Raw genomic sequence first — 72,089 nt, forward strand, 5'->3', positions numbered from 1 at the left:
TCTCTTGTCATGTCATGTCTTGTGTGTATCAAACATGATACCCTTTATTTAAAATGGATGTGCATGATTTAATTGAGATTTTGGTGTCCAAGACATAAGGGACAATTATATCACATATTGAATATGTTTCTCTTTAATTGACGACATTTGGCATATAATCTATTGATTAGGCTCATATAAGAGAATTTGTTATTTCTCTTGTTGGCAATTAATTATTTGCTATAGGCCATAACTAATGAGATTTATCACACAACTTATAAATGAGACAAAAGCATGAATTCTCAATATGGTTTTTCATTGTTAGGTTGCACCTGTTGTTGTTAAACCTTACTTTGATCTTGTGATGTCAATTAGATTATATGAGCCTAAATTTTGGTGATATCTAGCATGAATAATCGACTATAGTTTTGCCTGGAAGGTGAATTCATAGCACTAATTATATGATAACAATATTCGGACAAATTATATATCTCTAAGGTGAAATTGACTTGATACAATTCAAAATTCAATAATTATTTGTCCAAAGTCAAACTTGCATATAGTGCTAGTTTTGCAATAGAAAATATTGGACATGAGTCCTAAATATAGAAATTTATCTCATATATAATATTGAGATATAAAATTTATAGCTCTAAATTTTTGAATATATATTTACCCGAAGGTGAACTAAGAGCTCTAATTTCCTATGTCAACATTTGGACCAAACCTTGACAATAACTATTTGATAAAAAATGATCCCCAAATCTTTTGTCAAACCCTGGAAGGGTCGTTAGGATGAGTGCAAACACCGTCCGATGGGATAATACTCTATAAAGTTAGTCAGATTATGTTAGTGTGCCTGAAACAATTAAATTGTGAAGGGGAATTCCTAATATTTTTTTTATTCAAATCTAACTAACGGCATATCACAAATCAATCCCTCAAGGATTGTTATGATTGTTATACCTAGTACATGTTTTCGAAATAAACATTTCCCTATCTCGTTATTATTTATAGTGCGCAGTCTATTTCAATATATCACCACTACAGCGTACCTCTAAAATGGCTACCAAAGAAGCCTTAGTCTCTTGATTAATTAATGCCAAGAGCACATGATAGAAGACTAATATATATATATCCTTAGGTACGCTGACTGCATACTTAATTAATGAAGATTGTTTCTCGGCATTAGGGGGAGATACGAGTTCAAATTTAATAGAATGCCAAGAAATTCCATAGAATAAAAATATCTTCATTATTTAATCCATGTACTAGTTAGACTGAACTGAAAGTTCAGAAGTTGATATATTTGCGATATTAGCAAATAATCTGCCAAATACATCTATTGATCATACTGATCATAAAAGAGTGACTAGGTCCATATACCATCCCCAATTTGGACCAAATATATCTATCGATACTCCTTGATGCCATAAGTGTAGGAGATCTATCGGTGTAAGAGATAAGAATCATTATACTAGATCTAGTAAATAAACATTGTCACTCTTGATATATCTTGAATAATTATGTCTTGGAGACGTTCGTCCAGATGACGAAAAACCCTAGTCAATCTATAGGTGCACCAAACAAACATAATACTAGGGATGCGGGACAACCAGATGTGATCTGAATAAGTTCTGGGAAATGTCTAGAATCTGGTTGACTTAAATATTGCCATAAACAATTATAAATATGGGAGAGATTTATGAAAGTATTATAGTTGTCGACAACTCAATAGCCTGTACAAATTGCTCCGTTATATGATAATCTGGATCCAGAGTTATGCACCGGAAGTGTCATGACTATTTAACGTATAAAGGAGCAATTAAGGCATAGCTCGACTCGCTAATTATTAATAATTATTTTTATAACAATACACCGTTGAGAGTTAACCTCGAAGGTTACAAGTGGGTGTGTGCACGAAAGAGAAATAAGAATAATGAGGTGATATGATATAAAGCGAGTTTGTAGTCTTATGGGTTCACACAGATACCCTTGATTGATTTTAATCAAACATATTTTCCCACGATAAATGGCATTAAGTTCCGCTACATCATTGGCAGAATAATAAATTAGATATGCAACTAATATTAAATTCAAAAGTCCCCGAAGGATTTTAAGTTCTCAAAATGAGAAAAAGTGAAAATCGCGCATTAAAATATTAAGGTCTTTATAGAACTTGAAATAGTTAATATTTATTTTGAGAAATCCCTGATGGATTTATAATTTCCGAAATGAGAATTTAAGTGTCATTATATTTACTCTTTAAAGGGTTGCGAATGGAGTTAATATCCTCATTGAAGGAATAATATGTACCATTGTGTGCTCGATAAAGGGTTGATAATGAACTTATTTATTATTTATTATCTAAGTCAATATTGATGGTGGAAAACATCAATGAAATATATAAAGGGTTTGATGATGTCTGCCCATATCTAAAGACGGAGATTTTGAAACAAAAGACTGGAAAGCTAAGTATTATCTTGACTTGAAGATAGAGTTTTTCCTTGAAGAAATTTTTATACACCAGTTAGCCTATATATGATTTTGATTGGATACTTAGACAAACAAATATATAATGGCTACTTGGGTACTGACTATTACTTTTGTATTTTCATAATGCCAAGTTCCAAAACTGGTTGTACTATATTTACCCCATTGTCCCATAGAGGGTCAATAAAAGGATACATAATGAAATCCTTTTGACTAGATACTATGATATTAATATTATACCACGTGAACTCCAAAAGAGTCACGAGATTATTATAAAGTATATTTATTCAATTGACAGTTGTATATATTTATTTACAAAATTTCTCTATACAATTTGGAAATTTAATGTATGGGAATTAAAGATTGTTATCTTGAGGGGGAGTATCATTTTACATGAATCAATCCTGAAGATTGTGTCTTAGATGACTAACGGTTGTACTCTTTTCTTTAGTTAAGTTTCCCCACGGGTTTTTCTTTAAATCTAAGGTTTTTAACGAGGCAGTTAATCTAAAACAAGAATACACATACATCATGCACTCTTTTCCTCAACTAGTTTTCCCGCTAAGTTTTCTAGTGAGGTTTTTAACGAGACATGAGTATGATATAGTAACGTAAATGGGAAAAAGTTGCAAAATAATTGCTTAAGTAGACAAACCCCAAAATCCTGAAGATTGTGTCGATTGTGCCCTGAAGGCTTATGGTTGTACTCTTTTTCCCTTAACTAAGTTTTTCCCACAGGGTTTTCTTAAGTTAAGGTTTTTAATGAGGCAATCAGTACAATATATGTTCTTACAAATATCATGTACTCTTTTCTTCAACTAGGTTTTTCCCACGAGGTTTTCCTAGTGAAGTTTTTAACGAGGCATGAATATATACATATATATATATACTCTTTTGTCTAGGTTTTTTCCACAGGATTTTCCTAGCAAGTTTTGAAGAGGCAAGATCATGTCAAATAATGTCCAAGGGGGAGTGTTATAAATATTATATATTATGGACATTATTATATATATGGTAGTAGTTGTAATTGATAGGTTAATACCTTTTATATGTATTGTAATTACTTTATATTTGGTGATATCTTTGTATAAGGATTCTAACTATGAATGAGAAATCACTGGTTTTCCTCCCCTTTCTGTCTATTCTGAATATTCATACAACAACAATAATAATAATAATAATAATAATAATAATTATTATTATTATTATTATTATTATTATTGTTATTATTATTATTATTATTATTGTTATTATTATTATTATTATTATTATTATTATACAAATACATATTTATTTTTATATTTATTTTCTCACTTATCCCACATCGGTTGGAGAAGTAAGGAATGGAGCCTTGAGGCTCCTATAAAAGGAGCCTCAAGGCTCCATAATTTAAATTGCAATGCTCATCCGCTAGGCAAGCTTGCAATGCCCATCCGCTAGGCATGCAGATGAGCAGACTACTTAATTTAGGAGCCAAGGCTCCATAATTAAGGAGTCTTATATAGTTAATTTTTTTTTATTTACATATATATATATATATATATATATATATATATAAAAGGTCGGTGTTTTGAGAAAATACTTTTATTTTCTCAAAATGCCAATTACAAACGCTACAAAATGTGTGTGTGTGTGTGTATATATATATATATATATATATATATATATATATATATATACACACACACACACACACACACACAAATCATTTATTTAAATATATATATATATATATATATATATATATATATATATATATATATATATATATATATTTATTTATTTATGTATTGATAGATTGATGGATAAAAATTATAATTAATTAAATATATACATTTATATAATACACTATATTTATTAAATAAATATAAATATTATATAATGTGCAAAGGGTATTTTTGTTATTTGTGATATAAAAGCTATTCCCAAGGGCATGGGAATAGCTAATACCAAGGCCCCCCTAAATGGCTATTCCTCTTGCGAAGGTAATAGCTCATTCCTAGGCATGTTATTCCCATGATAAAATGATCCAACCAAACGATGGAATATGTCTATTCCAAGGAATGTTATTCCATTCCTGACCTATTCCGTGAACCAAACATGCCACAATTGTCTTGAATGTCTTTGCGTCTCTATTTGCTATTTATATGTTTATTTGTCTGTTATGTCCTGTAACGTGTTCTTAGGACGCATGCTAGCCTTTATGATTATCCTATATTGTCGGGTCTATTGTTGTGCCTTTAGTCTTGATCTTGGATTTAAATTAGAGTTTCGTAAGCATATATATGTATTCCAGTTTCAAAATCATTTCTTATATCTACCTATATTATACTTAACACGTTGGAGTGGGTTACCAGCATTATTTGCTGACGGTTATTACACCGTATGTTTTTCGGGTACGAGCCAGTAGCTTCGGAGCGCGTTAGATGAACTCGTGGATTTAGCTTAGTATTAGTTAGATGGCATGTGAGCCTTGATTTGTATTGAGGATATTAATTATGACTTATGCTTTGTTTAGTTAGTTTAGCCTGTGCATCTAGGTTCTCAAACCTAGATGTGGCATAGCACCCCGATACTTATGTTGTTAGTTCTGCTTTGTTTGGATGATTAATGATAGATTTGCCTTTATTTTATAAGCTTTAAATGTTTTAAAAAAAATGAGAAGTGTCACACCTATACCCCTGAAACGACTCAGGATAACCCAGAAAGACACAAGGAGAAGATCTTTATGAAATTTTATGACGATTGTATGGTTGTAGATAAGGATAACATAGACATCCAAATACACGAAGGAAAGAATAGGACTGAGAGGATTTATGCAACATTAAATGAGGACTGGAGTTATTTAACAGAGTAGATGGTGTTGGTTTTACAGCTTGGGGTAGCCGGTCGACGGGCTAACACTACCGTAAAATATTAGGTTAACGAAGCAGAGTAATGTGTGGCGAAAAATAAGTAGAGTAATGTGGTGTTATTCAAGAATTAGACGCTTTACAAGGTGATCCCGGGGGGTATTTATACAAGGAGAATGATCCTTTATAAGGCAAGGAGGGGAAAAATAACTAAACCAGCTTTGGAATCTACCATATCAACGCGGTAACTACCTAAAATAAGAAAAGAAAAATACTTGCTGAACAAGGAAAGAATCCCGGCAAAATCTGCCATTAATGGCCTTTAGAACGCGCACTCGGTCGGGGACACTCCGATGGCCTGGCTTGGTCGCTTGCTTAGGCCAGCTGAGGCACCTAGACATGAACACTCCGACTACTGAGCCTGTCGCCCACCCGAGCTCTTTGGAGCGCTCCGTCGGGGACACTTAAACTACTGTGCCTGGTCGCCAACCTGAGCCAGCTATTAGCCCGACCGGGGACACACCAACCAGGTGGCCTAGTCTCCCAGGTGTTTGCGTCATCGTTGCTTGAGGAGGAAACACCCTCTACCGAATTGCTATGTGTTCTTGTGCAGTCGGGCCTGACTACACTTCATGTTCCCAGGCTGAGTGCCTGACTAGGGGTATCTATCACTAGTCCCTCACTTTTCTGAGGTCTAGTCGAGTGACAACTCAGAAAGTAGAATAAAGAACGCCACAGAAACGCTTAAGATCCGGACAGCCATGCTGTCATCTTCTTCCAAGCCAGATAAGCACTCACCATGGTGCACATACATATGCTGACTGGTTTCAAGAATAGGTATGGTCACTAACATGTAATTGTGGCAACTCCTAGATTCCCGCCGGTTACAACCCCAAAGCGCGTTTTCCCATAATCGTATTGTCAAACATTGCGTCACTTCCCCAACCGTTCGATGGATACACATGTCACGATCTGGCCGGTCGGCGATACTTATAAATAACCCTATCCGCAACCCATTTCTTCTTTGGCACTCTAACTCTTCCTCTCCAACCTTCCTGGCGACCTTGTTCTTCCCTTCTTATCCGGCGACCTTATTCTTCCCTTCTTCTCCAGCGACCTTGCTCTTCCCTTCTTCTCCGGCAACCGACGTTCCACCCTTTCCGAGTCAGTTCCACCATTCTCCCGGCCGTCGCCTCTCTTTTCCGTCAAGGTTAGCCTCCTTTCTTCGTCTTTCTCCTTTTGTTTCATACCATGTCCTCGTCGCTCTCACATTCTACCTCTACCTCTAGCGCCCGTCAAGGCCAGACGTTAAGAGCATCAAGAACCTCAAGAACATCAAGAAGCCATCATATAACACCCTAAAGACAAGCTCTAAACATAATTAAATACAAGAACATGCAAACCACCACACAAGATCATCAAGATCATCAAGAATAACATGAATCCACATCGTAAATCCTAAAGACAAGCTCTAACAAGGCATAAATACAAAATCACACATACAATCATTCAAAGGAGCCAATCAATGAAAGATAGCAAGGAAAATAGGTTTTGTAAGACATGGTTTACCTCGTAGCTTTAATTAAACTTCTTACGACTTCTAGGATCTTTCCTCAAGGTCCTCCCTAAGCCCGGTGATGGGGAATTCTTTGACTATGTTTTGGGGAGGAATTTTCGAGTGAGGGAATGGGGATGGGTGAAACGGGTTCTAAATGTTTTCTAATCCCATTTAAATAGATTTAGGATTCCCAATTAGAATCTGAATAGGTAAGGGGTTTAGGATCCCCAATTAGAATCTGAATAGGTAAGGGGTTTAGGATCCCTAATACGAATCTGAAAAGGTAAGAGGTTTAAGACTCCTAATACGAATTTGAAAAGGTAAGAGGTTTAGGATTCCTAATACGAATCTGAAAAGGTAAGAGGGCCCCCCATTACTTTATCCAAAAGGCTAACGGGCTTTATTTTAGACAAAGACCCACGGTCCACCATGGACCCTATCAATAAATTAAGGGATTTGGATATATGTATATATTTTTAGCAAACTATTTAATTATAAGCGAATAGTTCTATTTGGATAATATTTATATTTAATATAAATATTTAGGAAAACACAGGGTGTTACACTCTACCCCCTTACAAGAAGCTTCGTCCTCGAAGCTTAGAAATCATCTTGGGAATAAAGAGTCAGAATTAGTACGGTAGTATATAGGGAAAATATTTTACGAGAAAAAAAAAAAATATATATATATATATATATATATATATATATATATATATATATATATATATATATATATATAACCAACTGGAACACCCCTGATTTTCAGCATAAATTTAAAACCATTAAAGCTTACAAAATAAGAGCAAGTCTATCATTAATATCCCAAACAAGCGGAAGCTAAACATAAGTGTTGGGGTGCTATGCCACATCTAAGTTTGAGAACCTAGATGCCCAGGCTAAAACTTAACTACACAAAGTATAAATCATAATCATTATCCAAATACAAGCATGGCTCACATGCCGTCTAACTAAGACTAACTATTATCTAACTAGGAACCGCAGCTCCGACTAGCGCGCTCACGAGCCAACTAATCAGTACCTAAAAAACATGCGGTGTAGCAATCGTTAGCGAATAATGCTAAGTAACTCACTCCTACCCGTTGAGTACCATAAGCATATAAATATAGGAAAACCCTTTTGAGACTTGAGAATACATAAATATAGACCTAAACAACTCTAACTTTAAAACCAGAGATAAGACTCAAGACACACCAACAGACTTGACACAACGAGACACATAAAGACACAAGCATGCAAACTACGACTACAAGACAAGACGACAATACGACACAACAATAACAAGCAACACAACAAACACGTCCATGTTCCAACATTTACGCCTCTCCAACCTTATATCAGTTCCAACCTGTACCTCCAGGCCACCCTACACACCACATCATTATCCCTCCAGAGCACCGCATGCTCCCCGCCGACATAACCGCCAACAAGACCACCGATCTCTTAGCATCCGCGATGCAATTAAATCACACACAAGTACAGCAGTACCATCACACACAAGCACGCGCAGTGCATCAAACCGCCAACATATCTTTTCAACCAATCTCATATCTTTTCTCATCATGGACAACAACACAACAAACAAGACTCGACAACGACTTCATAAGGGGATAATTAGGGGAATGACACGTCATGCATATTGAATCTCAACAACAGGTGACCTCAAGGCGACCACAAGACTCATAAAGGCCACTATAGACGATACTCTGACACCACACGTTACAGGTATGGGCCACATGTAAAGACACGACTCACAATTCACATCACGGTACTTAAGACATCGTACTAACAAACATCAAACGGGGTACATCGGGACATGGGGAAACGACCAATGGAGACCCACGACACAACTCACCGCCCGTACCATCGGGCGGTACGGCGGGAGGACATCCTCCCGCCGGCGGGTGGCCAGCCACCCGCTGGAACCGTGGACAATCCCGGCGGGTAGTCAGGTGGGGGTTCGTCCCCCCACCGACTACCCGCTAGAACATGTTTCTTGGCTAATTTTCCCATCCCGGAAATTCCCCAATTTTACCCAAAATCAAGTCCAAACACGCCCGAACACATATCAACAACAATAGGGACTTGAACACATAGAATAAGCCAAGAAACAACACAATTGGACCCTAAACACCAACTCTAATCATGCCAAGACTCAAGAATAAACACGTAACGATTCAAGTGCATCAAGAACCTCAAGAACATCAAGAATTCATTGTATACACCACCACACAAGATCATCAAGAATAACAAGAATCCATGTCATAAATCCTAAAGACAAGCTCTAACAAGGCATAAATACAAAATCACACATACAATAATTTAATGGAGCCAATCAATAAAAATAGCAAGGAAAATAGGTTTTGTAAGACATGGGTTACCTTTTAGCTTAATTAAACTTCTCACAACTTCCTAAGATCTTTCCTCAATCGATCCGCCCTAAACCCGGTGGTGGGGAATTCTTTGACTATGTTTTGGGGAGGGATTTTCGAGTGAGGGAATAGGGATGGATGAAACGGGTTCTAAATGCTTTCTAATCCCCTTTAAATAGATTTAGGATTCCCAATTAGAATCTGAATAGGTAAGGGGTTTAGGATCCCTAATACGAATCTGAAAAGGTAAGAGGTTTGGGACTCTTAATACGAATCTAAAAAGGTAAGAGGTTTAGGATTCCCAATACAAATCTGAAAAGGTAAGAGGGCCCCCCTTACTTTATCCAAAGGGCTAACAGGCTTTATTTTACACAAAGGAAATTAAGGGATTTGGGTATCTGTATATATTTTTAGCAAACTATTTAATCATAAGTAAATAGTTTTATTTGGATTATATTTATATTTAATATAAATATTTAGGAAAACACGGGGTGTTACACTCTACCCCCTTACAAGAAGTTTAGAAATCATCTTTACTTGGGGTAAAAATGAATGCTACTGACTCTATTACATTGTATCTGTTCATTTTTTTTTTTTGCATGCTACTAACTCTATTACATTGTAGTATCTGTTCAAACATACTTTCTCAACCTAATGAAGCACAAATTGTCAACAACGCCTCCACTGAGGCTCGATCTCATGACCTCCCATATGGGAGAGGTCACTACATGTCATCTTAGCTAGGGTTGTAAAAATCCCGCCTAGGCACCGAGTAATCGGCGCCTAGGCGCTGGGCGCCCATAGGCCGTGGCGATTTCCGCCCTAGGCTCCCGCCTAGCGCCTAATTCAGCCGCCTTGCGCCTAACTCGTCCGATTACGCCGAGTTAACTCGTCAATTTCTGTCGAGTTAGTCGAGTTAACCCGACCAACTCGACCTTGCTAATTTTTTCCATTTATATTACAAATACATATAATATGACATATATATACTCGTAGACTAGTTTGATACTTTCAATCTTTGGATGATTGAAGTATTTGGGTATTTCATTTGAGTTTTTATTTTTTTAATATTCTTTTGATGTTATGACTTATGAATTGTCATTATTTCATTTATTTGGATGTGTTATTTGATTGAATGTTGAAAACAGCCTCATTAAAATTGTCAAATTGCAAGTCTGCTACTGTTTTTTTCGCGACCGCCTAGCACCGCCTAGATTCCGCCTAGGCGCCGACTAGGCCGCTTAGGCGCTAGGCGCTGCCCGGACGCCCGACTAGCGCCCAGCGCCTACTGCAACCATATTCTTAGCACAAAATTCTTGGCTTGTGTAATTTTATTTAGTTATTTGACAAACATTGTTATAACCCTTTCAAAATCATTGCCCACGTATTATGCGCAGAATTCCCATTACTATGGGCTCTTTGATTTGATTAATATTATTGAACAGTTCATATGACAAGAGAGCCATTCTGCCATGTTTTGTGGGATTTTTGAACTATAAATTTGTTGTCTATTAGTAAACAAATTAAGTTTTTAGAGTTTTTTTTAAAAAAAAAAAAAACTTTCATCGTATGATTTTAGAGTCTCTATTAATTTGGGCTGATAACATTCATTCCTGATATAAGTAGTGTTTGACTTTAATTTGATTTTTTTTTTTTTTAAGATTTAGTCCTTCCGACAACATGACCAAGGAAAACTCACCAGAAGTCTTGGATCGTGAGTCCGATCTCGGAATTCATATATACTCCCTAGCTTCCTCACCTCGCAATTTAATTAGCAGACCTTATGGATTAAGTTTTATTTATTTATTTTGGATGGAACAGTTGAGTCATCCTTCTGCTATAAGCATGTCTGATGATATAGTGAATTCCTCCAAAGAAAGAATATCGACATGTTTTTTGATTATGATGGCACTCTTTCCCCATTGTTGAAGACCCCGACAAAGCTTTCATGGGCTCCGAGGTTGGTTTAACATTAGAATTGTTTATAATTTCATCTTTAATTTTATTATCTAAATATATAATAAAAAAATGAGTTACTTACCAAAATGGTCCCTGGCTATTGCGAAATTACCAATTTGGTCCTCGATTATTTTTTTTACCCAATAAATTCCTCGACTTTGTAAATGTTAACCAATATGGTCCTCCATTAGGTTTGAGGTCTAAAACCTGTTAAAGTCGAGGGTAATAAAGGAATTTCACCGTTAATATCTACCCTTGCCGATCCCATTTTCCGGTCGATTATGCCTTCTTTAATGGCACATCTTCTCTAGTGGTCAACGGCTCCACTACTTACACCAATGTCTTGGATGCCAATTACGATGTGCTGGTATGGTCTCTGGAGAAAAACGCGTTCGGAGCATTGCCCATAATCATTGGGCAAGTTGGGTGGCTGACAAACGGCGACAAGAACGCGAATGTGGAGTATGGGCTCTGCAGCTACGCCTACTGCACCAGCCTCGGCTACGGATCCTCTTGCGGCAGCCTGGACGCCCGCAGCAACGCTTCTTAACGCCGCCCAACTCCTCGCCTTTGCCGGAAAACCCCTCCGGCAAGCCCTTCAGCTTGGGGGGAATATTCGTCACCACCCAAACCACCCACGGAAAAATGGGTGCGTCAGGATCCGGGGTATCAATGTCCTGCACCACTAACGCCAATCTCTTCGTTCTCGCGGGCAAATTGTATCATTCCAAAGGCAGCGACAATTTCATCTTAGCACCTTGACCTTCATCCATGTATTTTCTAGGTAACCTGCCTTCGTGGCTGATGGGAAATAAAGATTCACAGAGATGGAGAGGGAGAGAGAGAGAGAGATAAATATTAGAAATCAAAGTGAAGAGAGAGAAATGGGAAATTAAAGGAGGTGAAGAAGAAAGCTTCAGAACAAAGGTCTAAACCGGCAATAACAAAATAGAGCTCTCTTGAATCTTGATTAACCGCCGCCTACACCAGCCTGAACTCATCATTGTATCTTGATTCTTGATTAACCACCGCCCAGACCTTCATCCGTGTATTTTCTAGGTAACAAAGGTCCAAACTGCATTTATATCCCATGCTGACACCAGCCTGAACTCATCACTTGCAGTACCTTGCGACAGCCTGGACACCCACACCAATATTGAGGAGTTGGGCGGCGAAATTACCTTCAGCCCAGCAGCGGCCACAGCGAAGACAGCCACATCCACAACACACCCGGAGCCAACCGTTGCTAGTACCCAGAGCCGACCAAACATTGCTAGTACCCGGAGCCAGCCGTTGCTGCTGTATGAACAAAAGAGAGAGCGCCAGCTGGATAAATCAGTTGCGATAGTTTTCAACATTGACAGAGAGGTGAGGCAGTCGCGGGTGGTTGTTTGACAATTGACATCATCGGCGGAGAGGTGGCTATGACCAGTAATAACATCATAAGTAAGGAAAAATTTTAACTCTTTCAAAAAAAATAAAAAATTACCGTGCTGCGTTGTGGCCGGCGAGAGGTGGATGTGGCTGTCTTCGCTGTGGCCGGGCTGCGCGTCAATGGTCGGCGACAAGGGAAGAGCTGAAGCCGACAAAGGCCGGGTTGTACTAACCGCCGCTGCCTCTGCTGTATCTGCTGTACCGGGGAAGATGAGAGTGTGAAGCGGTCCGCAATGTGAATGAGGAGAAATAGATGGAATTACCTTTTTGTCCTTAAATTTAACAGCTTTATGGATGGAATTTTAATAGAGGACCAAAATGGTTAACATTTTCAAAGTCAAGGACTTAATTGGGTAAGAAAAATTGTTGAGGACTAAATTGGTAAATTCGCAATAGTCGAGGGACCATTTCGGTTATAAACTCATAAAAAAAAAAAATTTATCCGTACATCGCACACGCACATGGCACGCGCATCGCACGAGTAATTAAACAATTATTTGCTCAAATTCAAGCAATGATAACATTAGAAAACATAATCAATACAACCCTTTTTTTTTTTTTTTTTAAAGTCCAAAAGCAAGCAGTGTACATATACGTATACTGACACAAATATATCAAAGTCATCAACTCTAGCTAGAGCTTTTGAAAGAGTTTTCTCAGTTATAGTACATCCAATTAATTGGTACATGAACCTTTAACCTCGCTTCACTAATCGTTGAACGTAGGATTTGTTGGAGGCCGGATCTCCCCTTTCTTCACCTTCTTCAATTCCCACCTTTCATAAAATCTCTCCAACTGGACACCCTCTTCTCCCTTGTCCCTTCCCACTGTTCCTCATGCTCACGCTTCCTTTTCCACATCTCTTTCTGCTTCCTCATCCTTCTTCAAACGACCTTCCTAGCTCCTCAGAAATCCTCATCTGCATTTTCCTTCTCCGCCATTCTGTTCGGTTAATATTTCTCGAACCTTCAACTTTAGCTGTTGCTGGAATTCTTCTGATTGTTCATATTCTTGTTCAAACTTTCCCTCAGAAACTAATGACTTCAACTTAGAAGCTGTATCTTTCTTAACCTGCTTCTTCCACTTTGATTTCCGTTGTCTCCCATCCCGTCGGGATTTTGGGTTCAGCTCTCTAGCCCCTGTACGTTAGCTGTCTCATACAACCCATTTCATTAACTGCATTTCCTTGTTATAATTTATATTTGTATATCAATTTAAATATTTTTAAAGTATTATAACAAATTTATTTCGTGCAATGCACGATTTAAAATACTAGATGAAATATAATAATAAAATAGTATATAATTAAACTAAACAATGTATAGTTAACCTAAACTACACATTATCTATACTATATATAAAAACAAAATCCTGAAATTTTAACTTCCCGCCGAATTCCTAAAAAATCTCTCTTCCTAATAAAATATATTGATTTCTACTTTCCCATTCGTACAATAATTCTGCGTTTAAATTCTATTCTAATATTATAAAATAGTGTAATACAATCTATACTATATATAAAAACAAAATCCTGAAATATTAACTCCCCGCCCAATTCCTAAAAAATCTCACTTCCTAATAAATTATATTGATTTCTACTTTCCCATTCGTACCGTAATTCTGCGTTAAAATTCTATTCTAATATTATAAAATAGTGTAATACAATCTATACTATATATAAAAACAAAATCCTGAAATTTTAACTTCCCGCCAAATTTCTAAAAAATCTCTCTTCCTAATAAAATATATTGATTTCTACTTTCCCATTCGTACAATAATTCTGCGTTATAATTTTATTCTAATATTATAAAATAGTGTAATACAATCTATACTATATATAAAAACAAAATCCTGAAGTTTTAACTTCCCCCCCAATTCTTAAAAAATCTCTTTTCCTAATAAAATATATTGATTTCCACTTCCCCATTTGTACAATAATTCTGCGTTAAAATTCTATTCTAATATTATAAAATACTGTAATACAATATATACTATATATAAAAACAAAATCCTAAAATTTTAACTTCCCGCCCAATTCCTAAAAAATCTCTCTTCCTAATAAAATATATTGATTTCTACTTTCTCATTCGTACAATAATTCTGCGTTAAACTTATATTCTAATATTATAAAATAGTGTAATACAATCTATACTATATATAAAAACAAAATCCTGTAATTTTAACTTCCCGCCCAATTCCTAAAAAATCTCTCTTCCTAATAAAATCTATTGATTTCTACTTTTCCCATTCGTACAATAATTCTGCGTTAAAATTTTATTATAATATTATTAAATTATAAAATAGTGTAATACAATCTATACTATCTATACTATATATAAAAACAAAATCCTGGAATTTTAACTTCCCGCCCAATTCCTAAAAAATCTCTCTTCCTAATAAAATATATTGATTTCTACTTTTCCTATTCGTACAATAATTCTGCGTTAAAATTCTATTCTAATATTATAAAATAGTGTAATACAATCTATACTATATATAAAAACAAAATCCTGAAATTTTAACTTCCTGCCCAATTCCTAAAAAATCTGTTTTTCTTATAAAATATATTGATTTCTACTTTCCCTTTCGTACAGTAATTCTGCGTTAAAATTCTATTCTAATATTATAAAATAGTGTAATACAATCTATATCTATATCTATACTATATATAAAAACAAAATCCTGAAATTTTAACTTCCCGCCCAATTACTAAAAAATCTATCTTCCTAATAAAATATATTGATTTCTACTTTCTCATTCGTACAATAATTCTGCGTTTAAATTCTATTCTAATATTATAAAATAGTGTAATACAATCTATCTATACTATATATAAAAACAAAATCCTGAAATTTTAACTTCCCGCCCAATTCCTAAAAAATCTCTCTTCCTAATAAAATATATTGATTTCTACTTTCCCATTCGTACAGTAATTCTGCGTTAAAATTCTATTCTAATGTTATAAAATAGTGTAATACAATCTATACTTCTATACTATATATAAAAACAAAATCCTGAAATTTTAACTATCCGCCCAATTCCTAAAAATCTCTCTTCCTAATAAAATATATTGATTTCTACTTTCCCATTCGTACAATAATTCTGCGTTAAAATTCTATTCTAATATTATAAAATTATAAAATAGTGTAATACAATCTATATCTATACTATATATAAAAACAAAATCCTGAAATTTTAACTTCCTGCCCAATTCCCAAAAAATCTCTCTTACTAATAAAATATATTGATTTCTTTTTTCCCATTCGTACAATAATTCTGCGTTAAAATTCTATTCAAATATTATAAAATAGTGTAATACAATTTATACTTTATATAAAAACAAAATCCTGAAATTTTAACTTCTCGCCCAATTCCTAAAAAATCTCTCTTAATAATAAAATATATTGATTTCTACTTTCCATTCGTACAATAATTCTGCGTTAAAATTCTATTCTAATATAATAAAATAGTGTAATACAATATATACTATATATAAAAACAAAATCCTGAAATTTTAACTTTCCGCCCAATTCCTAAAAAATCTCTCTTCCAAATAAAATATATTGATTTCTACTTTTCCATTCGTATAATAATTCTGTGTTAAAATTTTATTCGAATATTATAAAATAGTGTAATACAATCTATATCTATACTATATATAAAAACAAAATCCTGAAATTTTAACTTCCCGCCCAATTCCTACAAAATCTCTCTTCCTAATAAAATATATTGACTTCTACTTTCCCATTCGTACAATAATTCTGCCTTAAAATTCTATTCTAATATTATAAAACAGTGTAATACAATCTATATCTATACTCTATACTATATATAAAAACAAAATCCTGAAATTTTATCTTTCCGCCCAATTCCTAAAAAATCTCTCTTCCTAATAAAATATATTGATTTCTACATTCCCATTCCTACAATAATTCTGCGTTAAAATTCTATTCTAATATTATAAAATAGTGTAATACAATCTATATCTATACTATATATAATAACAAAATCCTGAAATTTTAACTTCCCGCCCAATTCCTAAAAAATCTCTCTTCCTAATAAAATATATTGATTTCTACTTTCTCATTCGTACAATAATTCTGCGTTAAAATTCTATTCTAATATTATAAAATAGTGTAATACAATCTATACTATATATAAAAACAAAATCCTGAAATTTTAACTTCCCGCCCAATTCCTTAAAAATCTCTCTTCCTAATAAAATATATTGATTTCTACTTTCCCATTCGTACAATAATTCTGCGTTAAAATTCTATTCTAATATTATAACATAGTGTAATACAATCTATACTTCTATACTATATATTAAAAGAAAATCCTGAAATTTTAACTTCCCGCCCAATTCCTAAAAAATCTCTCTTCCTAATAAAATATATTGATTTCTACTTTCCCATTCGTACAATAATTCTGCGTTAAAATTCTATTCTAATATTATAAAATAGTGTAATACAATCTATATCTATACTATATATAAAAACAAAATCCTGAAATTTTAAATTCCCGCCCAATTCCTAAAAAATCTCTCTTCCTAATAAAATATATTGATTTCTACAATAATTCTGGGTTAAAATTTTATTGTAATATTATAAAATTGTGTAATACTATTTCTATTCTAATATATATCTATTTTATATATCAGTGTTGCAAAAATTGTGTCGCTGGCCGCGGCGAGGAAGGCCGGAATCGGCCTTCTCAGCGGCCGCCTCGCCGGCTGAACCGGCCTTTAATTTTTTATTTTTTATTTTTAAGTTGTAAAGTGTCAAAAGTTCGGCAAGGCATAACTTTTGACTCCGTTGTCCGTTTTGGACAAATATTTTTTTGAAATCGCGTATCTTTTTGAGATCTATCCACCGCAAACTGCCGTAGGCGGTTTGGCCCACCAATTTCTAAAAAAAAATACTTTATTAAAGAGTTTCTAAGAAAAAACTATGAGAACCTTATGTTTTATTAATGAATTTTTAAAATTTTTAATTAAACAATTGTCCCGTGCATTATTTAATAATATTTCTTTATAATTGGTCAAATTATTTAATTATGGTAAATTTGGGAATAATTAATGATGGTAATAGAAATCCTAGAAGAATATAGAATTGACCAATATTTAATTATTGTTATATTATTATTGTGACTCACGGAATACAAGAGTTAATGCCATTTTTGGTCCTAGACTTATTGGGGCATTGACACTTTTCATCCTCCATAATAAAAATTGCCACTTAGTAGCCACTGTTATTGATCGTTGGACAGTTTTGATCCTCCGTCAATGACGTCGTTTGTTGACCGTGAATTAGAAGGGTTTTTCTGTCTTCTTATGTTCTAATCCTTGTATTTCTCCATCCATTGGTCACTGCTACATCCCTTTCTTCAAACTGAGGTTATCCGCTTCAGTCCTTTCTAACATTAAGAAACCATCTTCACTAACAATCACGAATTTCACATTTGACATCAATCCCAATAACAGTCTCAACAAAGTGGCAATTTTTATTATGGAGGATGAAAGGTGTCAATGCCTCAATAAGTCTAGGACCAAAAATGGCATTAACTCCGGAATACAATACAAGAATATTTAATTATGATTATATTATTATTGTGCATCACGACCATTATATACTAACAGTACTTGAAAAGAAACTAATAATAATAATAATAATAATAAATTGTAATAATTAATAACTATAGTCTAGGATTAAATATGAAATTGTCAGGAAAGATAAACGACCTCTGGTGAAATTAACTCTTAAATAATTATATATCGATTTAAATATTCTTAATATATTACAACAATTCCATTCCGTGCATCGCACGGGTGAAAATACTAGTTATATATAAAAACAAAATCCTGAAATTTTAACTTACCTCCCAATTCCTAAAAAATCTCTCTTACTAATAAAATATATTGATTTCTATTTTCCCATTCGTACAATAATTCTGCGTTAAAATTCTATTCAAATATTATAAAATAGTGTAATACAATCTATATACTTTATATAAAAACAAAATCCTAAAATTTTAACTTCCCGCCCAATTCCTAGAAAATCTCTCTTAATAATAAAATATATTGATTTCTACTTTCCCATTCGTACAAAAATTCTGCGTTAAAAATCTCTCTTACTAATAAAATATATTGATTTCTACAATAATTCTGGGTTAAAATTTTATTGTAATATTATAAAATTGCGTAATACTATTCCTATTCTAATCTATATCTATTTTATATATCAGTGTTGCAAAAATCGTGTCGCTGGTCGCGGAGAGGAAGGCGGAATCGGCCTCCTCTGCGGCCGCCTCGCCGTCTGAATCGGCCTTAATTTTTTATTTTTTTTTTTAAGTTGTAAAGTGTCAAAAGTTCGGCAAGGCATAACTTTTGACTCCGTTGTCCGTTTTGGACAAATGTTTTTTTGAAATCGCGTATTTTTGTCGAGCATACAACATAACTAGCAAAGTCAGGAATATCACCCAACCCCTCCATTAACCTTTCTGCATCAACTATAATAGGTATGCCCCTACTCTTTGCCTCCTGCACTACAATCAAAGCAGTCTCATGCAACCTTCCATCTAAGTAGACAATATTTACTCCAAGCGCTGAAGACAATTTATATTTGGGTATGTAGACCCTCAGATATCATGGGTGGATATCCTGGAGTGAAAATGCATGTGTGAGTTTTTTTTTTTTGGTTGTCAACAATGACATATGTGAATGATGAGTTTCCTCCTTTGGACACCACCATAAAAGATGTATCAACACCATCCCTTTCAAGCTCATCAAGTATTCTTTCGCCATGCGAGTCATCAGCAACCTTAGATATGATCCTTGGATTAAGAATTTAAGACTAAGATGAATTTTATCATCCGGGTTACCAGTGTTACCACCTCCTTAAACCTCAAAGCTGGTGCTCCGAATTTTATCATCCGGGTTGGGGAATGAAGCTACAGCAGCCAGGAAGTCAACACCGGCCATTCCAACACCTCAGACAATGCGATTTTTGGGGAGCGGCGGATTCCACATTTTCAGCTTGAAACTTCAATGAATTTCAGGTAGAATAACAGAGTTTTTGAGGTTGTGCACCAAATAGTTGTGGTCAGAGAGAGAGAGAGAGAGAGAGATGGGAAGGATATTTGTGGTCAATATGGAAGGGAGGACTTACAGGTGCAAATTCTACATCACGTCATCTACAACTACTACTGCTATTTACCATAGGAGGGTTCGCCGACCTACAACCCTCTCTGCTTCGCTGGAACCAAAAACCACCGGTGAAGGCCCCAACCTCGCCGGATCTGTTGCTGCACCGCCAGATTTGCCTTACTGGTCCGTCGCCGGAAGGAGTTACTGCCTCGTATGCTCGCCACCGTACCCATAACTCGCCGGAGAAGAACCTCGCTGCTACTCATTACCGACGGTTACTACTTAGCCGCCAAGTCTCGCCATCTCGCCTCACAGGAGTCACAGCAGCGCTGGTCTAAACAAGATTAGAAGAATAAGACATAAAAAGACAGAAAAGCCCTTCTAATTCACGGTCAACAAACGGCTTCATTGACGGAGGATCAAAACTGTCCATTGACCAATAACAGTGTCTACTAAGTGGCAATTTTTATTATGGAGGATGAAAAGTGTCAATGCCTCAATAAGTCTAGGACCAAAAATGACATTAACTCCGGAATACAATACAAGAATTTTTAATTATGGTTATATTATTATTGTGCCTCACGACCATTATATACTAACAGTACTTGAAAAGAAACTAATAATAATAATAATAATAATAATAATAATAATAATAATAATAATAATAATAATAATAATAATAATAATAATAATACTAATAATAATAATAATAATAATAATAATAATAATAATAATAATAATAATAATAATAATAATAATAATAATAATAATAATATAAGTGGTAATAATAATATCTAAAAGTAATTAAGTGTTAATAATAATAGTAAGAATATTAACGTAAGAGTTGTAACATAGAATAAATTGTAATAATTAATAACTATAGTCTAGGATTAAATTTGAAATTGTCAGGAAAGATAAACGACCTCTGGTGAAATTAACTCTTAAATAATTATATATCGATTTAAATATTCTTAATATATCACAACAATTCCATTCCGTGCATCGCACGGGTGAAAATACTGGTTATACATAAAAATAAAATCCTGAAATTTTAATTTCCCGCCCAATTCCTAAAAAATCTCTCTTCCTAATAAAATATATTGATTTCTACTTTTCCCATTCGTACAATAATTCTGCGTTAAAATTCTATTCTAATATTATAAAATTATAAAATAGTGTAACACAATCTATATCTATAGTCTATAGTCTATAGTATATATAAAAACAAAATCCTGAAATTTTAACTTCCCGCCCAATTCCTATAAAATCTATCTTCCTATAAAATATATTGATTTCTACTTTCCCATTCGTACAATAATTCTGCGTTAAAGTTCTATTATAATATTATAAAATAGTGTAATACAATCTATACTATATATAAAAACAAAATTCTAAAATTTTAACTTCCCGCCCAATTCCTAAAAAATCTCTCTTCCTAATAAAATATATTGATTTCAACAATAATTCTGGGTTAAAATTTTATTGTAATATTATAAAATTGTGTAATACTATTCCTATTCTAATCTTTATCTATTTTATATATCAGTGTTGCAAAAATCGTGTGGCTGGCCGCGGCGACGAAGGCCGGAATCGGCCTCCTCAGCTGCCGCCTCGCCGGCTGTACCGGCCTTTAATTTTTTATTTTTTTTTTAAGTTGTAAAATGGAAAAAGTTCGGCACGGCATAACTTTTGAGTCTGTTGTCCGTTTGGTACAAATGTTTTTTTGAAATCGCGTATTTTTTCGAGATCTATCCACCGCAAACAGCCGTAGGCGGTTTGGCCCACCAATTTCTGAAAAAAAATACTTTATTAAAGAGTTTCTAAGAAAAAACTATGAGAACCTTATGTTTTATTAATGAATTTTTAAAAATTTTAATTAAACAATTGTCCCGTGCATTATTTAATAATCTTTCTTTATAATTGGTCAAATTATTTAATTATGGTAAATTTGGGAATAATTAATGATGGTAATAGAAATCTTAGAAGAATATAGAATTGGACAATATTTAATTATTGTTATATTATTATTGTTACTCACGGAATACAAGAGTTAATGCCATTTTTGGTCCTATACTCATTGGGGCATTGACACTTTTCATCCTCCATAATAAAAATTGCCACTTAGTAGTCACTGTTATTGATCGTTGGACAGTTTTGATCCTCCGTCAATGACGTCGTTGTTGACCGTGAATTAGAAGGGTTTTTCTGTCTTTTTAAGTTCTAATCCTTGTATTTCTCCATCCATTGGTCACTGCTACATCCATTTCTTCAAACTGAGGTTATCCGCTTCAGTCCTTTCTAACATTAAGAAACCATCTTCACCCAACTAACAGTCACGGATTTTACATTTGACATCAATCTCAAGATAATGGAAACAAGTGCAGTTGGAATAGAAAGGGCGTTAGTCCATGCCTATGGAAATTTTGTCGAGCATACAACATAACTAGCAAAGTCAGGAATATCACCCAACCACTCCCTTAACCTTTCTGCATCAACTATAATAGGTATGCCCCTACTCTTTGCCTCCTGCACTACAATCAAAGCAGTCTCATGCAGTCTTCCATCTAAGTAGACAATATTTACTCCAAACGCTGAAGACAATTTTGATTTGGGTATGTAGACCCTCAGATATCATGGGTGGATATCCTGGAGTGAAAATGCACGTGCGAGTTTTTTTTTTTGGTTGTCAACAATGACATATGTGAATGGTGAGTTTCCTCCTTTGGACACCACCATAAAAGATGTATCAACACCATCCCTTTCAAGCTCATCAAGTATTCTTTCGCCATGCGAGTCATCAGCAACCTTAGATATGATCCTTGGATTAAGACCAAGACGAATCTTATCATCCGGGTTTTATCAAAGCATTGCCAGTGTTACCACCTCCTTGAACCTCAAAGCTGGTGCTCCAAATTCTATCATCCGGGTTGGGGAATGAAGCTACAGCAGCCAGGAAGTCAACACCGGCCATTCCAACACCTCAGACAATGCGATTTTTGGGGAGCGGCGGATTCCACATTTTCAGCTTGAAACTTCAATGAATTTCAGGTAGAATAACAGAGTTTTTGAGGTTGTGCACCAAGTAGTTGTGGTCAGAGAGAGAGAGAGAGAGAGAGAGAGAGAGAGAGAGAGAGAGAGAGAGAGAGAGAGAGAGAGAGAGATGGGAAGGATATTTGTGGTCAATATGGAAGGGAGGACTTACAGGTGCAAATTCTACATCACGCCATCTACAACTACAACTGCTATTTACCAAAGGAGGGTTCGCCGACCTGCTGCCCTCTCTGCTTCGCCGGAACCAAAAACCACCGGTGAAGGCCCCAACCTCGCCGAATCTGTTGCTGCACAGCCAGATCTGCCTTACTGGTCCGTCGCCGGAAGGAGTTACTGCCTCGTATGCTCGCCGCCGTACCCACAACTCGCCGGAGAAGAACCTCGCTGCTACTCACTACCGACGGTTACTACTTAGCTGCCAAGTCTCGCCATCTCGCCTCACAGGAGTCACAGCAGCGCTGGTCTAAACAAGATTAGAAGAATAAGACATAAAAAGACAGAAAAGCCCTTCTAATTCACGGTCAACTAACAGCTTCATTGACGGAGGATCAAAACTGTCCAACGACCAATAACAGTGTCTACTAAATGACAATTTTTATTATGGAGGATGAAAAGTGTCAATACCTCAATAAGTCTAGGACCAAAAATGGCATTAACTCTGGAATACAATACAAGAATATTTAATTATGGTTATATTATTATTGTGCCTCACGACCATTATATACTAACAGTACTTGAAAAGAAACTAATAATAATAATAATAATAATAATAATAATATAAGTGGTAATAATAATATCTAAAAGTAATTAAGTGTTAATAATAATAGTAAGAATATTAATTTAAGAGTTGTAACATAGAATAAATTGTAATAATTAATAACTATAGTCTAGGATTAAATTTGGAATTGTCAGGAAAGATAAACGACCTCTGGTGAAATTAACACTTAAATAATTATATATCGATTTAAATATTTTTAATATATTACAACAATTTCTTTCCGTGCATCGCACGGGTGAAATTACTAGTAAAAGTAAAATCCTCCTTTCCAACATTCCCGCCCAAATTAATATGAATATTAATTAAATAGTAAAAAATTAATAAAGCTTAATTGGTAACAATAATATTTCTAATTGAGTAATTGACTAATTGACTAGAATGAAAAAGAAATTGTCAAGATCATTGCATTTTAATTAAAAAAAAAAGAACAAAAATAAAAAATTAGACGGAAATATTTCAATAATATTCTACATCATCAATAGGAAATGCATATTTTAAAGTTTAAACAATATAAAGGTAAATTAAAAATATAACGGAAATATTTCAATAAATTATACATCATCCATTAAAAATGGAACGAAAATTAGGTAAAAATATCACTGCATCTAATAGTCGAATTGACTAATTGACTGAAAATAAAAAAAGAATAATTGGCTGAAAATGAATCTGACATTACTAATTGACTGAAAATATAAAAGGATCACTAATTGGCTCATATTCTACCATTATATATTTTCACCCGAGTCACCTATCCTGATGGACTGAAGGTGTTAGCGCTAGACGAAGATGGACAAGATTGTGTTGCTATTACCAATGTTGTCTACAAAGATGTTTCAATAGTGTAAATACAATTGGTGATATTATATTTTTTTTAATGGCAAAATTGCTATATATCTAGACAAAAAATATATTTTTCATACAAATAAATTAGGATATCAATTCATTCTTATAACTGAGTTGCTAAAGAACGAGCACATTTGCCTAATTTATAAAAATACTGAACAATGATAAATAAAATCTCCAAAGCTACAACACCATATGCGTACATCTACACTATAGCTATTAATTTGAGCAATTAATTACTCAAATTCAAGCAATGATAACATAAAAACACAAAGGATCCAAACCATACATTCAATTGCACTATATAATATTTGATGTTCTAATTTAAATAATTATATATCGATCCAAGTATTCTTAATATATTACAACAAATTCATTCTGTGCATCGCACGGATGAATATACTACTAATAATAATAATCCAAACAAAACTATATACAAAATAAAATTAAAATTAACAAAAAAAAAAAAAAAAACAAAAAAAAAAAAAACAAAAACAAAGAGGAGCCACGCCCCTTTGTAAATGATGTGGGATCATTTTGATCCCACATTGAAAATGTTTGAAAAGATGAGCTCTTTAGCTCTTCTATATAAGAGGTACAAACATAATTGTTTGTCCATCAATGTGGCAAGTATTGAGAAGTCAAAATGTTCTTATTTAAGAAACCTTAGCTTTGTCTTTCTTTTTTTTTTTTTAGTTTTTTATTATTTGTTTATTATTAGTGGAGTTTGGGAAAGATTAACCCAACATGTATGTATTGTTTTAGTTTTTAGCAGTTTGGAGCAAATTACTGAGTTTTTAAATAATATTTTGGTGTTTTGATTAAAGGTAAATTGTTAAAATAGCGAAATTGTTAAAATTGTGATGAAATTGTCAATAATCAAAATAATAATAATAATAATAATAATAATAATAATAATAATAATACTACTAATAATAATAATAATCCAAACAAAACGATATACAAAATAAAAAAGACAAAAGGGAGTCCGTGGACAAGTATTGAGAAGTCCAAAGTCTTCTTTTTTTTTTTTTTTTGAGAAGTAAAGGAAAATTTAAAATGGAAAGGAAATATTTCAATAATAATATTTTTACATCATCAAATAGTAAACGCATATTTTAAAAAATAGTAAAGCTAAATAAAAAATGGAACGAAAATATTTCATTAATAATATTCTACATCATCAAATTAAAATGGAACGGAAATTAGGTAAAAACATCACTGCATCTATATTATAATTGACTAATTGACTGAAAATAAAAAAAAGAATAATTGATTGAAAATGAATCTAATATTACTAATTGACTCAAAATATAAAAGGAAATGAATATTAATAATTGATTGCAAATAAAAAATGATCCATAATTGACTAAAATAATAATAAAAAAATGGTCAGATCATTGCATTTTATTTAAAAATGGAATGGAAATTAAAAATTAGAGAAAAATATTTCAATAATAATATTCTACATTATCAATAGTAAATGCATATTTTAAACAATAGTAAAGGTAAATTAAAAATGGAATAGAAATATTTCAATAATATTATCTACATCATCAAATAAAAATGGAACGAAAATTAGGTAAAAATATCACTGCATTTGATATTCTAATTGACTAATTGACTGAAAATATATATAAAAAAAAAAGGCTAAAAATGAATATGATATTACTAGCTGAAAATATAAAAGGATAACTAATTAAGTGATATTCTACCATTATATATTTTCACTCAAGTAACCCGTCTTGATGGATTAAAAGTGTTAGCTCTAGACGAAGATGAACAAGATTGTGTTGCCACTACCAATGTCGTCTACAAAGAGGTTTCAATAATGTGTAAATATAATCGGTGATATTAATTTTTTTTAAATGAAAAAATTGCTATATATCTTGACAAAAAAAAATATATCTTCTATACAAGTGAATAAGGATAGCAATTCATTTCTATAAGTGAGTTGTTAGAGAACAAGCACATTTGCCTAATTTATGAAAATACTAAACAATGATAAATAAAATTTTCAAAGTTATAGCACCGCATGCATACATCTAAATATAACTATTAATTTGAGCAATTATTTGCACAAATTCAAGCAATGATAACATCAAAATATATAAACGATCCAAATCATATCTTTAATTGTACTATATAATAGTTGATGTTCTAATTTAAATAATTATATATTGATTCATATATTATTAATATATTACAACAAATTCATTCCGTGCATCGCACGGGTGCAAATACTAGTTTTTTTTTTAAAAAAAAAGTATATAATTAAATTAAAAGTAACTACACATTTCATGGAGCAGACAACTACTGAATTTTCAAAGGAGATGAACATATACAAGTCGCAGCTTCAAGAGTTTTGTCATAGGAAGAAATGGGCACCACCAAGGTACACATGCATGAAGGATGGACCAGACCACATCCCTCAGAGAAGAAGAGAACTAGCTTATATATATTAAAAATTTGGCTACGGTTGTGTTTAGAAAAAACCCAAATTGTACTTTAGCAACTGTTGTGTTTATACAACAGCTGCTATTGTTGTTTAAAATTTTACAAAAATTAGCTACACCCGTACCGATTGATAACGACGAAATTAAATGAGCGACGTACACTACTACAAAAAACACGTATAATAACGTCGTCGGTTTTTTAGAAAACTGACGTTAAAAATTTAAAATAATTTCCATTTTTTAAAAAATACATTTAACGTCCGTTTGGTGAGACAATTGACGTTATATGTATTCAAAATAATAATAAAAAGAAATAAATATACTATACAACGTCGGCTCGTTAATAATAGTTATACGATTTTATTTTATTTTATTTTTTTAATTATTACTACATCGGTTTTGTAACCGACGTAGTCATTTATGTACTACGTCTGGTATAACGACGTAGGTTTTAAGCCAACGTTAAATGTCTAAAAAAGAAAAAAACTAACGTTAAAGGCCTTAGCTGGATGGATAATGAGATGTCAACACTCAAAGCCTTAGCTTTTGCATTAAGCAATGAACTCATTTTGGTTGCTAATTCCATATGTTTAAACGTGTAGCACAGATATGCATGGCTTGTGTTGTTAGTGTTGTTTTCTCCAGATTTAGAAATACCATCATTGTCTCTTAAAAAAAAAAAAAAAAAAAAGTACCATCATTGTAGTTTACACACACTCTGGCATAAAATATAGTAGGGGTAAGCGATGGTGCTCTTCCTCCGTCGGATCCGGCGGCCTCTCTCTCTCTTTCTCGATCGGCGCCGCAGCAGTTTGGTTGAATGGAGATGGGCAAAACTCTCTCACCATATCTTCCGCCCACTACAAAAAAACGCGAAAATAGCAACGGACGAATTCCGTCGCTAAATAGTGAAAATCCGTCGCTACAATATTAGCGAGGACGAATTTTGTCGCTAAATAGTAAAAATCCGTCGCTACAGTATTAGCGAAGGATTTCATTCGTCACAAAAACCCTCCTCGTTAGAATTTAGCCAGATTTACGTCCCTAAGTCTGGCGACGGATCTCTCCATATATCCTCCAACGACACCACCCGGCCATATATACTCCTCCTCTTCATTCCAACGTCAGAGACGCACACCTTTCTTCTATCGAACGTGACATGGACGCCATGAGCACAAGAAAACAACCGACACAAGGAAGAAGAAGCCTGACACCAGAGATGAGAAGGAAACAACACACGGCATGCACCCGCTTTCATGTTTATGTTCAATTGTTCATTGTATGAAATTAATTCATACGAATATGTTTAAATTATTTCCATCAAATGTTAGGACTAAAATTCATTTTTACAATTCTCTTTTAACTTTTAAACTTTTAACTTGGAATCCATCTTTGAACCTTAATATAGAGGTACTCAAACTATCATAAAATTACCTCACAAAATGGAAAAGGTTAACATTTGCACCCAACACTAAATAGTAAATACAGTAACACAAAAACATAGTCTCAAGTTTACCCACTTTAACATCATCTAATGGTATTATTGATGTGAGGAAATTGGTTAAATATAGACCAGTGAACATTATGGAGTCTGACTGGTTGTGCAATCTGACTGACTTCAGTGAACATTAACGGGAATTATCAGCAAAAGATTCTCCATTGCTACAACCTTTTTGGGTTTTACAGGATAACTAAATAAAAATCATACAAATATTCAACAATCAGAGTGGCGCAGCGGAAGCGTGGTGGGCCCATAACCCACAGGTCCCAGGATCGAAACCTGGCTCTGATATGGAGTGGCTTCCATCTCTGAATTCCTTTTTTCACATTCTCAACACACAGCATTACAACAATAAGCTGTTTAAAATAAAAGGCATTGGAAAATTAACCAATTAAATACATCAATAAATACAAACCCCACTATAAGGCATAACCTATAACATTTTAATTAAAAGAATTTAAGTAACCTTTGTCATATGATGCAAATAACAAACATTGTGGGAACCAGAAACATTCAAGTGGCCAGTTATATGCTTCCCACAGTACCACTGGAGGCATTAAACGATTCCTTCTCCCTCCAGATTGCTAGCACTTCATCAGTTCTAAATCTCTGCGTAAATATAGATTATTCCTCCCCTCCATTGGAGTCGATGCTCCGTGACCAAAAGCTCCATTGTCAATGCAGTACCTGTCATCAGTTGCATATAATTTGCCACCCCTTTCAGAACACATAGTTTTCATCATCTCTTGCAATCGCTCATTGCATCCCACACCGCCAACAATCAATACATCTTTCTTATCACAGTGTGCCATAGCCCTTTCTGTGATCTCCACAAGCATCGCAAACAAAGTTTCCTCAAAGAATAAGAGGCATAAGCACATCAAGTATCAAGAAGTTTGCTTTACGGTTTTCAGTAAAGAGTTATACGTATTATTATTTTGGAATAAGATTCAAATTGGCTCCTGAACATAACCTGAAAATGCAATTAGGCCACTGAACGAAAAAAAAAAAAAGTGTAATTAGGCCACTGAACACTCCAAATGTATGCAATTTCACCTGATAGCAGATTACCATCAATTTTAGCAGGTTACCTGCTTATGTGGCAGCTGAGGTTGACATTTTTAATAATTTTTAAAGAATTTTTTAAAAAAATTAAGAAAATAAAATGTCAGCCACCCAGTGGTTTAATTATTTACTTATTTATTTATTTATTTTCTATTTTTTTAAAAAAAATTATTATTAAGTAACCTGCTAAAATTTTTAATTAAGCGCTGCCATTAACGCGTCCAGGGGGCACGTGTGCACGCGCCCGCTGGGCGACATTATGGCAGTGCACGCGAGCAACGCGCGGGTTACAAGAAAAAGTGTGGGGCTCAGCATTTCTGATAAAATCTCCTCCTTGCAAGAGCATCTCTACCCCTTTCTCTCTCCTACTTATCTCCTCCACCTCACCAAAGATTTCTCAAAATCTGTGCAAAATCCCCCAATTGGGGATGCCCTTAGTATATGTAAATAAATACTACAATGTAATAGAGTCAGTAGTATTAAAAATAAAAAGGTCAAATAAACCCTTCACTTAGTCACAGTAGCAATTAAACAATTAAACAATTAAACACTCACAAATATACAATACTTTTATTTTGTTGGTAACCTCATATTAACTTTATGAAGAAAATAATTTTAGTTACTTTATTAGTTTTCAAGTAAGGTCGTTGTTATCTACTCTCATTTTTATGTTTTATGATCAATTGTAAAATAGTGTGATAGTTTTAGCTTGGGGGGTTGGTTTACTTAGTAGGTTGTCTTGTAATGTGCAAAGGTTTAAGATGTCAAGGTTAGAGTTAATTCGTTGATATGTGCTTGAGTACAAGGGATGAATATGTTTTTTTTTTTAATATAATAAAAATGACTTCATTAATCAAGAAAGTTACAAACACAAATTACAAAAAGTTTTAACCTAATTAATGTACTTCATTGATTTCCCATGCCATGGAGTTAGGGTTTTTCACTCGCGAAGAAAGGAGAATGAGAACAACAAATTAGTTTTTTCTTCCCTTTTATCCTTTTGTTTTATTTATACATATCTTTAGAGCTTAGTCAAATGACATTTTTACTCTTACAGGCCAAGTATTTAATGGATTATAGTGAGTTTCAGTCGGATGTGGTTGGAAGGACAATTTGGAAAAAAAAATTAAAATAGAGCACTGCTTATGTCGAGAATGAAAGTTGTGAACTCAAGTTGACGAACACTCTAAATTCATAAGACTAAAAGTGAAAAAAATCCATTTGTGTTTGTTGTCAATTATTTTACCTTTAATAACCTAGTTATATGATAAGTTTAATCAAATAAAATCATCATCACATGTGTATAAAACCTTATATACTTGATAAAATAGTTGCCTAAATTTATGACATTGCATCACTTGTACAATATATAGATATTGTCATTCGCAACATACTCAAATCATTAATTCTCTACTAATGACGGCGTAAATCTTTCTAATTCTTAAAAAAACAATTGTTACCCCATAAGCTCTCTAGCCTCCCTTAGATTTTGTATTCTATTATTTACTCTAAATTTTTTTTTATTAAAAAAAAAAAAGGGCCAGCCCTCCTGGGTAAAATAATATTCATGGATAACAATAGATAAAGTAATATTGACTATTTAACCTCTTGAACCATAATAAGATGTGTTAATTGGATAGTTGATAGACGAATTTAAACGACGAGTTCGATAATAGTGAAATTCCCGTGTCCTATACTCAATTGTGTTTGTACAAGCATGCATGTGCATTAAATATGTTTCAATCCTTGAGTTTTGGTATGGAGCAGCCATCTCCAGGTCAGTTGTACCACATAAAAGATGTGCCTACAATTCAGCGATGAGATTAGTCAATGTATACGACGGTGGAAACCCTTGGTACACCAAAAAAAAAATATATATATATGTTTCAATGTGATTTTGAGTACTATATGGGTAATGTCAAACATGTTAGGAATGGGTACATATAATATTTATTCATGTTCGGATAATTCTATATGTATTCTGATTCAAATTTGGAAATGAGAAATAATCAAATATCTACCTATTGTGATTCCTAATAACATGGGTGTGTGTGTATTTATTTATTTATGTGATAACAGATTACTATGTGCAAATGATTATTTTGGGCATTGATCATATTTTCCTTAAAAAATTTCTCATTATTGCATAATTTAGTTTAGATGAGAAAATGCATTATACCTTTGTATCCAATTTATGCTTACATTTTGAGAGTATGATTGAAAATAAAATATTGTGATAAGATTTTTAGAAATCATTATTCTGTACATAGTATGATGAGTGTTCTAATTGTCATGTGACGATTATTTTTGTGTCACAATTTGCTCTCTTATGTTTTATGGCTATGTGAATCATCATCACAAAAGAAAATTTATTATAATAATTATTTGTTATAGGCCATAAATGTTAAATTTATCACATATCTTATAAATGAAAGTTATTTTGAAATGGTTTTCAAATCATGAAAAATATATATAATTATGTTCATATTGGTGCATGCTATCTTTAAATATCATATGGATAAAATGTTGGAGATAACATTCAAAGGATGGATGTGGTTCTTTTGTCTTACTACTTGTCCCACATTGGTTTCCTAGAGACACCTTTCCCATCATTTAAATGCCACTCCTTTTGGAGTCTTTGAAATGTTTTCAAGAGAGGGAAAGGGGGGATTCTTGCGTGCTTGCTGCCGCTTGCGCGCGCAGTGTGGTTGAAATTTTTTACGCGGTATTTGTATTTTTTGTCTGCGATTTTTGCTACTCTACACATACAGAATTTTTTTACGCACTCAGAATTAAATCTGTGGCCAAAAGAGAAGCCAGTGCGTTAGTGGGCAAACCTGAACGCAAGTTGCGTTCTTTCACTCTATTTTCTCGGAATTTTTTGTGGCTGGTACATGGAAGTCAGGTATTCTCATTACTATAAATACCTGCCTTCCCAGACCTGTTATTTTACACTTCAGAAAATAAGTGTTAAGCTCTGTAAATACGTATCTCTCTAAGTGCAACAGAGTGCGTGAACTATTCTGTGTTAGCTAGCCAGTCGAAAGCGCCCGGATTAAAGACCGCACAGTCTCCGGCAATACGCTTTTAAGGAAGAGTACTGCACACGTCACAAAAATTACCCTTCAGTATATTCCAGCCTATATAAATCGTAGCCTATATAAAACCTACGACATTTTCCTAAATATACAATAGTTAAAAGCGGGGTCATTATTATTATTATTATTATTATTATTATTATTATTATTATTATTATTGTTGTTGTTGTTGTTGTTGTTGTTGTTCACAACAATATATACATTATACATTGGGTTAATTCTACCAAAGGTCCATTGTCTTTGGTGACAATTTCAAATCTAATCCCAGACTATCGTTTTTGCCATTTAACATCCCAGGCTATTATTTTTTGGGCACTTTTAGTTCTTCTCAAGATTTTTTCAATTTTTAGTAAGGGCATTTTTGTCTCTTCATATTTTTCATTTGTTATTTTTTTAATTTCAATCGGTTTAATTGGTTTAGAATTTTACAAAAAATCGGTTGAAAAATATGGTTACTAAAAATCAGAGGTTACTTGAAGTTCTAAACCGATTAAACCGGTTGAAACCCGAAAAATAACAAAAAAAAAAAAAATGAAAAGACAAAAATGTCTTTACTAAAAATAAGAAAAGTCATGAGAATGACTAAAAGTGTCCAAAAAATAATAATCTGGGATGTTAAATAACAAAAATGATAATCTGAAACTAAAATTGAAATTACCACCAAAGACAAAGGGCATCGGGTTAACTTTTATACATTCTTCAAAGTGGGGGGACGAAAATTGTAAAAGAAATATTGGGAGGCAAGTTGACTATTTTTGTATAAGTGGGGATGAAAACTACAATTCATCTAAAATACAAATGAAAATTGACCGTTCTAAAAGATTAAACCCTGCCAAACCCTAAAAACTTCATTTTTCTGTTGCTCTACGCACCAGTTAGCGCCACTCTTTGCCTTCAACTCACTGACTGCCTCTTTGAGACATCTTGGTAACTCCTGAAGCTTGATTTTGCCGCAAAAAATGTCCGAAGCAATGGACGTGGAAGCTCCCGTTCCGCTGCCCAGGGATTCCACGAACAGTGTCATGTGTCGGTTGACAGACCCGGAGGGCACTCCACTCGGAACTCCGATGTACCTTCCCGAAATCGCCGGTCCCAAAGAGCTCAATCAAATGGTCAACAAGCTTCTTAGCAACGTAAGTTGGAATAATATTAACTAACCAGGTTTGTTTTTTTAGCAAAATTCTAAACTTGCTGATTTTTGTTCGTGGAAAATGGAAATTACTTGCATGTAGTCAAGGGTAAGTTCAACTAAGAGAAGATGATATATAATGTTATTTATTTTGGGATAAGCTTAAATGTTGGTATGTCAATAATATACCCAATTGAATGCAATAATGACCAGAACATGGGCACACCAGTGTGGTTCAATTATTTAGATTTTAGTTGCAAGCAGGAGATGATAAACTCACAAAACCAATGTTTAAACATAGGAGTTTTCTGGCTGTGTGATTTTTGGAGTTTGTAGGATATGTTTTTGAAGCCTAGGATGATGACTTGCTTTTACATTATATGGTTTTGTAAGTTGCACCTTCTGACGTTTCTTATACTCAGGATGAAAAATTGCCTTATGCATTTTATATCTCAGACCAAGAGCTCGTGGTGCATCTTGGGTCATATTTAGAAAAGAACAAAGGTAATTGGATCCCAGAGTGAACTTTTCAAACTTAATCCTTGTTTGAAGAAACGTAACTAGCATTATAATCTAAATTGAAACTTTCTTTGAATGAATATATTTGCAGTTTCTGTGGAGAAAGTCTTGACTATAGTATATCAACCTCAAGCAGTTTTCCGGATCCGTCCTGTAACCCGATGTTCTGCAACAATTGCTGGTATTTAATTTTCTGTTTTTGGTCATTACTGAACATTATTGATAGTCAGAAAACTATACTTGTATGAACATTTTTTTTTTTCTTTTTCCTTTGATTCTTCACGTAGACTATGTTTCTATCAAGAATTTAAATAAATTATTTGCAGTTTTAACTTTGTGAATTTTGTGTTAAGATTTCTTTGGACCATAGTTATTTCCTATTTTATTTATGTCAATATTTTACTCGGCATTGCAAGTTAGTAAATATATCTTTGTGTTTTGCATTTATATGAAATAATTCCTTGTATTGTGATGTTAATTGCAGGTCATACTGAAGCTGTACTTTCAGTGGCCTTCAGCCCTGACGGACAGCAGTTGGCAAGTGGCTCAGGTGATACCATGGTTCGACTATGGGATTTGAATACCCAGACACCGTTGTTCACTTGTAAAGGTTAGACACAAAATCTTGCTCCATACTCGTTGCACTTACGCATTGCACATTTCAACCTGGGCATGCAGTAGGGGCTACTTAGGTTTCATCTAAATTGTGCTCTGGGGTAAATAGACATCTATATTATGCATGTTAACCACCCTTGAGATTGCAATTTGGTCATTTTGAGGTATATTTCATAAACTAAAGTGGCAACATATTCTCTCTGCTACTAGGTCATAAAAACTGGGTTCTTTGTATCGCATGGTCACCTGATGGTAAGTACCTTGTGAGTGGAAGTAAAACTGGGGAGATTATCTGCTGGGATCCACAGACTGGGAAGCCTTTGGGCAATCCTCTTACTGTAAGTCTCCATTTGATTGCCTCTGTTTAACTGTTGAGATCACTGGTTCCGTTACTCTCTCACTGTTGCACATCCTATTTCTTTTCAAGTTGATATAATATTATCATGAAATGATTTCTAGTGGTGATAAACCTATAAAGGCTATAATAAATTGATGCCTTAATTTTCCACAAGGCATAGTGCTTGATCCAACCAATCATGACCAGACTAAGATTTGCTCTCCCTTTTCCCTTAACATTATCTCATTAGCCACTTGACTTTCTTATGGCTTGTTAACCACCTCTAGGAATTTCCACTTCCAAAGCAACACTTTGATGCTTAGCTTATGACTTGCTAACCACCTCTAGGAATTTCCACTTCCAAAGCAACACTTTGATGCTTAGCTTATGACTTGCTAGCCACCTCTAGGAATTGTGACTTTTTAAGCAACATCTTGACCAGCAACAGGGTGTGCACCTCCTCTTTGGTATGTCTTAATAGAAACTTGTGGCACAATGACTACATATCTGAACTTCCTTGGGCATGAATCTTTCTTGACACAATTGCAAATGGATTTTAAATCTGGTACTACCAGAAGGATAAACAGTTATGGGGACAGTGAACTTCAGTTTTGTTTCTAACTTCTTTCCAATTCCCCAACCTTCCTACAGTTATGAGAGTGTTGACATTCATCTCTGCTTGTGCATGCTATGTTTCCCCCTCCCTACATATGCGTGTGTGTTTATAAATGAATAAATAAAATACTCATTCAAACTTTTCATTTTGCTTTTCCTCATTTTGTTGCAGTGGGTCAGATTAAAGGTCATATACTCATATCTGAATTGCTTATATCCCTTCAACTTAAATGGTTTATACTTGATTATGTTTCAGGGCCACAAGAAATGGATAACTGGTATTTCCTGGGAACCTGTACACCTCAGTGCTCCATGTCGCCGCTTTGTAACTGCCAGTAAAGATGGTGATGCACGAATATGGGACGCTACATTAAGGAAATGTGTTATTTGTCTTAGTGGTCATACACTTGCTATCACTTGCGTGAAATGGGGTGGAGATGGAGTGATTTATACAGGGTATGTAATCTACTTCACCTACCATTTTATTGATGTGTTTCATTATTTATTTATTTATTTTGCCTTTTTGCTGTTGAAGGATTTACACTTCCACCGATAGACAGCTAATATTCTTTTGAAGGTTAAACTTATATCAGGCTTTTTTGCAAAAGCACAAATTTCTCTGGGTGCATTTTGTTATTGATCTTTACAAACATAAAGCTATCATATTATGGTTTGCTCACTTGGTATAAGGCGTTGTGTTTCTTCTTTTCCTTTGAATGCTTCAAGGATTCTACTAATTTATATACAGTGACAATTGACAAATGGAAATAGAAACACTGGTACACGCTTTCTCTAATACAGTTTAAGTTTTTTTCATATTTATTTATTATTATTATTATTTGCATTTACAGATCTCAGGACTGTACAATCAAGGTATGGGAAACTTCACAGGGGAAGCTTATTCGTGAGTTGAAGGTAATTCCTTTTTTATTTTGGTTAGCATTAAATATCTGTTCTTTTCGTCTGGCTACATGCTATATGTACTTCCTGTTACTATTTGTAGCTTCTCCTTTTTAGGCTGACAAAAGCCATATAATGAGCCAAAATACAATTCCGTATCTCAACCATGGATTACCATATGCAAGTGCCTATGTATTCTATGCCCAAAATAGGGTAATAAAAACAGAACAACAACTTAATTTGTTGGTTAAGAGAGTGGAAATTGTTCAGAGATTTGTAATCTTAGTTGCTGCTATTACTACCTTTACAGTAATTAAGAATTGACTGTCAGAAGCACCTTTAACTGTTTTATTATTTAGAGTTGATCACTTTCATAATCCTATTTCTCACTGCAAATGCAGGGTCATGGACATTGGGTTAACTCCTTGGCATTAAGCACTGAATATGTACTTCGCACTGGTGCTTTTGATCACACTAGTAAAAACTTTTCTTCTCCTGAGGAAATGAAGAAGGTAACTCTTGATCTCACAGCTTTATTTATTTATTTAAAGTATTCCCTTTCACTGTGAATTTCTCATGTTTTTTTGTTCATACTCTCTTCAGGTAGCATTAGAAAGGTACAATAAAATGAGAGGTAATGCTCCTGAGAGATTGGTTTCTGGATCAGATGATTTCACAATGTTCCTGTGGGAACCTGCTGTCAGTAAACACCCCAAAACTCGTATGACTGGTCATCAACAGGTATAGTATTTTCTAGTAACATGCTATTTATTATTGTTATAAACTAAGATTGTGCTAGGGTCACTCAATTGGGCTATAATGCTAATGGGTCAAATCACACTAAAAGATTGAATCCAACCAATTAACTAGTCTAACCCATAGCCTTATAAACCCATATTTTCTCTCTTATTTTATCAATGTGAGACTCCTTAACAATTATTACGGTTGAAGTACAGCAAATCTCAATTATGATCCTGCAACATCAGTTACTCTCAGAATATGTTTGGAAAGAATAATAATAATCTAAAACACTAATAAATTTATTATTATTATTATTATTAGTAGTAGTTCTGGATCTTTGCAGCATTAATTATTGTAATTTCTTGGTGCAGCTTGTTAATCATGTTTACTTCTCTCCTGATGGACAATGGATAGCAAGTGCATCATTTGACAAGTCAGTCAAGCTATGGAATGGTATTAGTGGAAAGTTCATTGCCGCTTTCCGCGGTCATGTTGGACCTGTCTATCAGATCAGGTGAGATTCTGAGTATCTATTCTAATGTTCGATTCGCTTAGGTGATGTAGATGTAGTTACTATGATTATTTTGTTTGACAGCTGGTCAGCTGATAGTAGGCTGCTTTTGAGTGGGAGCAAAGACTCAACCTTGAAGGTAAAAAAAAATATGTATTTTCTTCTGGTAATTGTTCTCCACAAGTGGAACATAGAGTGGAATTACTATAATTGTCAAGTGGGGTAACATTTAGCGAGATTGATCTGAAAACACTAATAATTGCTTGAAGATTTGTATTAATGTGGAAGACATAATAAATCTTGAGATATCTCAAGCACCTAAGGTACAATCTAAAGATCTTTGTACATTAAGCTATCATCAAAATCCAACTCTTAACCTAATTGTTGGGCGCCAGTCGAGTTCAGTCCTTGCTCGATTCAAGACGTGATATTGTGGCTTACTATGGAGAGATGTGGTTAAATGGTTAATGTCCACCTGAGATGTGGTTAAATAGTTAATGTCCACCTATTTATCACCAATTGGTTTTAAGTAGGATATGACAATCAGATAGCCAGAGAACTCTATGGTTAAGCGCGTAGTACAACGCTGAGATCCAACACTAATTAGTGCATTTGAAATCATCACTTGCCTCTTGCTTGCAGGTTGCATACTATAAAAATGTAGCTTCATTTTTCAGTGAATTACCTCTTTATTTTCATTATATAGGTTTGGGATATTCGGACAAAAAAGTTGAAACAAGACCTTCCTGGCCATGCAGATGAGGTAAGCTCTACTCCCTTCCCGGGGTGAAAATGGCACACAGACACAGCGAAACCTGGAGTACTTTTCACTCTATAGTAGTATATGAATTTATTTTGACTTTGAACTTTTTGAAGGTCTTTGCTGTCGACTGGAGTCCAGATGGTGAGAAAGTTGCCTCTGGTGGCAAAGACAGAGTTTTAAAGCTTTGGATGGGTTAATCTGCCACTTATGGCTATGGAAGTTAGATATGGGTTTCTGGTTTTACTTCTGCACTGGTTTTACTGTGGGTACAAGCTTTATTTTACACAGGATGGATCAAATCTCGTGAACAGGCCATATCATGTGGACCATCAGAGAGCCCTCTTGTCAAAATACATGAAGTTGGAAGGTATTTCGGAATGTATTAGTCGAGAGGGTGTTCAAAATTCAAACAGTTGCGTTTATGTACCCAGGGGTGATCTCTATTGCTACATTTTGCAAGAGAAAGGCATCAAAGTGCTTGCTGGAGGGAGGCATGCAACTGATACCATGGAGTTGGAGTTTTGTTTCTCTTATTCATTATCACTTGTACTGATCTGCTGCACAGTGTGTATACAATACAATATTCCATTTTCCCATTTAGCTAGTTTAGATAGAGAAGGATTATTCTCCCAGTAAAAGATCTTTACTGATCAGAACTTATCTCCCAAGGTTTTTATTTCATAGTATAAATGCAGAATTTATCTGAACATGTGCCAAAACAGTAGCATATTTGTTGGTTCATTGCACATTAACTAACTACTCACTTGAATGCTAATATTTAGAAGCTGAGGAGGTTATGCTCCCTAAAACTTTCCACAGTGTCTTTGAGGGTGATTTCGAGGGGCGTGAAACTAATGCCCAAGGCTTCCGCCCTTTCCCTGGAGACTTGATAGGGTGCGACGAATGGCAACTCCTGTTTTCCTCTGAATTCCAAACAACATCATCTTCAAGTTAGAAGAAAACAACTTTCACGACGCTTGATTACTACACACACTCGACGCATTCTAATCTATAATGCAACTTACTTGTCAGGAATCGGAAGAGAAGGGAAAAGCTTGTGTACAATGTTGAGAGCCACATGAGAGTACGCCACTACCTCAACCAAACAGTATCTCCCGCTAGCCAAAGGATTCTCAAATGCTTTGATATGTGCAAGTGCGACATCTCTAACATCAACCAACCTATATATTCCGTTTGGGAATGCCTCCTTTCCTATAACAGATTATAGTCAATGCTATTGTTAAGATAGAATGCTTGAAAACAAGACACTTGAACATAACCCATGTTACTTGGAGAAACACTTAGAGCCCATTTACTAACTGGAGAATTGGAGAATAGAAAACAGAAAATATGTTTACTAACATAGTTTTCAATTTCGAAAACTGAAAACATTTTTTAGTTTTTTAGGAAACTTGAGAACTTTTTAAAAATGTTTCTTAAATGGGAAAACATAATCATCTACTGTATTATTTATTTGATTATATATCACTCTAACCACATTCTTACCATTATTTACTTACACATTTATTATTATTATGATTACATTCATTATCATATTCTTTTACTTATCACCATCTTCTATCATTTCTACTCGCATTTACTTATATAAACGTAACTTATTTGCTTAGGCTTAAAGTTAGACATTATTCACATTATCAAAATTAGAAAACAGAGAACAGTTTTCTGAAGTAACCAGGCCCTTACATACCTTCTTTTATAACGTTAAAAATTGCCTCTGAAGACAAACAAAGAGTTGGATGCAAGATAGGACCAAAGACTAATCCTGGATGCAGTGTTACCAGTTCAATCCCATTCTCTTTTGTGAATCTCTGTGCAGCTTCCTCTGCCAAGGTCTTGGAAAGTGCATACCATTGCTTAGAATGCGAACAACTCTAGTTAGAAGAGAAAACTTTTCCCAAGAAAAACGTAGGGAACAGATTCAATTAAAATCACTTTGAATGTGCCACTCTTGAGAAAGGGATTAAGGAAACAAAATCTCTGTAAAATGATATTTTGACCATGATTAACAAAACAGCAAACTTCAGGTCCTACACTTAGTGTGTACTCACCTTAGTCTCCTCACAAAGTTTAGGGTCTGAAAACCAAGTTTCATCCATTATAACATCTGGGCTTACAGGTTGTCCAGTGACCATAATTGAAGCCATAGAAGATGTTATCACAACCCGTTTGACAGAAGATGCTTTTGCACATGATCTAAGAACATTAAGTGTTCCTTTCACTGCAGGATCAACTAGTTCTTCCTGAAACATGGAAGAAACTCTTGGCATAAACAAAATAGGAGAATAAGAAACACAAATAAACTGGCTCAGTTACCCTTATCATTTCCGTGATTCCCCATGAGTATCAGCCATATATTTAAGTTCAAAATCACACTACTCGAACTGCTTTTATAAAAGGCCTCAAGCACAGTAGAAATTCATAACGTGGAAGCAGATCAAAGCAGGAAAAGTTCATTAATTGACCTTAGTAGCAGTAAGGGATACAGGCGATGCTGTGTGGAAAACGCATTCACAACCATCAATTGCGGGGTCAAAAGATTGCTCTTCAAGTAAGTTAGCTTCAAACAGATTTAGCCTTTCTTTGGCTCCGTCAAGTGCAAGGAGGTGTGCCACCTTATTCGGATTATCTGCCAAATATAATACAGACACAGATTGAGAAGTGTAAGAGTTACCAAGTTGAAGTGAAACATGACCATAATGAAGCACACATTAAACAACCCTTAATTGAGCTAGAAATAGCACTATTTCATTGCTTCCTACTCTCTTTTATGTTTAGCAAGATACCCTAAACACAAACACTATTTCCCTTCAAATATTTTTCACAAACCAAACTGGGTCTCTAAGTCCGTAATACATCAATTTGGTAAAGCAAATGAAGCAAAATTTACATGGAAATTCCTAAATCAGATGCGGGAAGCTAAAACTTCAAGAAGGAAAGGTAAATACTGCAATACATAGAAACATAGAGAGTGAGAGAGACAGAGAGAGAGAGAAGACTGACTGAGGTTGCGAACAGTGGCGTTGACAGTGTAACCATGTTGAAGTAAAAGCTTAACAAGCCAAGAAGCAATGTAGCCGGAGGCACCAGTAACGCACACAACCTTCCCCTTTCCACTCATCTTCTTTCTTCAGCTCCAAAGATTTTTGAACGAATTGGATATGATTGATTCACTGAATCACTTATAGAGCTCTGATATGGTGAAGATTACAAGAAGGTAGCCGGCAATTGGAGAACGACGTTTTTGGAGAAAAGAATAATGAAACTGGTTACTGTTTGATTCGTCAGAAAATTTATAGTTCTCCCGTTTGGTCGTTTTTCACTTCTTCCTTTTGATATTTTGTTTTCATTGAAAAATTAGTAGGACACTTTTACCCTCTACAATTATAATTAATTAATTAATTAATTAATAATAATAATAGGGAAAATTGCATCTTTGGTCCCTGAGTTATACCCAAGTTCCGACTCAGTCCTTGAGTTATGACCGTATCCATTTTTAGTCCCTCAGTTATAAACGAAGTGACACATTTGGTCACCGACCGTTAAAACTGACGAAAAAATTTAAAAATATTTAAAATTTGAAGGGTAAAGTAAGAAATTCACATTTTATTCTCATTTTTATATCAAAACCACTTTCACGACATTATTTTTCACTTCTTAACATCTTATTTTAAGATTGTTCAATTATAAAAGCATTTCAATAACTTTAGTATGACTTGTTAGGAACCTGGCTCGACTTAACACAAACAAAGAAACATTTGATCATCATCTTCAGACATGTGAAACACACCATCCTATCAATTTTCAATTTTCTTTACTAAGCAACAAAGGCAATCAAAATAAAACTTTTGAGATACAAAATGATGTCAAATTCCTCAGGTTGCTTTTATGAGGAATTCACCAACAGAATAACTTGAGATTTTTAGTATGTAAAAGTTTTTCATATGCAATAGTCAATAATCAATTTTAGAAGTTACAAAAGTTTTTAGAATTTTCATAACTGAGTCTTAGGTTCCTCATTCATTACTCTAGTTTTTAAGAAGATAGAGGACGTGATGGGTATATATATAATACTCCCTCTGTCCCATTTTGCATGTCTTACTTTCCTTTTTAATTTGTCCCAAAATGTTGTCCTCTTTCCAAAATTGAACATCACCATCATTCTACTTTTTCCCAAATTACCCTTATGACTTTTACTTTTATTCCCAAAAGTGAAAAAGTGAAGGGCATAATTGGAAAATACATAACATTTACTTTAATTCCTTAAAAAGCGTGCAAAAAACAAATGAGACAATCAATTTGGGACGGAGGGAGTATAATTTTCATATATTGTCAGGATAATAATGTATATTGTCGAATAAACCTAAAGTGTAACTAAAATGATACTGTAGTGTTGATAAAATGAAACTAATGTGTGTTTAAAATGAAACTTAAAATAGAACTCATACAATACCATAATTTATCAAATGAAATTGAAGTGTAGTTTAAATGATACTTCAGTGTTGCTAGAATAAAACTACTGTGTGTTGAAAATGAAATTGATCTGAATAACATGTTTGTGTAACAAATGTAGTATTTGAATTAACTGAAAGCAAAACTAAACATAAAACCTGAAATTGAAGAATTATCATCAATAAAAATTGGAGAAGTAACATCAACAATCGTTATGCATTGGACCCGTGTCCAGCATGCTTGCTGGACACGGGTAACAGTGCCGTTAGGCACTGTTATCTCCTTTTTTTTTTTTTTTTTTTTTTTTTTTTTTTTTTTTTTTTTTTTTTTTTTTAATTTCAGACCGCTTCATTGTAAGAGTATATGTTCATAATTTTATTACTATATGTTAATAACTATACATTCATAACTCCATAACTGTATGTTCATAACTCTATAACTGTACATTCATAACTCCATAACTGTACATTCATAACTCCATAACTGTACATTCATAACTCCATAATTGTACATTCATAATTTTCGAAGCTCTATGTTCACAATTTTAGAGCTCTATGTTCATAATTTTATCACTATATGTTCATAATTGTAAGTTCATAATGTTAGAGCTCTTTGTTCATAATTCGATCAATAACTGTACATTCATAATTCCATACTGTAGATTCATAATCTCATAACTGTAGATTCATAACTCCATAACTGTACATTCATAACTCTATAACTGTACATTCATAACTCCATAACTGTACATTCATAATCTTCGAAGCTCTATATTCACAATTTTAAAGCTCCATGGTCATAATTTTATCACTATATATGTTCATAATTGTAAGTTCATAATGTTAGAGCTCTGTGTTCATAATTTCATAATTGCATAACTGTATATTCATAACGGCATAACTGTACATTCATAACGTCATAACTGTACATTCATAATAAAAAAAAAAATAACGCCGTTAACGGCAAAACGCGCGCGGATTTTTTTTTTTTATAACTAAATGACGCGTTTTTTTTTTTTTAAAACGACGTCGTTTTGGGCCCGTGTCCACAATTCAATGTGGACACGGGTCCAGGGCATAATTTTCCGTAACATCAATTGCAATATGAAAACTCACTCAAAATGCAACAAGACGATTATCATCAACTGCAACAACAAAAACTTCAATCTAAAAAATAAGTAGAATAATACAATCACCAATATCAAACATGTAAAATCTTTGAAACAATACAACAAAGGAATAAAAAACCTAGAATTGATGAACTGTAATCAATAACAATTAGTGAATTCACATCAAACGCATTAATTGTAGAACTCTGATTGCTTCTATATGTTAATTGATCCAAGGTCGATATAACTGTGAGAATACACTTGATAGAACGAATATGGGATAGGCTATGAAAAAAACAAGGATTAGAGAAGCCGAGTAGAAGATCACAACGAAAATGATACTACATGGATCGTACCGTGCCGTTTGCCATAGTTAATGGTAACAATTGTTTTTCCTAAAATTACTTCAAACGACATTGTATTGCTTCTTGCTATATGGACCATGGTCCACAATAAAATTTTCCTATGTTAACTGTAGGCACATAATTTGGACCAAGGTCCATAATGCAAGGTGGACCCTGGTCCATGGTAAAACTAGGGAAGGATCCAGAAATCTTTGCCAGTGCAGACGGAATATTAAAAATCAATGAGATATTTTGCAAAATGAGATAAAAAAAATATTGTCTCTGAGTGTTGGTCATGCTCACTTTTCATCCTTTAAGTTATCATTGACGTTGCACTTTTTGTCCCTGAGTTATAGAGTAATTGTAGAATTCGTCCATGAGTGTTGGTCATGCTCACTTTTCATCCCTAAGTTATCATTGGCGTTGCACTTTTCATCTCTGAGTTATACTAAAATTGCAAATTTCGTCCCTAATCACTACTACATAAATGATATACTATGTCACTTAATAGACGAAGATCTTTTAAATAACCACCGTCTAATATATTTTGTTATACTACGTCACTTAATAAATGATAGTTTTTTAAATAACCGCCGTATATACCTTAATTTTTTTATTTTATTTTTTACGTCATAGAGGAAAACTAATGAAGAAACTCTTTTGGAAATGTGCTAAGTCAACATCAGAATCACAACTTCAAGAGCAGTTGCAAACATTGGAGAAGAGAGATAACAATGCCAAAAAAGATTTAGAGAAATATTCTTTTAGGTTGTGGTGCAAGGCTTACTTTATAACAACCGTAAAATGTGATATAGTTGACAACAACCTTTGCGAGGCATTCAACAGTATTCTAATTAAAGCCAGATCAAAGCCAATAATTCCTATGCTTGAAGATATAAGAGTTGTTGTTGTGAAAAGGATTGCAACAAAAAGGTTGTCGAATGGAGTGGTAATTATGTTTCATTTATTATGAAAAAGTTGAACAATAACATTCTAGAAAGTGTTGGTTGGGAAGTGGATTTCAATGGGGATGATGGATATGAGATAAAAAAAAAAAAAGAGGAAGGCACCAGGTCAAGGTTAGCTTGGAGAGAAGAACATGCTCATGTAGGTCTTGGGATCTCATAGGTATCTCATGTTCACATGCTATATGTGCTATTATTTGATAAAGGAAGAGATCCTGAAGAATATATTGATGAATGCTATATGTTCCTATGATTGATGGTTGCCATTTTACAAGCATTTGTCCTTGGTCATTTCAATATTTTTGTTATGTTTTATATTTATAATTTTAAATTTGTGTATTTTGTTTAAATTGTAAGATTGCATGGTTTTACATTACTTTGAATATGCATTTGTTTTATTTGTTTATTCATACTATGTTCATATGTGAAATTATATTTAAAAACGAATATTACAAAAAATAATTATTAATTGAGAATTGATTACTGTAATTTGGGGCAAACAAATAATACCCGGAGTATTCGGGTTGTCGAACCACAGAGAGGTGGTGTACTAATCACTAGCTACTAGGTTACTCATATGAAACTAGTCCGAACAAAACTTGAAGATTGATTGATTGCATAAAATAACAAGCAGAATAAAATAAGTAGCAAGGTTTTGTAGACAATAGAGCAAAATAGGATTCTTGGGATCACAATGTTTAATCACCTAGTGCCAATTAACGTTTGTAATATTTGGTTTGGAATTAAGATTTGTATGGGAATGCAAAGTGGAATCGAATTACTCCCGTAATCTCTATTCCTAGTGAATTTCCACTCCCATGGCTTAACCACCCAATAAAATCAAAGATCAGCATTCAATTATTCCTAATTACTACCATCTCCCGATGAGAAATAATCTAGAATAAACTTCCCCTAATAAGTTCCCCTTTCCCAAGGACCAACCATTAGGTGCAATCGTGTGTGCCCTAATTTATGCCCCAATTCCCATTGGTGACACAAACATGGCTGTGAAGCTAGTAATTTAGGCCTTTAACCACCAACAACAACAGATTAAAACAAGATTGCAACACAAATCATAAAACCAAACATAAATATATTAAGAAATTAACGAACTAGGCACATAGGTTCATAAACAAATTCACCCAAAAATCCCTAAGGAATTTAGCCGAGCATGGCTAAATTATACATAGCAAATATGAATAAAGGATTACAAATCATCAGAAGAGTACAAGAATTAACCAAGCGATTTTCCCAAATCTCCCTGGCTTCCTCCTTGCTTCCAAAGACGACTTGAGCCTCTCGATTTCTCTCTTTCTTGTCTACAAAGAACTCTCAAAATCTCTCGGTGTGTTATTAGGGTTGAGGAAGGAGGAATTTTATAGTGGGTACAAAGTTGAGATGAAATAGGAATCTTATACAAGATTGGACTCAAATTATAATTCCTATAAATTAAATAAGAAATTACCGTCCCACTTAATTGGAATATTTTCTAATTTTTTTGATTATGGAAACTTAAATAAAGCTTTGGAAATTGAAATAGCTTTGGAAATTGAAATTGAATTGTGAATTGGGGTACATTGCAGCCAACTTCACGTCTGCGACTTCACGCCTCGCTCGACGCGTCGAGCTATGGCTCGACGCGTCGAGACCTGATGGTCTCGACTTCTGATGCTACTGGAAATTTTCGACACGTCGAGTCCTTTGGGTCCCGAACTTGTCCAAAATTGCTCAAAACTCATCCTTGAACTTCCCTTGCTCATATCTTTGACCTAAAATGGTTCAAAAACACTAACAAACACCGTAAAACATTCAAAACAAATGTGAACCATAATTAAATGATAATAGCAAGGAAAATATGTATTAAATAAGCAAAATTAAAGAACTTAAATACTGAGATGATTCAAAATAACTATAATAACAAGCAAAGATGTGATAACATCACCCCCTCACACTTAAGCTTTTGCTTGTCCCCAAGCAAAACTAAGGAATAAGATCACAAGTCAAAACATACAAATTACTCATGCTCTCTCTTGCACAACCTTTCAAACCACCAACCCACTTGCTACAAAACAACAAGCTTCAAGAATCAAATTAGTTTGGCACATAAGAGACCCATTTCCAAGCCAATAACCAAGCACCAAGAATTTAAAGTGTGTGAGGATCAATTGTGTACAAGTACTCAGTTGAGATTATGCAAGACACGGCTCATGAATGAGACCCCATAGGCTTACCTTTCATACTCCCCTAGATCAAATCTAAGAATGCATGCTAAGATCAAATAGGACTTTATTAAGCTTGTAACGGGGCTACGGGTGATGGCTAACAAAGAAGTGGTATGGAAAAATTAATCAAAAAGAGAGAATGTCACAATTTATCTAAACTTTTCAAAATTTGGAAGAGATGAGATAATCATAATTCCAATGAGCAAATTTCTTTTAAGAACTTAGCAACTCTTTAGTAAAGTGGGGATCCGAACGCAAAAACTTTCAATCTCTTTTTTTTTTTTTTTTTTTTTTTTTTTTTTTTTTTTTTTTTTTTTTTTTTTTTTTTTTTCATTCTTTTCTTTGTCTTTGGACTTCTTTTGGATATAGCAAGATAATTTTAATCCAAACTTTCACGACCCCCACACTTGAACATTTGTAACACTAGCTGCTTCTTTTTTTGTAGCACAACTCCATAAAAACTCTTCTTACAGAAAAGATAAAGATAAAAGTTTCATTCGGTGGATGGGAAATATTTGGCCAAGGGCTAAGGGTTATAATAATGGGGTGAATCAAAGAAAAACAATCACAAAGAGGGGATAAGTGCTTTGCACTTATTTGAACAAACAAAAGGCACAATGGGGATACGAAGGATAAAAATATATATAGGGACAAGTTTAAAGGCTATGACTAAACAAAAATGGCCTAACTCACTTCAAAACATGCAAAACTTAGACATCACTTAGGGAGTAATGAGGCAAGTTCTAGCAAAACACACATGACCGGAATATCACATAAGCCTTCACTAGCAATGCAAAACACAAGATCAAGAACTAATCCAATTATTAAGTGGTTAACAAAGCTATTGGCAAGAGAATAGATCAAATATGTGTTACACCTCAAATCATCCATCAAAAATTGAGATGCAGCGAGCACCACTAAAACAAACCACAAACCAACAAGAGAGAATAATTGTAACTGCATGCTAAGACAAGTAACTTATTCACCAAAAATAGCATATGAGTCATCCAAGCAAAAGCAAAAATTTTAAAAATTTAGAAATATCCCCAAATTCATGATTCCTCCCCCTCACACTTAAAACGTTGCATCATCCCTGATGCAAAAGAAAAGTAGAACAAGAGAAAAGAGAAAACTAAAAAGCAATAAAATAATCCCGAACTAGAAAGCAATAAAACTAAATAAAATGAATCTAGAAAGCAATAAAATTAAACTAGAAAGCAATAAATATGAAAGAAATAAAAGATAACATGGGGTGCCTCCCATGAAGCGCTAAGTTTAACGTCGCTAGCTCGACCTAACCTGGTTATGGAGTGCTCATCCTGGTTGATCCGCGAGTTTGATCTCATCACCCCATAGACTCTTCAAATGCAAATACTCATCATGTGTCACCTTGAGAGTAGGATCGATGTGTAAGATTGACTTGCATTCAATGATTTTTGGCTCATCAAGAACATTAAATTCCACTTTTTCCTCCCCAAAGTCAAAAATCATGGACCCTTTCCTTGCATCAATCATTGCTCCAATAGTGGCTAGGAAGGGTCTCCCCAAAATGAGTGGAACGTCTAGGTTCCTTCGGACATCTATTACAATAAAATCACAAGGCACAAAATACTTGTCCACACGGACTAGGACATCTTCAAGAATTCCAATAGGCTTTACGATGGATCTATCCGCCATTTCTAAGGTGAATTGGATTGGTTTTGGTTCTCCCAACCCTAACCCTTGACAAAGAGTAAGAGGCATAACACTCACACTAGCTCCTAAATCACAAAGGGATCCCTTTAAAGGTCGGCCTCCAATCACACAAGGAATTGTGAACTTCCCCGGATCTCTATGCTTAGGTATATTCCTCCCAATTCCCGGGGTCAACGCTTGATACTCTTGTGCCACAGCTACCATCTCTCGTTCCCCATATTTCTTTTTCTTAGCTAGAATCTCTTTCAAAAATTTTCCATAAGAGGGAACTTGTGAAAGCAAATCAAGTAAGGGAACTGAAACTTTCAAACTCTCAACAATCTCCAAAAACTTTTTCCACCTACTTTCTTTTGTTGTTTCACGATTTTGAGGAAAAGGCAATGGGGGTACATACCTTCTCACAGGTTTCTCTACTTCCTTTTGAACTTGTGGATTATTTCGCACAGCAATTGGCTCATCTTCTATACCATCAAGTATCTCTTCAATCTTCTCCTCAACTGTCTTTTTAGGAATTGATGCTTTGATTGGAAGAGGTGGCTCTTCAAGTATTTTGCCACTCCTTGTAACAATTGCATTTACATGCTCCCTTGGATTTTCAGGCATAGCTGGCAACTTCCCTGTGACTTTAGTACTTGATATAGAAGGTTGATTTGCTAATTGCCTTTCAACCAGATTTTGGCGAGCTTCCATTTTATCCATCCTTTCTGTAATCTCTAACTGACATTTAATCAATTTTTCCAACAAAGCGTCCGTATTCGATTGTGGTGGGGCCTCTGAAACGGGAAATTTAGATTGAACTTGAGTACCTTGATAACCCAGAGGACCTCTATTAACAAAGTGTTGAGGGTTGGCAGCTCCCACTGGGTTGCTCCATGAAAAACCGGGATGGTTCCTTGAATTATTAGGATGGTAGGTCCCTTGAGGTTGGTAAGACTGTTGATGAGGCCTATTATATCCCAACATATTAACTTGCTCCATAGAGGTTTGGGAGTTTAACTCGTCGATACAATCCCCTGAATTGTGATTTTGGCTGGTGATTTGGGCAAGTTTTTGAACCAAGGAGACCACATTATCCAACTTTGTTGACAAATCGGCTAACTGCCCCGCATCATGAATTCCTCCTACAAGCTTTTGTGGAGACCTCTCCGTGTACCAAGTAGATCCATTCATAGCAATTTTCTCCAATAGTTCCTCGGCTTGTGTTGGCTCTAGAATCGTGAACGAACCACCCGAAGAAGCATCCACCAAAATCCTAGAATTATCCAGCAATCCTTCATAGAAAGACATCATCAAATCCCAACTCTGAAATCCATGGTGTGGACATTGCCTCTTCAATTCCTTAAATCTCTCCCAAGACTCGGTGAGGGACTCGGTTGCCAGTTGCTTAAAGTTTTGAATTGCCCTTCTCATCCTTTGAGTTTTGGAGATAGGATAGAACTTCTTCAAAAATTCTCCATGTAATTTGTCCCAAGTGTCAAAATGGTTATCTGGATGTGAGGATAACCAATCTTCAGCCCTGTCCTTCAGTGTAAAGGGAAAAAGCCTAAGTCTGACAGCATCTTGAGTGACTCCATTTATCTTGAAAGTGCCACAAAGTCGAAGGAACTTGGTGGCGTGAGCATTGGGATCTTCCGTGGGCATCCCTCCAAATCGATCCGCCGCAGCCATGCTGAGTATGGCCGGATTGATCGCGAAGTTATTGGCCTCCACATTTGGAATATTGATGCTACCATGCTCCTCAACATCCGGAGCAAGGTAGTCAGACATTGATCTCCCTCCAGCTTGGTTTTCTTGTACCTGTGCCATCCTAGTTTGTTTCCTAAGAAACTTGGCTCTTTTCTCAATCTCAAGATTCAAAGGTAATAATCCTTCTTTCCCACGAGATCCTGTATGCATAAAAAGCCAAGTTCTTAGATTCAAAGCAAAATCACACTCAAGAACAAGGAACTTGTTATGGATTAGCAAATAAAATAAATAAAATAAATAAATAAAAGAAAAAATGAACTAGACTCCTAAAGCAAGACTTTCACTAATGTCAGTACGTAACGCCACCTCCCCGGCAACGGCGCCAATTTGATTACTGTAATTTGGGGCAAACAAATAATACCTGGAGTATTCGGGTTGTCGAACCACAGAGAGGTGGTGTACTAATCACTAGCTACTAGGTTACTCATATGAAACTAGTCCGAACAAAACTTGAAGATTGATTGATTGCATAAAATAACAAGCAGAATAAAATAAGTGGCAAGGTTTTGTAGACAATAGAGCAAAATAGGATTCTTGGGATCACAATGTTTAATCACCTAGTGCCAATTAACGTTTGTAATATTTGGTTTGGAATTAAGATTTGTATGGGAATGCAAAGTGGAATCGAATTACTCCCGTAATCTCTATTCCTAGTGAATTTCCACTCCCATGGCTTAAACACCCAATAAAATCAAAGATCAGCATTCAATTATTCCTAATTACTACCATCTCCCGATGAGAAATAATCTAGAATAAACTTCCCCTAATAAGTTCCCCTTTCCCAAGGACCAACCATTAGGTGCAATCGTGTGTGCCCTAATTTATGCCCCAATTCCCATTGGTGACACAAACATGGCTGTGAAGCTAGTAATTTAGGCCTTTAACCACCAACAACAACAGATTAAAACAAGATTGCAACACAAATCATAAAACCAAACATAAATATATTAAGAAATTAACGAACTAGACACATAGGTTCATAAACAAATTCACCCAAAAATCCCTAAGGAATTTAGCCGAGCATGGCTAAATTATACATAGCAAATATGAATAAAGGATTACAAATCATCAGAAGAGTACAAGAATTAACCAAGCGATTCTCCCAAATCTCCCTGGCTTCCTCCTTGCTTCCAAAGACGACTTGAGCCTCTCGATTTCTCTCTTTCTTGTCTACAAAGAACTCTCAAAATCTCTCGGTGTGTTATTAGGGTTGAGGAAGGAGGAATTTTATAGTGGGTACAAAGTTGAGATGAAATAGGAATCTTGTACAAGATTGGACTCAAATTATAATTCCTATAAATTAAATAAGAAATTACCGTCCCACTTAATTGGAATATTTTCTAATTTTTTTGATTATGGAAACTTAAATAAAGCTTTGGAAATTGAAATAGCTTTGGAAATTGAAATTGAATTGTGAATTGGGGTACATTGCAGCCAACTTCACGTCTGCGACTTCACGCCTCGCTCGACGCGTCGAGACCTGATGGTCTCGACTTCTGATGCTACTGGAAATTTTCGACGCGTCGAGCCAAAGGCTCGACGCGTCAAGTCCTCTGGGTCCCGAACTTGTCCAAAATTGCTCAAAACTCATCCTTGAACTTCCCTTGCTCATATCTTTGACCTAAAATGGTTCAAAAACACTAACAAACACCGTAAAACATTCAAAACAAGTGTGAACCATAATTAAATGATAATAGCAAGGAAAATATGTATTAAATATGCAAAATTAAAGAACTTAAATACTGAGATGATTCAAAATAACTATAATAACAAGCAAAGATGTGATAACATCAAGAATAAAAACGGCACGGAATTTAGGTCAATTGAAATTGTAAATGAATATTAATAATTGACTGAAAATTAATAATGATTCCAAACTGACTCAAATGCAAAAAAAAAAAAAAAAAAAAAAAAAAAAAACAACAACAAAAAAAGGTCAAACCATCCAAACAATAGTATATGTAAATTGGTAAAGTATTTTGTTATTAATAATTTACTGAAAATATTTTTTAAAAAATATGTTATTAATAATTAACTAATTGAGTAAGTGATATGTCTTTAAATTGAATAATTGACTGAGAATAAAAATTGCACAGAAATTAGGGATGAAGTAATATTAATAATTGACTGAAATTAAAAATGATCCCAAATTAACCAAAATGAAAAAGAAAATGGCAGACCGTCCAAACAATAGTATATGTAAATTGGAAAATGATTCTATTATTAATATTTGATTGGAAATATTTTAAAAAATATGTTATTAATAATTAACTAATTGATATGTATTGCAAAAAATAATTGACTGAGAATATAAATGACACAAAAATTAGGCCAATTGAGAAAGGAAATAAATATTAATAATTGTCTGAAAATTAAAAAAGATCTCCATATTAAATATTTCGAAAAGAAAACGGATTAACTATTGTATAGATAAATTGAAAGAAGTATCTGTTATTAATAATTGACTGGAAATATTAAAAATAAAGCTGTTATTAATAATTAACTAATTAATATGCATTAAAAAAATAATTAACTGGGAATAAAAATGGCACGGAAATTAGGCCAATTAATAAAGGAAATGAATATTAATACTTGATTAAAAATTAAAAATGATCGCAAATTGATTCAAATGAAAAAAGGAAATGGCTAGACCGCCTAAACAATAGTATAGATAAATTGGAAAATTAATCTGTTACTAATAATTGACTCAAAATATTAAAAAAAATAATCTATTATTAATAAAAAAAAAATTTGAATGCTACTGACTCTATTATTAATAATTATATTGATATGTAGTAACAAATTAATAATTGACTAAGATAAAAATGACACGAAAATTATGTCAATTGAAAAAGAAAATGATTATTAATAATTGGTTGAAAATTAAAAATGATCCCCAATTAACTATTTCGAATAGGAAACACATTAACTATAATATAGGTATTATATGAGATACATATGGATCTGAACTCATTGATTTTCAGAGGAAATAGTCATGGAATGGACAAATTATTTTGAGAATACTTTGCACATAGAAGATTGTTACTACGTTATTGCATGACTATATATGTTTATTATATGGTGCCAAGCACCTTGTGCTCAGATGGCATGTAGTGATCTCTTCCATGTGGGAGGTCATGAGATCGAGCCTCAGTTCAGGCGTTGTTGACTCTGTGTGCTCATTAGGTTGATAATTGACTGGAAATATTAAAAAATTTGTTATTAATAATTAACTAATTGATATGTATTAAAAAATAATTGACTATGATTGAAAATGGCACAAAAATTTGGCTAATTAAAAAAGGAAATGAATATTACTATTTGACTCAAAATTCTAAATGATCTCTGATTAACTATTTCAAAAAGAAACGGATTGACTATAATATATGTATTATATGGGATACATATGAATCCGAGCTCATTGATTTTCCCCGCCGAGCTCATTGATTTTCCCCGAGAAAATAGTAATGCAATGGTCAATTGTATGTGGTTTTCCCGAATCACCCATCCTGATGGCCTGAAGGTGTTAGCTTTAGACGAGGATGGACAAGATTTTGTTGCTATTACCAATGTCGTCTACAAAGAGGATTACAATAATGTATAGTTCCAGCCAGTGATATTATGTTTTCTTTTATGCGAGGATGACAAAATTGGTATATATCTACACAAAAATTATATCTTCCATACAAATAAATTAGGACAGCAAATGATTTATATAACTGAGTTCCTAGACAACAAGCAAATTTGCCACTTAATACAAATCATAAAAACTGATATATAAAATATCTAAATTTTAAGCACCGAATGCGTACATCTACACATCGGTTATTAATTAGGCAATTATTTGCTCGAATTCAAGCAATGATAAAATTAAAAAAATACAGTCGATACAACTCAATTCTTAGCTTCAATTGCACTATATAATATTCGATATTATAATATATATATATATATATATATATATAATTGTATACCGATCCAAATATTCTTAAAATATTATAACAAATTCATTATGTGCATCGCACCGGTGAAAATACTAGTTAAGGAATAATAATCAATAATATTTTCATTTTTCATTTTCAGTCAATTAGGGATCCTTCTCTGTTTTCTTTTCGAGTTTTCTATAATAATCAGTAATACTTATTAAGGAATAATAATAATAATCAGTCAATTAGGATATAATAATACTTATTAAAAACAAAATATTCATTTTAACTTTCCTCCCAAACACTTAATAATAATAATGTTAGCAGTAAAAAAGAAAAAAACCATGGGGGGGGGGGGGGGGGGGGGAGGTGTTTAATAATTTAGATTAAAATTACAGGGCATTATTTTACTATTAATCTAATGAATATAAGGAAGATTTTGCGAATAAAATGAAAAGAATCGATTATTAATAATTTAGATTAAAATTACAACACGTATACTTTCCTATCCCTAATACAATTCTACTAATTATATTTGAGAATCTTCAAATAATATATTAGATTTGTTTATAATTTCATATTATCTAAAGGAAAAATGGCACTTTTTCCCCCTATGTTATATACTTATAGCACTTTTCCCCTCTTAGTTATTCAAGTGGTACTTTTCCCCCCTAATATGTTAAATGGACATATTTATCCGTAAAATAAATATTTCATTTAATTTTTTTCTCCAACAAATTATGGTAGTAATTTAGTTCAAACCGAACAGACACTATACCAACCAAATCGAAAGGTTTCGATTATAATTTAGAATTGGAACTCGATATTTAGAGTTTATTAAAATTGCAAACTAGAACGGACGGTACATGGTCCGAACCGAAAAAATAAATTACATTAATTGTTAAATTAAAACTATTTTAAAAATAAAAAATAATTTTAAAAGAAAGTTTGACCCAACAGTTCCAACTGGATTTGGAACCATGAATCAGCGGTTCAAAATCAAAATCAAATTGCGGTCATATATACTTATATGTGAGAATCATAGTAAATTCGAAAAAGAACATACACTATTTGTAAGTTTTGTAATTCTAATTTTAAGCTAATGCTAGTAGTTTTTCCCATTTGAACCAGCTGTTCACGGTTCAGGATCCAATTATTTCGGTTCATGATTTTATTAAATTGAAACCCAAATAATGATTTCTGGTTCTAAATCATAACCGGAAACTTTTGATTCGATTGCTATAGTGTCCGGTTTAATTCGAACCGAACTGTGGTCATCCGTACGTATAAGCAATAATTTGTTGGAGAAGAAAAATAAATAAAATGTTTGTTTTAAGGGTAGAAATGTCCATTTAATATATTAGGGAAAAAATCGTCACTTTTAGAATAATTAAAGGGGCTAATGTGAGTACATAAATAATTCAGGGTGAAAATGTGCTATTAACATATAATTCAAGGGGAAAAAGTGTCGTTTTCGCTTATCTAAACTTATTAAGGAATAATAATAATCAGCCAATTAGGGAATAATAATATTTATTAAGGAATAATAATCAATCATTAGAAAATGAATAATAATTAGTAATACATATTAAGGAATAATAATCAGCAATATTTTCGTTTTCAATTTTCAGCCAATTAGGGATCTTTCTCCATTTTCCTCATTTCGATAATAATCAGTAATACTTATTAAGGAATAATAATAATCAGTCAATTAGGAAATAATAATCTATACTATTATTAAAAACTAAATTCTCCTTTATTGCATTCCCGTCCAAACACTTCTGCCTAAATAATAGAAAAGAAATAATAATACGTAATACTTATTAAGTAATTTTCGTGTCCTTTTATATAATAATCAGTAATACTTATTAAGAAATAATAATCACCAGTCAATTAGGTAATAATAGTACTTATTAAGAAATAATATTCATATTCAATAATAGCTATTAATACCCCATTTTAATTTACCGCCCAAAACAGTCCTATACAATTAAGGTTTGCGTAATATTGTAAAATAGTGTAATACGATTCCTAATAGAATATATTGTTTCATACTTTGCTATACATACCACAATTCTATATTAAAATTCATATTCGTAATACAATAAAATAATATTAAAATTCATATTCTTATTCAACAATATTATTCCGTCACTACTCCAATTCGTATAAAATAGAATGAGTTTAATATTAAATAGATTGCACAATATAACATTAAAACAACTAATATATTAAAATGAATGAGTTTAATTAATAAATTAATTACACAGATAATTATTATGTTAATTAAGATAATAATTACTTAAATATTAGTATAATTACAATTTGAATCTTTTATATTTGTTATTTTTTATTATTTATTCTATAAAAGGAATACATTTACTAACCAAATACAAATAATTAGTTCCATGTCAAGATGGTAATATTAAAAAGTAAATTTAAGCAGAGAACATTGCATCATATGCTTAATATAGAATTCGCTTAATACTTACATAGAAAAAAAATCACTAAAATAAAAATAATAATTTATATAATAAATATTAACACAAACTTTTTGTGACAGTGTGTACCATTACTTTAAAAGAAAATATATTCTAAGTCATCAATCCAAAATTTATCCAATTTTCCACACATATATGTTACCTATATAAATCATTTCATCTCCGCATAATTGTCAACACAAGAACAAGAAAAATAAAAACACAATTCTTGTGTATTTCTACATATACTCTCATTTCCAAATTCCAACAATGGCTAGGAAAAGATTAAGATTGTCGTATATCGTCAATGATCCAAAAGAAAAGCATCCTACGGGAAAGAGGGGGATGTTCAAGACGCTTGATGAGCTCACCGTCCTTTGTGGTGTTGATGCTGCTATAGTAATGTATAACTCTTTTGAGTTAGGGCCAATTGTATGGCCATCTGTTGAAGAGGTTCAACAAAGAATTGCTAGATTCATGAACTCGCCAGATGTGCAACAAACTTGAAGAGTGATGAGTCAGGAAAGCTTTGTTTTGGGGAGGATTCAAAAGTTGAGCATTAAACTCCTAAAAGTGAAGAAAGACAACAGGGAGAGGGAGATGAATGCGTTGATGCATCGAATCTTTACTGGAGAGTTAACAATTGATCTTTGGGGAGGATTCAATTGTTCGCTCTCCAATAAAGATTTGATGCATCAACGCATTCATCTCCTTCTCCCTGTTGTCTTTCTTTACTTTTAGGAGCTTAATGCTCAACTTTTTAATCCTCCCCAAAACAAAGCTTTCCTGGTTCATCATTGTTCGAGTTTGTTGCACATCCGGCAAGTTCATGAAATTAGCAATTCTCTGTTGAACCTCTTCAACAGATGCCCATACATCTAGCCCTAATTCAAAAGAGTTGTACACTATTATAGCAGCATCTACACTACAAAGGACGGTTAGCTCATCAAGCTTGTTGAACATTCCCCTCTTTCATTTTCTGTAGGATGCTTTTCTTTTGGATTCATTGACGATATACGAAAATCTTAATCCACTATCTCAACAACAAGTCAAATTTACGGTAAAGAGAATACAATCTCTACCCAATGTGCGATATACCTCACAAGGTAAGTACCCAATCTAATGAAGCTATAGAGGATTGTTGAGGACAGAGATCCTTGCAACCAGCAGTCCAAAGAGTCTCACGTTTGGAGAACTATGTTGTTGTTGTCTGTCTCACTGACTCACCCACCACTACACTATAGTTGTATGGAATACAATCCAAAGATTAACACTTTGCATATAGTCACCACATTTGTATGGAATACAATACAAAGATTAACACTTTGCATATAGTCTTCTCAATAACACTTTGAGGAGTGGAGTTGCATTATCGGATGGTATTCAATTTTTTTAAAAAAAAAAAAAAATCAGTTTGGAGATGCAAATGAGGCTCAACTGCATAGGGTTATATTTCATAGGATTATATGAAATTCTTGATAATAGGAAATTAAGTAAATAAATATTTTAAGACTCTATATTGTAAGGTTTCTAAATTTTTAATTACTATTTCATATTGTTTTAGTTTTTGAATTTATACTCAGGTATCTTTGTTTAATTTTATTACTGGGAGTTATTACTGGGGAATTTATGTGGTTGGAAGTGGGGGAGCAGTTATTTCTGAGACTATAAATACCTGCTTCACCTAAGCTCTAAAACACACATTCAATCGCCATTTTCTCTTCTCTTCTTCTCTTCTGTTTGAACAATTTGAGTCTTGCCATCTTCTCTTCTCTTCTTCTGTTCTATTTGAACAATTTGAGTCTCGCCATCTTCTCTTATCTTCTTCTCTTCTGTTTGAACAATTCGAGTCAGGTTTGACTGCGATTTAGTTGTGTTACTTTAATCGCAGCATATCTGTGTTAGCCAGTTGAAAGCAACCAAAATTAAAGACTACACATACATCATGCACTCTTTTTCCCACGGGGTTTTTCCTTTTACCTATGGTTTTTAATGAGGCAGCTAATATAAAACAAGAATACACATACATCATGCACTCTTTTCCTCAAGTAGTTTTTTCCCACTGGGTTTTCTAGTGAGGTTTTTAATGAGGCATGAGTATGATTTAGTAATGTAAATGTGGAAAAGTTGCAAATAATTACTTAAGTAGACAAACCCCAAAATCCTGAAGATTATGCCGATTATGCCTTGAAGGCTAATGGTTGTACTTTTTTCCCCTTAACTAAGTTTTTTTCCCAATGAGTTTTCTTAGTATAAGGTTTTTAATGAGACAACTAATGTAACTCATGGTTACTCATATATCATGTACTCTTTTCTCGACCAAATTTTCCCCACAAGATTTTTTCTAGTGAGTTTTTAACGAGCCATGATTATGGCAAAATAATGTCCAAGGGGAGTGTTGTAAAATCTTATGTAGACGTTATTCTGACTTTATATTGATGATGTGATTCTTAACATTATAGGATTTTTGTCCAGCCTATAGTAAAGTAGCCGAAGCTACGACATTTTCAATTATTTTCGTAACAAAAAGAAGAAGATGCCATGGCAGCATTTATATTATATTAAAAAAAAAAAAAACTGCCATGGCAGCATTTATTTATTTATTTATTAAAGAAGATTTTTTTTGTTTTTTTTTTTTAAATAAAAATAAGCGCTTGATTTAAATAAGCAGCATTTACACCACAAAGGACGGAGAGCTCATCAAGCTTGTTGAACATTCCCCTCTTTCTTTTTCTGTAGGATGCTTTTCTTTTGGATTCATTGACGATATACAAAAATCTTAATTCACTAGCTATTTCGACATCAAGTCAAATTGACGGTAAAGATAATAAAATCTCTACCCAATATGCGATATACCTCACAAGGTAAGTATCCAATCTAATGAAGCTATAGAGGATTGTTGAGGACGGAGATCCTTGCAACCAGCAGTCCAAAGAGTCCCACGTTTGGAGAACTATGTTGTTGTTGTCTGTCTCACTGACTCACCCACCACTACACCATAGTTGTCTAGAATACAATCTAAGGATTAACACTTTGCATATAGTCACCACAATTGTATGGAATACTACCCAAAGATTAACACTTTGCATATAGTCTTCTAAATAACACTTTGAGGAGTGCAGTTGCATTATCGGATGATATTCAAATATATATATTTTTTTTTTTTAAAAAATCAGTTTGGAGATGCAAATGAGGCTCAATTGCATAGGGTTATATGAAATTCTTGAAAATAGGCAATTAAGTAAATAAATATGTTAAGACTTATATTGTAAGGTTTCTAAATTTTTAATTACCATTTCATATTCTTTTAGTTTTTGAAGTAATTCTTCAGAATTATTACTATCTATTCCATTAATAATTTAATGATATTTTTCAGTTCTACTAAGGTATCTTTGTTTAATTTTATTACCTATTAAAACACAAAGAGTCCATACCACCTCCACTAAAGCTTGATCTCATGATCTCACATATGGAAAAGTCACTACATGCCATCTGAGCACAAGGTAAGTACACATATTTGTTAGTAATTCTTATTTTTTTTTCTACAACTTCATTTTCAAGTTCTTCTATCTTTTTATCTAATCTATTTAAGTTATTTATTACTTGTTTGGGTTTATCATAATAATGATAATTTTTTCCTTTATTATTTCCAACATTATATATTTAACTCTACGATAATCACCTCTCACATCTCGCTCAGACATTTCTTCCTTCTACACCTGTTTAAATGTGTGAGAGATTGTTAGATATTAAATTCAATAAGGTGTAAAAGTAGTTTCTCTCATTCCTTGTGTCCCACATTGCTTTCACTAGAAACCTTTTCCCTCCTTTTTAACAACAACCCATTTTAAGCATTTGAAATATTATGGAGGGAAAGGAAAGGGGAACCCCATGCGTGTGTCGGCACTGCTATCCCACGTAATTGTGGCCTACTACTATGCTAATTGTTAGTTTGTTACGCCTTTTTTTTTTGGGGAATTTATGGGAAGCAGTTATTTCTGAGACTATAAATACTTGTTTCACCTGAGCTTTAAAACACACCTTCAATCACCATCTTCTCTTCTTCTCTTTTGTTTGAACAATTCGAGTCTCGCCATCTTCTATTCTCTTTTCTCTTTTGTTTGAACAATTCGAGTCAGGTTCGACTGCGATTTAGTTGTTCTCTTCTCTTCTTCTCTTTTGTTTGAACAATTCGAGTCTCGCTATCTTCTATTCTCTTTTCTCTTCTGTTTGAACAATTCGAGTCAGGTTCGACTGTGATTTAGTTGTGCTACTTTAATTGCAGCATATCTGTGTTAGCCAGTCGAAAGCAATCGAAATCAAAGACTACACAGTCTCCGGCAAATTGCTTTTAAGGCAGTGTCTCGTACACGTCATTGATATCTTATTCTTCTTTCTTCTGTCAAGCCTATAGTAAAGTAGCCGAAGCTACGACATTTTCAATTCTTTTCAGCTGTCATGGCAGCGTTTATTATATTAAAAAACAAAAAACAAAGCAACCATGGCAGCTCTTTTTTTTTTTTTTTGGTTTTTTTTTTTTTTTTTTTTTGTTTTTGTTTTTTAATAAGCTCTTGATTTCAAGGATACTAACAGATGCTTTAGAGACACTCGAAGAACAACAACGATCTTGCCTTCTTCACCTACGATGAGAAGTGGAAGCTCGGATATGGAACAGAGAAGGAGCGATTCGAAAAGGATTCTATAAAGCCTTCGATTTAGGGTTGTCCAACTTTAAAAAAATTATTTTTAATTATTTAAATATATTAAATGTCAGCTTTTAGGATATATGTGGATGCTAAGTCAGCTAATTTTAACTCATTATGGCAACTTGTAAAAAGGTCTAATTGCATTTTTTTCAAAAGTTTAGGTGCCTAATTGGAACTTTTTGTAGTTGAAGGGGCTAATTGCACTTTCATCAATAGTTCAAGGGTCTATTTAACCCTTATCCCTTAAAAAATTAAAATAAATAAATAAATAAATAAATAAATAAATTTTTATTTTAAATTAAAAATTATAAAAAATGTAATTTTTTCTTAAAAAAATGTTAAAATAAAGAATAAAAATAATTGTATACATAGGATCCATGTAAACATATATGATGCTACATGTTAGCTTGGTACCATATCAACTGCAACTCATTGAATAGGTAATGATTGGAAACTTAATTGCACTATTTGTTCAGTTTAAAAGACTTCATTGGGACTTTTTTCAGTTAAGCTAAATACTTAATTACACTATTTGTTAGATTATAGTACCAATTTGACACTTTTTCCTTCCATTATCATTTTACACTAACGAAGGTTAAGTTAAATGAAGTGTATCATATAGTAGTTTACTCTTTTTGTGTGGTTAGAATTTGTGAAGTTATACCCTAGCTGTCATTCTCCACCATTATGGCATTATATGCGTGCTTCTGCATGCTATATTTTGGGCTTCAGAAAACATAAACTTTGAATGAGGATTCTGCCTCTGATAAATTGTGCCAAGCCATATATGTTGGTTCATTGCACATTAACTACTCACTTGAATGCCTCCCAGAGATTCCTGTGGAAGAATTTAAGATTTAGAAGCTGAGGAGGTTATGTTTCCTAAAACTTTCCACAGTGTCTTTGAGGGTGATTTCGGAGGGGCGTGAAACTAACGCCCAATGCTTCCGCCCTTTCCCAGGAGACTTGATAGGGTGCGACGAAAGGCAACTCCTGTTTTCCTCTGAATTCCAAACAACATCTTCAAGTTAGAAGAAAACAACTTTTACGACACATTCTAAATCTATAATGCAACTTACTTGTCAGGAATCCGAAGAGAAGGGAAAAGCTTGTGTACAATGTTGAGAGCCACATAAGAGTACGCTACTACCTCAACCAAACAGTATCTCCTGCTAGCCGAAGGATTCTCAAATGCTTTGATATGTGCAAGTGCGACATCTCTAACATCAACCAACCTATATATTCCGTTAGCCATTGCTTCCTTTCCTATAACAGATTATAGTCAATGCTATTGTTTAGATAGAATGCTTGAAAAACAAGACATGTCGAACATAACCCCTGTTACTCGGAGAAAAACTTAGGGCCCGTTTACTAACGGGTGAGTTTCAGAAAATTGGAGAAATGGATAATAGAAAACAGAAAACATATTTACTAGCATAGTTTTCCATTTCAAAAACTGAAAACATTCTCTAGTTTTTTAGAAAACTTGAGAACTTTTAAAAACTGTTTTCGAAATGGGAAAACATAATCATCTATCATTTATTTGGTTATATCACTATAACCACATTCTCACCAATATCTGCTTACACATTTATTATTACTATGATTACCTTCGTTATCATATTCTTTTACTTATCACTATATTTTACTTATCACCATCTTCTATCATTCATACTCGCATTTACTTATATAAACGTAAGTTATTTGCTTACGCTTAAAGTTAGAAATTATTCACATTATCCAAATTCAAAAATAGAAAACAGGGAACAGTTTCCTGAATTAAACATGCCCTTACATACCTTCTTTTATAATGTTAAAAATTGCATCCGATGAGAAACTAAGAGTTGGATGCAAGATAGGACCAATGACTAACCCTGGATGCAGTGTCACCAATTCAATCCCATTCTCTTTTGTGAATCTCTGTGCAACTTCCTCTGCCAAGGTCTTGGAAAGTGCATACCATTGCGGTATGGAACAGATTCAATTAAAATCACTTTGAATGTGCCACTCTTCTGAGTAAGGGATTAAGGAAACAAAATCTCTGTAAAAATGATATTTTGAAGATTGCACTGTGATAAGCGACTTATTCACCCTTCTCTACTTACATAAAGAAAGAAAACTCTAACAAAAAAGTAAACTTCTTGAAGAAACTCTTGACATAAACAAAATAGGAGAATAAGAAACACAAATAAACTGGTTTGGTTACCCTTATCATTTCTGTGAATCCACATGAGTATCAGCCATATATTGAAGTTCAAAATCACACCACTCGAACTGGTTTTATAAAAGGCCTCGAGCACACTAGAATTCAACATGGTTTACTTGGATGATTCATAATGTGGAAGCAGATCGAAGCAGTAAAAGTAAAATAATTGTAGTTGAAATGATACTACGGTGTTGCTAGAATGAAACTATGTATTGAAAATGAAACTGAATATCATTATTGTATTACAAATGCAGTATTTGAATTAACTGAAAACACAAATAAACATAAAACCTAAAATAGAAGAATTCTCATCAATAACAATTGGAGAAGTAGCATCAACTGTAATCCGAGGATTATCATCAACTACAACAACAAAAACTCCAAGCTAAAAAACACAGCTCATATAATAATGTATATTGTTGAATAAACCTAAAGTTTAACTAAAATGATATTGTAGTGTTGATAAAATGAAACTAATGTGTGTTTAAAATGAAACTTAAAATAGAGCTCATACAATATACCATATATTATCAAATAAAATTGAAGTGTAGTTTAAATGATACTTCAGTGTTACTGTTACGTACTCAAATTTAGTACGCAACTGAAGAAACCTTTCGAGCAGACTTCTGGCTCCTAACCGTATTCGAGTCACGGCAAACTCCAATTTCACACTTCGAGCGTGTGTGGGCTCCAAGAAGAATAGACTAGAATAGTAGAATAACAATATATTTCCTCTGAATGGTTCCCCGTATTCATATACAATGGACCTATTTATACTAAATTACTAACACATATAATAATTAAGTTACTACAATTATTCTAACTATACAAGGTAATGATATATTCTAATATACATAATTTCCTTATACTAATATTTAGTCAATTATCCTCTAATTACATATATTCATTCCTTGTAGACCATCCCCTAATTAAACCACCAATTATTTCTTTCCTTTGTTGCGTATCACTCTCCACCCCTTCAAAAAACACCTTGTCCTCAAGGTGTAGAGAGGAATAGAATAAACACATATTTGTTGAAGCAGTCCATGCAACTTTGGATGGGGGCTAGTTGGCAAAATAAATTGAAATGGTTCACGAGCTTGATCGTGACACATAAATGGTCTCCTCCCCTTTTGACTTGCACCGTCTAAAAATATCTCTTGCTCTCCAATGTTGAGTTCCAAGTCTAAGGTAGTAGGACTCACAAGTCTTGTCTCAAGATAATCCTCAAGAGACTCTAAGTTGTTGAAATTGTGAATGTTGCTTTCATCATGAGTGGTTGGGAGATCTGCTGCTATTGATGATTCTTTAGACTCTGGGTTACTTGGTTCTTCTTGAGAAATTGGATTAGAATAATTAGGAGTGTGGCATTCCAAAGTATCATCTTGGTCCGTCTGTAATTCTCCACACACAGCCATCAACAGCTCCAAATTAGGATATTTAATGTCTAAGACACAACAGTTATCGTAAATATTTTGGCCATGAAGAGCTTGTTTGGCCATGAATGCATCTAAGACAGAATCAAACCATACCAAAGCTTGGAAGGTGTAACTTTCATCCTTCAAAATATGAATATATTGTACAGATCCATTTGTAGAAAAGATCGAATACAATACAAAATCATCAATTGAATACCATACATGGTGTACAGAAACCAATAAGCACCGGTGAGTAATATTTTTCATAAAAAATAATTCTCTACTTTTTTTTTTTTGTATTTTTTTCTTTTCTCTCGTTTTTTTTTTTTTTTTTTTTTGAGATCTTTTTTTTTTTTTTTTTTTTTTTTTGAATTTTCAAAGGGGTGCTATAAAAAATGAGATAAAAACAAAAAATAAAATAAAATAACAAAAGGATATGAGATACTCTCACCAATACTCTCAATGAAAGCACCAATGTTACGTACTCAAATTTAGTACGCAACTGAAGAAACCTTTCGAGCAGACTTCTGGCTCCTAACCGTATTCGAGTCACGGCAAACTCCAATTTCACACTTCGAGCGTGTGTGGGCTCCAAGAAGAATAGACTAGAATAGTAGAATAACAATATATTTCCTCTGAATGGTTCCCCGTATTCATATACAATGGACCTATTTATACTAAATTACTAACACATATAATAATTAAGTTACTACAATTATTCTAACTATACAAGGTAATGATATATTCTAATATACATAATTTCCTTATACTAATATTTAGTCAATTATCCTCTAATTACATATATTCATTCCTTGTAGACCATCCCCTAATTAAACCACCAATTATTTCTTTCCTTTGTTGCGTATCAGTTACTAGAATAAAACTACTGTGTGTTGAAAATGAAACTGAATAGCATGTTTGTGTAACAGATGTAGTATTTGAATTAACTGAATGCAAAACTAAACATAAAACCTGAAATTGAAGAATTATCATCAATAAAAATTGGAGAAGTAACATCCATTGTAATATGAAAACTCACTCCAAATGCAACAAGATGATTATTATAAACTGCAACAACAAAAACTCCAATCTAAAAAATAAGTAGAATAATACAATCACCAATATCAAACATGTAAAATCCTTGAAACAATACAATAAATGAATCAAAAACCTAGAATTGATGAACTGTGATCAATAACAATTAGTGAATTCACATCAAACGCATTAATTGTAGAACTTTGATTGCTTCTATATGTTAATTGATCCAAAGTCAATATAACTGTGAGAATACACTTGATGGAACAAATATGGGATAGGCTAAGAAAAAAACAAGGATTAGACTTTAGAGAAGCCGAGTAGAAGATCACAACAAAGATGATACTACATGAATGGTATTGTGCTGACGCCGTCTGCCATACTTAATGGTAACATTTTTTTTCTTAAAATTACTTCAAACGACATTGTATTGCTTCCTGCTATATGGACCATGGTCTACAATAAAATTTTCCTATGTTAACTGTAGGCACATAATTTTAGACTAGGGTCCATAATGCAAGGTGGACCTTGGTCCCTGGTAAAACCAGAGGCGGATCTAGAAATCTTCGCAAGTAGGGGCGAAAGATTAAAATCCAATGAGATATTTTGCAAATAAATTACTTAGAGGCCAAGTCATAAATGTTGTTAATTAGGATGAAAAATAAAAATACATAATGAGATAAAAAAATTATTCAAAACAAAATATGAAATATCATTAATTAGATAAAATCATTTGAATAGAAAACCTATTATAAAACACCATATCACTATTAATATTAACACATTTTTACAAATAAAAATTCCACAAATATGAAATAAAATTAATTAGATAAAATAGCTCGAATAAAAATTCAATTAGAATTAATCTCACTATAAATTAATGTTGTAGGATTTGAACCCCTAACATTTAGGGAAAAACTAAATATTTTATCATCTAAACTAATTCATCATTTGATTAAATTTATGTAAATTTAGTATTTATAAGTTAACTATGTATATACAAGGGACATATACACATCTAATCTAAAAACATAATACGTGTAAATGGATATTATACCCTTTATTTATGTTCGTTTTTTCTGTTAAGTTATATATATATATATATATATATATATATATATATATATATATATATATATATATATATATATCTACAATTTTAATAAGAGCCAATAATGTTAGGCCCTTAACTGGAACAAAAAATGTCGGTCCTATTGTTTCTTAAAATGAATGGTACATATTATACTATTGTTTCTTAAAATTAATGGTTCATATTATTTTTATTTTAGTATTTTTTATTGATTTTCCTTATTTACCCTCTATTATATTATTTTCTTCCCTTAAATAACCTAAATTCCGTTAACATAAACTTTAGTAACGGAATATTCCGTTAAATATTTATTATTTTAACTTACACATTAATTTCTATAAGAAAAGTCTTAGTTTCGAACGACATCCCAATTAGAGTTGGCATAATTGTTAAACATATACTACGAATATGTTAAAATATATTTAAAATATATATAATATAAAATTTAACATAAACTTTATTCAAATAATTAGTCTGACTAAATACATAACATTCAAAGTTAAGCATCAAAGTTATAAATCAAGAACTTTAAAAATCATTTGATCAGAAAAAAACTTAATATTCTTTTGATTATTTAGATCAGAAAAAAACTTAATAAATATTGATTAGAAAAAAACTACCACTACCAAATATCGATTAGAAAATTCAATAAATATTATCTTGCATTTATATATTTTGAATTACCGATTTAAATAAACAAATTCAATATTTATTTACATATGCATGAACATCTCCGATATAATATTGCGTTGATATACTTTGAAATACTTATTTAAAAATAATCATTGGGCATTATCTCATTCGCGCAAAGCGCGTAAAAAAACTAGTATATATATATATATATATATATATATATATATATATATATATATATATATATATATATATATATATATATATATATATATATATATACATTATGCTATAAAAGTTGTACTTTACAATATTTTAGAATGTGGGAGACTGTGGAGTTAATCACGGTGCAGTGGAACCTTTGTAAAATACCCAAGGATACTATATGTAAATGGTGAGGTTGAGTATGTCAAATTAGATCCAGATTTGATCTCTTATAATCATCTATTGAAGTCAATGCAAGATGGAAGATATGAAAAGGTACTATCTCTTTTCTATAAACTGCCACATGAACACCTGGAAGAATTGAAAGTCTTGTGTGATGATGCCACCACATTACACTTAGCTACTTGGCAAAAAGTTGTGGAAAATGTGAAATCTATGTTGAACATGGAACAGATGAGGTAGATTTGGTTAACTTAGCTTTACCTGGACATGTTGGACATGATGAGGATGTGTTAAATGTTGAAGAGAATGACCAATTTGAAGTAGGTGGTTTTATTGAAGAATATGGTGATGGTAACCTATGGGATGCTAAATTTGTATTTGATAATGATGATGAACCAACTCATACAAGGGGTATGACTTATGAGGAAGAGAAAAGTTCAAGAACCTGAAAAAGACATGGTTGTTGATAAGAGTAATGAACAAAATATAAGGGTTGTAAATGAGCATGATGGAAATTTGAGTGAGTACTATGATTCAGATGATCCACTTAGCCTGGCCTTATACTAGAGAATGATAGTGATGATGGAGAAGTGGATCAATCTAGTAAAATTGAATATAGACATCAATTTTATAATATGAGATCTGAGCCACCTGAGATAGAATAATTAGGAATGTTATTTGTGGATAACATCCAATTTAAGAGTGCAATGATTAAGTGGGTTGTATATAATAAAAGAAACATTTACAGGAAAAAGAATTAGTGTACAAGAGTAAGAGCAGAATGCACTAAAGAAGGGTGCCCATTTTACTGCAGTGCAAGTTGGGAAGAAAGGTACAAATGCTTTCAAGTGAAGTCAATTCACATGGAACATAGATGCAAGTACAAGTTCAGGTTAAGGGGGTTAGCCAAAAGTGGTTAGAAGAAATGTATGAGGATAAGGTTAGGAAAGATCCATGCATTGGTCATGTTGAATTGAAAAATCATATAAAATCAAAGTTGAAAATAAATGTATCTATCGGCATGGTTAGAAGGGCAATCAAGAATATTCAGAAGAAAGTAAATGCAAGATTTGAAGACCAATTTAGAAGACTTAGGGATTATGCACAAGAGTGTCTTAACTCAAACCAAGGCAGCACAGTGATGATCAAAACAAAGAAAGGGTTCTTAATTAGAAGGGTGTAGGAAGATAATTGGACTTTGATATGAATCTAGTCCAAGGTTCAAATAAGATAGAATATTGTCCCAAGATTGCTCTCAATGTAAAGATAGAGATGGATCAAAATACCTTGAACCTCACGAAAAACTCTTTGTCTCGAATCCTCAAAGACTTGGAAGAATCCCATTGTAGCTTCAAGTACCTCAATGTTGCAATCTTCAATCAACTAGAGTCCGATCTAGTTTCCTTCGATTCAAGAACGAGTCCACAAACCTAAATCTAAGGTTGAAGAAAGGAAGATTGATTCGAGTCTACGAATCAATTTGCTAGTCGAGTCCACGACTAGCCACTAATTGAGTCCACAATTAGCCATAAGGTTTCTTACACAAGTGTAAAGAAAAACTTAAGAATTTTATTGAATTAAAGCCTTCTCAAAACTGATATGGATGTGCCCTATTTATAGGTATAGGGCAGCATTGTAATCCTAAATATAATGGAAAAAAGAGTCCTAAACCTAATCTAGAAAGCAAGTAAATATAGTCCTATTTAGAAAGGGATTTAAAGAATCCTTTCTAAATACAAAAAGAGTCCTAAACCTAATCTAGAAAGCAAGTAAATATAGTCCTATTTAGAAAGGGATTTAAGGAATCCTTTCTAAATACAAACTAGTGTTTTCTCTTTAATAATGATGACCACAAATCAATTGTTATACCCTACACCACGGCGCGCGTAGCACTGTGCGCCGAGCGCCTCCCAAAACGACGTCGTTTTGGGAGGCGCGGTAGGAAGTTGCTGTGATTATGTGTATTTGTTCACACAATTATGTGTATTTGTTCACAAAATTATGTGTATTTGTTCATACAGTTATGTACATTTTTTATACAATTATGTACATTCTTTTTATACAATTATGTACATCCGAATCAGAAAATTTGTGTGTATTATGTTAAGAGTTGATGTGTATTATGTTAAAAGTTTATGTTTATTATGTATTATGTTAGATTATGTGTATTATCTTTTAAAAAGAGTATGTATATTTTGTTATATAATTATGTACATTCATGTATACAATTATGTGCATTCTAGTATAACATTATGTACATTTTTGAATAACGGGTTTTTTTTAAAGAAAAAATTACTGCCATTCACTGGGGCGGGAAATTTCAAAAAAAAAATAAAAATTAAAACGGCGTCGTTTTGCATCTGGGCGCACAGTGCAACGCGCGCCGTGGCGTAGGATATAAATTGCAACCACAAATAATAAAGCCTATTTGGGCCTTGGATATTGTGATTGGCCCAATTTGTACTCTTAATGGATCTTCATTATGTTGGGCTGCATCATCCTCCCCTTTTTGAAAAATGATTCGACCTCGAATCTTCTAAACATTGTCTTCGATCCGTGACATCACTTGAAATGGGCCACTATAATACTTTCCTCTATCGAATGGAATTATTATTGGAATTCCTTGATTCTTCCACCAATGATGCTTTAAGGATGTAGTTATGAGCCTTGTGATGAGCCTACTATTTAGCCTTACTGGATTCCATGTGTACTGGTTCCTATTATTCTTGATGGGTGTTTCTTAAAAGGATTGTTGAAGGGAGAAATTTTAACTGTAGTGGGATGGGATGCAAATAATCAAATGTACTCAGATGCTTGGGCAGTTATGAATATTGAGAATACTTCATCCTGGAGATGGTTTCTTGAATTACTAAAGATTGATTTGAACATCAAAAATACAAGTGAATGGACAATAATGAGTGACC

The 72,089-nt window shown here is 33.3% G+C and overlaps 4 protein-coding genes, 1 long non-coding RNA gene and 1 other non-coding gene across 7 annotated transcripts; 2 read left to right on the forward strand and 4 right to left on the reverse strand.

The window, feature by feature from the left end:
* Window positions 1-9,031: 9,031 nt before the first annotated feature.
* Window positions 9,032-28,750, reverse strand: LOC109147817. Its single transcript, XR_002048718.1, has 3 exons — window positions 28,649-28,750; window positions 23,853-23,857; window positions 9,032-9,042 (listed from the first exon to the last, which is right to left on the reverse strand). It is a non-coding gene; the product is annotated as an uncharacterized LOC109147817 (long non-coding RNA).
* On the forward strand, window positions 28,661-28,732 carry TRNAM-CAU. The gene has a single exon. It is a non-coding gene; the product is annotated as a tRNA-Met (tRNA).
* Window positions 28,751-33,467: 4,717 nt separating the features above from the next.
* On the forward strand, window positions 33,468-39,441 carry LOC109147803 (notchless protein homolog). Of its 2 annotated transcripts, XR_002048717.1 has the most exons (14): window positions 33,468-33,737; window positions 34,156-34,237; window positions 34,344-34,433; window positions 34,737-34,862; window positions 35,078-35,205; window positions 36,076-36,275; window positions 36,671-36,734; window positions 37,121-37,231; window positions 37,323-37,460; window positions 37,832-37,974; window positions 38,056-38,110; window positions 38,678-38,734; window positions 38,848-39,101; window positions 39,166-39,441. XR_002048717.1 is itself a non-coding variant. In XM_019295461.1 (13 exons), exons 1-13 carry the CDS (start codon window positions 33,564-33,566, stop codon window positions 38,929-38,931), a joined length of 1,452 nt encoding a protein of 483 aa, XP_019151006.1. In that variant the 5' UTR covers window positions 33,468-33,563; the 3' UTR covers window positions 38,932-39,441. The 2 variants fall into 2 exon arrangements, 1 of the variants encoding a protein (XP_019151006.1); XM_019295461.1 differs by having other exon boundaries at window positions 38,848-39,441.
* On the reverse strand, window positions 39,382-42,020 carry LOC109147813 (cinnamoyl-CoA reductase 1-like). The gene is made up of 6 exons (XM_019295472.1): window positions 41,756-42,020; window positions 41,218-41,381; window positions 40,804-40,995; window positions 40,443-40,608; window positions 39,760-39,946; window positions 39,382-39,657 (listed from the first exon to the last, which is right to left on the reverse strand). Exons 1-6 carry the CDS (start codon window positions 41,871-41,873, stop codon window positions 39,513-39,515), a joined length of 972 nt encoding a protein of 323 aa, XP_019151017.1. The 5' UTR covers window positions 41,874-42,020; the 3' UTR covers window positions 39,382-39,512.
* A 16,306-nt stretch (window positions 42,021-58,326) lies between these two features.
* LOC109152197 (agamous-like MADS-box protein AGL92) lies at window positions 58,327-58,653 on the reverse strand. Its single transcript, XM_019299784.1, has one exon. The coding sequence runs from the start codon at window positions 58,651-58,653 to the stop codon at window positions 58,327-58,329; it is 327 nt and encodes a 108-aa protein (XP_019155329.1).
* Window positions 58,654-63,278: 4,625 nt separating this feature from the next.
* LOC109152204 (cinnamoyl-CoA reductase 1-like) lies at window positions 63,279-64,356 on the reverse strand. The gene is made up of 3 exons (XM_019299794.1): window positions 64,196-64,356; window positions 63,476-63,662; window positions 63,279-63,399 (listed from the first exon to the last, which is right to left on the reverse strand). Exons 2-3 carry the CDS (start codon window positions 63,649-63,651, stop codon window positions 63,279-63,281), a joined length of 297 nt encoding a protein of 98 aa, XP_019155339.1. The 5' UTR covers window positions 63,652-63,662; window positions 64,196-64,356.
* Window positions 64,357-72,089: the final 7,733 nt, after the last annotated feature.

The sequence above is a fragment of the Ipomoea nil genome, unplaced genomic scaffold, assembly GCF_001879475.1.
Source record: "Ipomoea nil cultivar Tokyo-kokei standard unplaced genomic scaffold, Asagao_1.1 scaffold0268, whole genome shotgun sequence".
Classification (NCBI taxonomy): Eukaryota; Viridiplantae; Streptophyta; class Magnoliopsida; order Solanales; family Convolvulaceae; genus Ipomoea; species Ipomoea nil.

Excerpts from the sequence above, each read along its gene's own strand:
- LOC109152204 (XM_019299794.1), bottom strand. The coding sequence starts at position 63,651 with ATGGCTAACGGAATATATAGGTTGGTTGATGTTAGAGATGTCGCACTT. Across the intron at positions 63,400-63,475 it reads TCTCTTCGGATTCCTGACAA|AGGAAAACAGGAGTTGCCTT; the intron begins GTAAGTTGCATT and ends TTTGGAATTCAG.
- LOC109147803 (XM_019295461.1), top strand. The coding sequence starts at position 33,564 with ATGTCCGAAGCAATGGACGTGGAAGCTCCCGTTCCGCTGCCCAGGGAT. Across the intron at positions 35,206-36,075 it reads CTTTGGGCAATCCTCTTACT|GGCCACAAGAAATGGATAAC; the intron begins GTAAGTCTCCAT and ends ATTATGTTTCAG. Across the intron at positions 36,735-37,120 it reads AGCTTATTCGTGAGTTGAAG|GGTCATGGACATTGGGTTAA; the intron begins GTAATTCCTTTT and ends CTGCAAATGCAG.
- LOC109147813 (XM_019295472.1), bottom strand. The coding sequence starts at position 41,873 with ATGAGTGGAAAGGGGAAGGTTGTGTGCGTTACTGGTGCCTCCGGCTAC. Across the intron at positions 40,609-40,803 it reads AACTTTGTGAGGAGACTAAG|CAATGGTATGCACTTTCCAA; the intron begins GTGAGTACACAC and ends TCGCATTCTAAG. Across the intron at positions 39,947-40,442 it reads TTTTAACGTTATAAAAGAAG|GAAAGGAGGCATTCCCAAAC; the intron begins GTATGTAAGGGC and ends AATCTGTTATAG.
- LOC109152197 (XM_019299784.1), bottom strand. The coding sequence starts at position 58,653 with ATGTTCAACAAGCTTGATGAGCTAACCGTCCTTTGTAGTGTAGATGCT.